This window comes from Ammodytes marinus (assembly GCF_949987685.1).
Source record: "Ammodytes marinus genome assembly, chromosome: 16".
Taxonomy (NCBI): Eukaryota; Metazoa; Chordata; class Actinopteri; order Uranoscopiformes; family Ammodytidae; genus Ammodytes; species Ammodytes marinus.
The window spans coordinates 9,136,566-9,208,654 of record NC_137220.1 but is presented as its reverse complement, the minus strand read 5'-3'; the positions used below and the strand labels follow the sequence as shown (position 1 = coordinate 9,208,654).

The following is a 72,089-nucleotide window of genomic DNA, read 5'->3' as shown; positions in this document are numbered from 1 at the left end:
TTTGAAATCTGAATTTGGTACCTTCACTGACCTGAGCATTCATTTAGTATGACGCATGCGTATGTGAATAATAGTTTGAAATATTTCTTAATGTACAATTGGAACAATTCATGAACCTGTAGTTTTTAAGCTTTCACACAGCAGGTGTATTTAGTGTAAAGGAACTGGCTGACACTGACCTGTCAACACTTTACCTTCACTACTGTCTCATCATCCCCCCAACCAATCTCCTGCCTTCCGACCCTCGCCACTGTCTGTCCGTCTCTCCTCGACCTTTAATATACTACCTCCCCTCTGCAGCTATTACCGGAGATCAAAGACATCCTGTCACGCCAAAGCAACCCTAAAGACCACATAACAACAGCGAGAAACTGCTTGCTTTTTTTTTTTGGATATCCAGTGTGGTATCAGCTGACTAACCGTGACTCAACTATTTTACTGCCCATGTTTTTTTCAAAGGAGCTGCTATGAAAGTAGATTAGACAAGGGTTTCTCAAAGCTGAACTATGAGTGTGTGATTATACTCTTCTGAATGTGAGGCGATACAGTTTAAGTGAGGAGCCTGCAGCGATGACCGAAGTGTACTGAACTGATTCAGGTGTGGAGAGGACCTTGACATCTAGTGTGTGTGTGTGTGTGTGTGTGTGTGTGTGTGTGTGTGTGTGTGTGTGTGTGTGTGTGTGTGTGTGTGTGTGTGTGTGTGTGTGCTTGTGTGATAAGAAGTTTCATTTGGGACTTCTGATTTCAACCACTAGATGTCCTCGTGATTTTACAAATCCTATAATGAACTTGAGTCTTGCTGTACAACGTTGCCACTCATTTAGTCACAACAGGTTAGCGCAGCAAATCAAGACCTCATATGGCTCTTGGTCATAACCCCCTCTCCATTAAGGGAATGACGTCTCTGATTTTACAGGTTATTCGGAGCCTTGAAATACTTGGGTTTTGTCTCCCAACAGTGTTGACAAGGTTCAAACAGACATATCATATTAATCAATATGTCTCACAAAATATACCCTCTGTATTATGGCACTATACTACAGTTCTTCTCATTGAAAAAGTTGGGCAAAAATGACTTACTGCTTTAAAGTATTTTGTTCTGCTCTTATGTCAGGGTTCTATCCTCCTGATCAGTTCCTACTCTGATATAAGCCTCAATTTATAACTGAAACCATTCTTGAATAATGTGGTACTCAATTCCAGCAGTGTTTAGTGGTGTGACAGACAGGCTACGGGGAGCTTCCCTTATCAAGTATTCTCTAAGTTTTGGCAGCAGAGGAGAGAGAGAGAGAGAGAGAGAGAGAGAGAGGGAGGTGGGAGCCTTCAGCTGCTGTTGATCCCCAGGAATGTTGGCAGAGTGTCGGCGTTGCTGCTGTTCCTGCGCGGTCCCTGGCAGAAACATTAAACAGCTCTGTGATCCTGTGGTGTCTTATCTCCTCTCAAACAACCCCTAATCCCCCACACAGACATTTTACACTGTAAAGCCCGTCCCCCACTGTACCAGCTCAACCTGGATCCTCCCCACACAGACACGACATCCACTTTTGTTTCTGAGATTTAAGATGACACACTTAAAGATTCCCCTCAAATTGCACTTTGTGGATTTCTTGTGAAGACTGACTTCACAGGTAAAGTCATGACACTCACACTGATACATTGAGATAATTAGTTCAAAATACCTGCATGTGCTTGCTTGCTTGCGTGAATTACATTATTTTAAGTGTCTCCAGAGAAGTTCAAGGAATGGAAAGGAGGAATACCTCTGATGCACTTCCACTGAAATGTCCTCCTTTGGAATTACATCAGACGTACCAAATAATAAACGTCTGTTATACTGCCAAGGCCTGAGATGTTTCCATTAGAATGAAATAAGGTTCTTCACAAAATGTAAGACCTAAACACCTGTTGTGTGCAGGTGCATCCTTTGACGTTGCGCTGTCAGCATAATTAGGCACTTCTGAAGTCGGTCTCCCCTCTCTTCAGAAAACGTGATGAGGCCCAGGGTGAGGAGAGGCCAACACAGCAAGTCCTTTGTGGCTTCACGGGCCTCTCTCGGAGTGAGCAGAGATAACATTGGACAGCTTGCCCCTGAGGAATGCAATGGGGACCATGCTTGGGCCAAAGCCAGAACCTCCACCGAGTCTTTTGACATAACCCATCACAGAATCACTCCTTCAGCTTCACACAGAGCAGTGTCGACTGATCTCAGTACAGTGCAGGGTCTAACCCCAGCCCATCGACAGGCTTTAACGCGTTCCAATTAGGTTTTCCCAACTGTAAATCCAGTAAGTGCTTGAGGGGCCACCTCCACAATTCATACCATTGTTGCATTAAAAAATGGGGACAACAGGGGAAACCCACAGAGTCCTGTTGAAAAGAGTTGACAAGAACCTACATGTACACAGCTCAGTAGCAATCGTTGTGCTTCCAGTAATAACACGTTCAAAACGATTTAATGGGGTTTGAGCCAAGAAAAATATGGTTTAGTAAATATAATTATACAACACAAGCCTTTCAATCACAGAAATGCCTTAGCTATAGCCAATGTACGTAGAGTACTTTGAGCTGACCTCAGTTAAAGTCTGAGGGGGTTCAGTCTTAAACGGGTAATTGGTTAACAGTGGAAATCACAAAGGCTGACGGACTGATTAGGAGATTTTTGGATATATGAAATGACAATGTGTAATATGAAAGGAGATGCTCAAAGTGACACCTGGATAATTAAGTCCCTAAGCTCCACAAAGTGTTTTAGGTCATTGTTTTGGTTTTACGGCCCTCAACTGATTCTCTTTCACTAGTCTCGTCAAACTCATTTCCAGCAGAAGCCGGCACTGGGTTTCTAAACAGCACCAGGGAGACAAGGTTAGCAGCTATCTAATGTAGCATTTCACAGCTAAAGAGCCAGATATTTCCCTTAGACATTAGTGAGTAACCAAAGACACGTTGGAATAACAGTCATCGGGTGAAAAGAAACACAATTGCAAGTGTTAATGTTGCTTTGTGAAAGTTTGTGCAACTTTTTACTAACAAGGTCCCAATCAACTTAAAAAGGTAAGGATCTATCAGTTTAGTTTGAAACTGTTTGTTTCTGATTACAATAATAATTCACCTTGTGTGACAGTTGGACCAAAATCATGAACAAATGTATTAAGCATCCACCCGCCGACCCAAGCCACTCTGTATCTTCTCCGAGGCTGTGGCACCTTCAAAGTTTGGCTCCCAGCCGGCCGGATCCATCTTTTTGTGCATGCTCTTGTTCAGATGTCCTTAGGAGGTTAAGTTACCTTAGGTTCATTGTGCTGTAAAAGGCTCTATACAATCAGTTATACAAAGTATGTTATGTACACTATAAATATGCAATGCCTCAGTACACAAATATCAATGTGTGCTTTACAGAGTCATGATGATCACATGAACAGCATCTGATTCCTCCCGGTCTGTGATATGTACAGAACATTAGCAGCCCAAAGCAGGTTCTTTGGGTCTTTTGAAACCACTGATCATTCTGTTATTGTGAGCTAGCCAAGAAAACTCGACATACTGTTTGTTAGTTGTTCATTTAGATCTGGTAGCCGATGAATGGCTGAGTCATCGCTGAGAGCTAGGTTCTACAAAAAAAAATGAAAAGAAGAGACGAGAGCATACAGTGAAGGCTCGCCAACACCCTAGTTTGATGTCTGAGAAGGATATTCATTTTGGAACTTAAAGGGAAACAGAACTGATTCTTCACAGAGGCCTCTGTAGAAGAAGTCATTATTGTGGCAGGGCATTTCCACATGAATCGTCTGTTTACCCATTCAGTTGGGAAAGCCCACTAACATGTGGTTCCCTGGGTTGGTCCCCAACACGCACATCCATTCCTGACTATTTCTGCAACAGCAAACTACATACTTAGCAGTGTGTACTCCCTCACAGCTCACAAGCAAATCACAATGATGGAGCAGAATTTCGGCTCATGTTCATGCTTGCTTTTATTGGTTCTGATAAGACCAGGGTGCCTGCATTGGAAATAAATCTTTGTGTGCATGTGTTGACGGAGATTACAGGATTGGAAGAAGGCATTAGACGCCATTCATCAGCTCTCATGTTATTTTTCTTTGTCTATGGAAAGTATGTTTGCACCAGACTTTATTTTCTCTTGGCAGTTTGTTTTACGTGTGTAAGCAGAGACTAACTGCTCATAACTTGGCTGGTAGTGTTATAATGAACTTAACCAAGAACTGCAAGACTGGCTTCTTATTAAAATGTACTTTAAACTTTGACATTAAAAAAATGAATGGGCATAACGCTTTGCATACACTACAGTGTGCTGTAGATACCAATGTGGAATATGAAACTGTAAGAAAAAGAGCTACTGTAAATGTCCATTTCATTGGAATGTACTGTATGTGATTATAATACCACGTTCAAATACAGGAAGGAAGATACAAAGTTGTACATGAATACATTTCTTTAACTCTTCATGAGGTCTCTCTTGAACACAATTCCATCTTAAAAATATAAAATAAAGATCAGGGATTTTACTTCAATAGCTACTGTAAAAAGTGAGTGTTACTAAATCTGGTGTGTCTTATTCCTGTGCGTTCATTCACACTGTTTGCCTTGGAACTGCCAGAAAAAAATGGCAGGCTTTGAGGAAAACGGTATTTACAGATCATGCCAGTAATCTGGCCTTGATAAAACAGTTCAAACGCAATCATTTTCCCTCGGCGCTGCATCTTTTTCTCATCACATTAGTCATACAATGTGACATAGTTTCACTTTAACTACCCCTACTCAAGCAAACGTAAACCCCCCTGTGTGTTTGGCCAACGGTGACTGGAGTGATGGAAGTATTCAAACGTTAGGATAAAAACATCATAATGAAAGCGGTATCCTTTAATTAGACCCAGTGAATCTGAAGGTCAAGAAAGGTGAAGATTGTAGAAGAGGGAAAAGACTCATGTTCACTGATAACCAAAGCATGTGCATCATTGTATTATGCGCCAGTGGACAGTGTGACATTAAAGATGACATTTTGTCCTGAGCTTTTCAGTCCTATTATTATTTCTTCCTTGTCACCACTGCCCTTTGCAGAAGAAATAAATGACAGAGCCAAAGTCTGAATTCTTCAAAGCAGAAGCCCTGCCACCCAAAATCAGTATTAATTGAAACTGAAGGACCACCACACAAGTATTTATTTCTGAATGGCCAGTGTATTCTTCTCTTTTTGCTGCGAGGATCTAATATCCTCTGGTGTGTGAGGCCTTTTTTTTGTATCCCCTGACTGATTGCGTTGGTAGTAATCTTTAGTTCATTTCCTATCACTGCTGTCCACAAGTGGGGCGTCCGAGGGTCAAGTGGTCAGTCGCAAAGCCAAAGTGTTCACAGCTCTGTCTTTGAAGTCTTTGACTGCCACTAACTTACAAAGACAACTGTATCCATGGCCACCAGTGGTGAAAGAGGGAGAATGTGACCAGTTACCGCAGATACAAATCTCCTGGTTCATTTTAAGGTCAGCAGACTTTTCGCACTTCCTGAACTTTGTTGGAGGAGAAAGATACATTCTGTATGTTCTTATGACTCATACAGGAAACTTCGGCGCAATGTGCTTCCTCTCGCGCTCCTTCTAGACTTTTGTATCGGCTGCAAATATTTCACAATAGTTCTGTATAAAGTCCTGATGTTTTCAGTGCAATCCATATTGAATTCCACATGGGGGCAACAGAAGTTACGCACTAAAGCTTTAAGCAAATACGTTCCTCAAAAAAAACAAAGATGTGACAACGCAGTACAACTTTGTTTGATGCATACTAAATGAAAAAAAAACATTTTAACAACATGTCTGCGCCAATTTCTTAAAAGGCTCCACAGTTAAAGTTTAGTGGGTGGGAGGTACAGCTGTATGGAGCGCTCTCTATCTTACCCTTAATAGCCCCTCGCATGGGGGCTGTGGGAAAGGGCCGAAGGAATCCTCCCAATAGGGAATATGGGTGAGAAACAAAAACATAAAGACAGCCTCTATGGTCACGGGCCAGTGGGTACAGTATGTGAGTGAGAGGCACAGTGTATAATGTCGGCCTCTCTCTCATGCTCCCGGACCTACACATAAGTCACGTCAGTTTTCTCTGACAAAAGCCTCTGTCTGGCCGAACACCCCGCCACCCACCACCCACCACCGTCCACCCCCAGCATCAGTGCACCAGCAGTGCTGTGCACAGCGCACAGTGGGGGTGGGCGTCAGTGATTGGGTGTTGGCACTCTTAAAGTTGTTGTGTTTTTTTAGGACAGGAGCAGCTGATAAAATGTTGTTCTACATCATTCTGTCCAAGCACACAATGTTTTTGCAACTTGCTCAGCTGTCCCATTGTTTTTGTTTCACTGTCGCCTGTGATCATGACTTTAACTCTGAGAGCCGATTGAGCCATTTAGAAGTGAACAAGACACATTATTAGAGCAGGTGAGAACGGTGTCGCTGTATTCAAACTTTTTTCTCAGCCTTGACAACATCATAAAATGTTCCTGAGCTTGTGACACACATTGACTCCACAGACAAAATTGTGTAAGGCTACATTCTAGTACAGTATATTCTAGCATAGACCAACCCACCGTTTTCTATTAAAAAATGTCATCTTCATTCTACATATTAAATAGACTAACCAACTAACTTGTTTTGAGATATACAAATAATTCCACATGAGCCAAAGGAAAATTGTGGGCCAGCAGCAGTTTGTATCTAAAGACTCCTGTTGTTTCCAGCACAGTCAATCAGCTATGCCATCTGTGTATAAATACACATCCTCACCTACACTGTATATAATATACTGTATAATCTTAAACTTTAAAATAAAAGCAGTAAACTTCCGTTTCTGTATTGTTTATGTTTATGTCTTTACATAGACGATAGAGTCTTTACATTATGCATTTAACGCTGTTGGAAAGTGGCAGTTCACTGTGATGTAAACCATACTGCCCTGAACATGCCAAAATCCTCTACACCGAGCCAGGCTTTAGCAAAAAATCCCACATTCAGCCTCTTTAGGCTGCCCAAAGCCTGATGGATGTCGTCGTTGAGTCTCTGGGACCACCATGGCAGCTGCCAACACTCGCTGTCCGATCTCATCGGCTCCCACACAGTTAGTAAACTCTGTGGCCATTGTGGGTTAGCGCTGCAGTGTGTTTTTGTATCATGTGGACATCATGTGGTGAGCTTTTCAAAAGAACCTGCCATCCTGTATTCCAGCAGAACAGTAGCTCAGTGCGCCCCCACCTCTCTTTGCAAAGAATCCAGGAGCTAATGCCGGGTAAATCGAGGTTACACTCAGTCTGGTTGAATAGAAGGGAATGTAGTGAGTCTGTATGCCAGTTTACAGCAAGGTGACATCTCACTCCAATGTCACCTTGTTTGTTCTCACTGGTGAGCTTGATGAAGACCATTTACTTTAATTGAACTGTTTGCACAACTCCATCTGTCCATAATTATTCCTGCTTACATGCAAACAAATTGGTTGTTTCAAAAAATGCTACCCACAATGAAATATATTGAAACTTAAATTACATATTGAAACCAAGCTGTTTCTGTTGCTCCTTAAAGTTAACAGAAAATGAAAGAAACACTGTTGATCATATACCGCAACACAGTAAATGAAGCCTTCCCTGGCCCGACCACAGAGCAGCGTGGAAGCTTCTCCCTGAGGTACATGTTATTAAAACTGGTCTTTTGACAAGCATGCATGAAATGAGAGCACGTGAGTGCAAGGACCACCCCTCTGGTTCTAATCAGAGTATAGTGTTGTTTGTTTGGTGAGGCACCATCTGCTGAGGACCAGGACAAACTGGAGTGAAACTCAATCCAGATGCCTGCGATTTGGCAACACCATTATAGTCTCATCCTATACACTGTACTCCTCACTGGCTTCCACCAAAACATGGCAAACTACTCTACTCTGTGGAAGTTCAACCTGAGCATTCTGACATACACAGCATGCATCCAGATGGCTCCAGAAAGGAAGAGCTGTCAGGAAATCAGGGTCATGGTCTCAAGGGATGATGTGTTCGTTTCTAGGGGAAAATTATGGATTTTATTTTCCAAACAATAGTTGATAAAAACGTGTATGCTATGGTGTGTTTCTTATTGTCACCTTTCCATGTTGGAGAGGAGGTTGAGTCTCAGGTTTACCAGATCCATATAATTTATTTTTGTTGACCACCTAGGCTTTTTCAGCAATTTTTATTATTATCTGAATAAAGGGGAAGAAGGGTCTCATATCTTGTACAGATTGTGAAGCCCCATGAGCAATTTTGTGATTTGTGATATTGGGCTGTATTAATAACGTTGACTCAAGTTCACTTGACTCTGCAAACATGAGATGAACCCTTATTTAAGATTTGTTCATGCTTTCACATGTTATCAACAAAAAACCTGAGGGTTGGATCATCTTAAAGCCAGACTTTCACAACTTCGCACTTAAGGTGAGGACAAAACATTCTCCCTCTTGTTGCTCAACTGTTAACACGCAATGTAATGTAGAATGAGACTAATCCATCACTGTTCGCACGCATATTGCCCGAACTTTCTATGGAAAATAACACATAGACAATCTTTGCAGACAGGCTGCACTTTATCAGATCAAGTGCATTCACCCACACACGCAAACACATGCACACACACACACACACACACACACACACACACACACACAGACGCACACGCACACACCCACATGAATCCAGAAAGCCCACACACACAGCCTCACTTTCACTCAAATCCCAGGAACACCCCTTGGTTGTTACACAACCGCAAAAATCCTGCAGTTTGCCCCAGAATGCACTGCTCTCTTTGAAGTGAGGAGTGATGGGTTCATGGCGTATTGGGGAAGAAACCCTGCTGTAAAATCCTGCTGTCTGTCTGTTCATCTGTCTATCCCAAACCTCTCTCCTTCCTCACTCATATTTGTGTTCTAAGCAGGAGCAGATGTTACTTCGGTCTAGCTCAGAACCACAAATGTCCTGTATTTATTTACACACGGACGCCCAAAAATCTCAGTTGTATATCAGTGTATTTGGTAAATCAAGCCTTACAAAATGCCACAAGTGTCACATATACTTAGTAACAGTATAAAGACAGCCATATAGTACAGTGCCACAGCTTTTTTTTGGTTTGTGTTCGCATCACCGACTTTTTATAAGATAATATGTGTCGTTAATCTCCGTCCGTGTGGTGCAGTGGCTGATTTACAGTATAGTAAACACAGTATAAAGAGCCATGCATTAAACCCTGCACCAAGCCAAAATCAGTAAACAAGCCATTAGACATAATGAAGTATTATTTATGGTAGGCCTAATTCTTTGGAAACAGAAATGCCAACAGAATGACATCAGATATTAATGGGATGGAAACACTTTTCATGACATCATTTAATCCTTCAGCCTTATATCAGTATTGCGGCAATGTAGAGAGAAAAGGCTTAACCTTCCTCTCGTGTTAGGGTCGCCAGCGACCCGTTTTGGATTTCAAATGCATAAAAGAACCACTTACATTTTGTTTATTGCTTCAAAATTTCTTGACTTTGTCAGGAACCTCTATTTCAACAAAATAAAAAAAATTAAAAATGTTTCACTTAATTATAAAATGCTCTGGTGGAAATTATAACACTGGTGGTGTTAGGGTCGTTTTCGACCCGGTTATAGAATAAGATGTAAAAAACAATAACTAGAGCCAAAACTTAAATCTTAAGTGCACTGTCAGCCAACACAATGACAGTCAGCTCCTCTCCCAATCATGTGAGCTCTGGGGGGGTTCTCATTTTGACTTTTTTTGCCCTTATACCTGCATAAAAGCGAAAACAAACAGACAGGCATATCCAGACATGTGAGGTCAATTCAGTATAGAGTTGGTGACTTGCACAGTGCACATCTCCTATTTGCAGTATTCAAAAATGAGGAGATATACAGTGAGCCAAGTTCTGGATCATGTTTTTGGTGAAAATGGCCACCTGATTATAAAAATAAGAGGTGTTAGGTCTGCCGAAGCACTAAGGACAGACAGATAAAAGTATTGTGCTTTACCTGCAAGAAATATGTCTGCAAAGAACACTAAAAGTGTTGCTCTTTGCCACACATCTGTACACACAACCAAACACATGCACACAGAGACTTTTACTCTGTTTTTTTTACTAGTTTTGGAACTAGTAATTGATTTCGATTGGTTTGATTTGTTGATTGGTTGTTGTTTATTTTACCTTACAAATCTATACTTTGTGTTGTGACTTGTTCTGGTTTTCATTGTGTGTTTGTATAATGCTGAAATACAAGTTTTTTTGCTGTTTTCTGAAATGAATATATATGGGTCGTAATTGACCAGTAACACCGTAGAAGTTAAAAAGGTCAATAATATTTATATGAAAAAATAAATAAAACAAATTTAGTTAAGAAATGTGTTCTCATACCCCTCAGTAATAATCAGGTAGCACAACAACCAAATATTTATTTATATGATTCTCTTGAGGTTCATTTTACAATTTTTTTTGTTGAAATTGAGGCGCATACTGACAAAAAAAAGGCCCAGCCTCCAACACCAAAAATATAATAAACAATATTTTCATGGATAAGGAAGCCTAACAAGGTGACCAAGAGATGAGAAACAAAAAGGATGATAGATAATTGTTTTTAGTTTTTTTTACAGCTGATTTCAGACACGGGTCGAAACCGACCCGCTAACACCATGGATGGTAGCAGAAAGTTAACACAGGAGGAAGGTTAAAGCAATATGTGATAAAATCAGGTCCAGAACAAACTTGTTTCTCTTAATTTAACAAGAGTAGAGCTAGGATTTGCAAATTTTGGATTCAGCATATGGAAGTCAGAAGAGTGGAATGGATAAAGTTATTGGTTATTTCTTGTAGTCTGATTTTATCTTATCATATGATTTGGCTGGTGAATACTAAAGTCTGACCAAAAGGCATGAAGAAGATGCATTTCATTGTTGTATGGTCATGGTTCAGTCATAATGTACATGTTTAAAGTGGTATTTCCTCACTACATCTTAAATTCATATTACAATCTGTATTCAGGATGTGACAAAGTAACTACAGTAAAAGTATCCATCTCATATGTCTTTTGTTTTATGCTTGAGAGATATCAAATAATGGATTGTCTACTGTTGTTTTTGGCCATGCAGTACAGATGACTTTCTATACCAATGTATATTATCTTTTTTTCATCAGTGTTGTTACTTGTGTGGCATACTTACATTGAATTCAATGTATGAGTTCAGAAATGCCCCAGAGGCTTCCACATATAATTATACCTTTTCTACCTGTGCTTCGCATTGCAGCCCGTTAACCTCTTACAGCTTCCGTTGAAGGATATATAGCGATGTATCTACACCTCAAGATGTATTGTGATGTCACTCACACATCATGTCTCATGGCTTTTCTCAATTCAACTGCAACACATATGACCCTGCTATCTAAAGTATATGCCTTCCACATACCATGACTGGGTGTTCCAATATGTACAGTAAGTGTGGGCTCTAATCACATCATCTTTATGTGTGATACAGTTAGGTACAAGTTACTAAAGGCTTATACATCTAATAAACCGCCAGCATCTGCATAGCCCACTGTAATAAGGGGGCTGCAGATATGGAAGGGCAGACAAAAGCTGCCTTGTGTATAGCCACAGAGGAATGTTCAGGGAAGTCCATGCCTGCTCCCTGGACTTACTCTTATCTGATTGAAAGCACAGGGAGGCCCGTGCATTTATACAGGCTTTCTTATTACAAGCTGGGCTAAGCCTGAGGTCTGGGTCTCCTGTACAGCTGCTGCAAGAGAATGACTCGAGTTCAAGATGTCACCTGGACCAAAACCCTGGGGGTGAGAGCTCTGTGGTGACGTTTTTTTTTATAGCATTCAATCTGTCCCTGTGTGTTTCAGAACAGAGAAGAGTCATGTGCTTTGTTTTGCGCATACAGTCATGTGTTTTTGGGTGTGAAGGAAATGTGGCTGATGTAAGAAGAACTGTGTAATGACACCCCTGCGGTTCACTGATCCAACCCAAAGTCCTCCATGTGTTGGCTATAAACAGCGAGTCCCACCTCTACATGACCTCACTATACGCTCACACAACTCATCTTCTCTCTACCACCTTAAACACATAAAGAACGTGTGCGCATGAGGAGCATAAGGACAATGGATTATATACTCCAATAATGTCTTGATTCCAGCTCTGCGTGGGAGAACTCCATCCGTCGTCTGCTGACGTTAGCGTGTCTCCTGTAAATCCTGTGCGGTGAATGTGGAGTAATAGACCTCTCATAAAACAACCTCAGCTCTATCTTTCACACAAACCTCCCACAATGCATTAAGAAAAGTCCAATAAACAGGGCTGCTGGCAGGCAAAGAGTGGGCAATGGATAGTGAGTAGCAGGGGTGGACTGGCCATCTGGCATACCGGGCATCGTCCCGGTGGGCCGGCAGGCATTTTGGGCCGGGCCGGGTCCATTTATAAAAAAAAAAAAAAAAAAAAAAAAAAATTAAAATCTTTTTTTTTTTTTTTTTTTTTTTTTTTTTATGGACCCTCGGCTGTGTGACTCGGCCCGGCCCGGCCAAGTCACACAGCCGAGGGCCGAGGGCCCTTCCCTCTCGGGAGTGCCATGGACATATAATTGTGCGTGCAGACTGTCAACTTCACCTGAAAGTTAAATAAAACTTTGTCCCAGGCCATTACTCATTATGATTGGTTCTAGGCTGGGCCTGGCCCAATCACACACACAGCAGAGGGCCGCCCATTCAGAGGCTGCATTAAATTGTATTATCATGCATTCAACTTCTACTCCGTAATTATGAGCATCTGACGATGATCAGTTACGTTCAGGGCCGTCGGACTGCGGACAGGCTTGGGGGGCCCAAGGCAGAGGGGGGCTGCACCCAAAAAAATATAGGGGAAGGTGGGGTGATTTGTGCATTTTGGAAGTTGCAAAACCCCTTGTTTCTAGAAAACCGTGGAAGAAATTGGAAATGTGACCACATATTTAAGAAGAGCCATCCATTTGACTCATCCTGTAAAGAAGGGAGACACAAGGAATAAGATATAAGCACATTTAAGCTCAAAAAACTGTGTTTTGCCTTTCAAAGTAAAATTTCCATGATCAAGGTTTTTTGATTATTGTGTCTGAACAATTATAGACACGTTTGAAAACATTTGACACATGTTTTAGTGCTTTGGTATGCTACACTTTGAGTCTATATAGTTAGCACAATGTCAACCCTAAATTGCTGCATCATGCCTATTATCCAAAATTCTGGGGATGGGGTGATTTGTGCACAAGGGCCTGGGTGAGTTATAAGTAAGTAAGTAAGTAAAATGTATTTATAAAAGCACATTTATGACAGTTTGCACTGTCCAAAGTGCTGTACATAGTGCATTCAGTAGGTAAACAATGAAGGTAAAATAACAATAACCAAAATAAAAGACGTAAAGCCCATACATCCACATAAACACAGATAGTAGTGCAGAGGTAAGTAAGTAGTGCAGAGGTTAATGGGGAGGAAACACCAGGGTGTACATATGGGTTTTGAGCCTTGATTTAAAGGCAGAAATGTAGGGGGAATCACATTTGTCAGGTGGCAGTTGGTTCCACAAGCACGGAGCAACTAGTGCAAAGTACATTTCTGAGAGTTGTGCCAGTGGCATGGCTGTATACGCTGGTCACCAAAAGAAAGTGATTGTCTACAGTAGCTCAGAAGAGAGTGACATCTCAATTCCACTTAACGACACCACTGATGAGAGTTCAGATGGCCAGAAAGATGATGATGGTGACTTTGTCATTGTGACACAATGACAAAGTCAACTTTTTTTTTTTGACAAGACAACTTTTTTTCCGAAAGCTATATTTCTTAAACAGTTTATTCCAGATCCAAAGTTTTTATTGCCAGGGATGCACAACATCCTGAAATATATGTACATATTTGAGTTGGAGACATAACTGTCAAGGCCTCACTTTAAAATCACTTTGAGTAAAAAGTTGCACAAATCACCCCACCTTCCCCTATATATATATTTTTTTTTTATTTATTTTTTTACTGGCTCAATATAGGCCCCTGATCTTTGAAGGCCCAGAAAAATTTTATTTAGGGAAAAAAAAGATTTCATGGGCCTTTCATTCGTCAGTACATTTATGTTATTTTTTTAAATAACATTGTTCGGGGCTACGAAGATCAGGGGCCTATATTGGGCCATTAAAAAATACAAACAAAGGAAAAAAATTCCCGAAGCTGACTGGATTTTTTAAACATGTACATTTCTTCTCTCTGCTTTTTGGTCATCTGTGTCTATACATTAATCCAGCAAATAATAGCCTACTAAATAGCTTACATAGGAAACAGTTGATTTATCCTTAGTTTTCTCTTCAAAGTGCACCAGATTGATGAATTTTACTTTAACATTTGAAAAAAAATCTTCCGGGGGAGCATTCCCCCGGACCCCTCTAGAAGGTCCAGGGTCCACGACACAGTCTCCCAAATTCCTGTGAGAAACACTGTGTGTGTGCATGGTTATTAAGAGTCATTAGACCAGGGGTTGTGTTCAAGAACGCGTAATGATTTGGTCATTCATCAATAGAAACATTGTGTTGTTATCTGGCTCAGAGAGTGACCAGTCACTCATACGTTTTGGACTATAGACAAACATAGCTTTTACATGTTTGTATTGTAAGACCGCCTCTCAGAGGGCCCATCAGGACTTCCTGTATAGGGGCCCAGAATTTGGAGCAACGCCCCTGCCTCCACATATCGTATAAATAATCATGGTGGGCTGCCATGGCCAAAAATGCCAGGGCTGAATTTTTGTCCCAGTCCACCCCTGGTGAGTAGAGAGAGAGAGAGAGAGAAAGAACGGTAATATGTGATGGAAGCAGACTGGCATGGCTTGTAGATTGGTCAGATGTGAGCTTTGTTGAACATTATATTCCATATTGCAGGGCAGAGAAAGTCAGAGAGGGAGATGTTGGAGATGTTTATAAATAGGAAAGTTGGAGCCTGCACATCTGATAAGGGAAGCCCTCAAACAAAACACCAAACACAAGAACAATAGAGAGTAGGAGGGCTTTGGAAGGGATAGGGGCCCAGAGAAGGGGACGGTTGAAAAGGCCCACAGTGTAGCAGGACAGAGAGGGAGAGGGAGGCACACAGCACCATGCTGACAGCACCACTCTGAAAACAGCACAGCAAATGTGTTTTGCCTTCATCTTTCACCAGCTCACAGAGCAGCTGCTTTGTTTGCTTATGCAGACATATTTAAACAACACAATAGACATCTTAAAAAGGCCCTGAAATGTAGCTTTGCAGTAACACAAAACTCAACCTTCCTCCATGAAATGACTCGACGTCATTGAAAATGAGGGTCACCCCTCAATTGGTCTCTCGAGGATAAATAAAAGTTAAATGAAATGAAAATGAAATGAAATAATTATTAAAGTTTTGAAAATGCTACAGTGGAGTGAGATGCACACTTAAATATATACAGTTGGCCTGAATTCAGATGGAGGCTAGACAGGCTCATGCAGCATTGAAGGGTAAGGATTGTGGTAGTTCTATAAAGTTTGGGTCATAGACAGTGCTACATGCCCTGTTCCTCCTAATCAGGTAAAAGCGATGAATCATCTGCTATTTCCAAGTTTCTATTATCTACAGTATTATGTGCAGGTTAGTTGTTTGATACAATGATGTTCCGTGATCTTGATCAAGTCTTGAAATAGAAATAACGTAAGACAGGTGTATGTGTACTTGTGTGTTCTTCTTTGAAGTCTGTGAATGTTGTTAATCCCTGGGTTGTGCAGAAAAATACTAAACCAATGTAACTTCATGACATCAGTCATTACAGTAAAACGTTTTTTTGTTGATTGAGACATTTCTCTTCTCGTATTGTTTCCACATTGAGACAAGTTTTGTTTCATCACAGGAACAAACTGTTTTGTGCGCGATGGAGAAATGTCACAGGCTTGAATGATGAAAACACCCAACAACGTTAGTTCCTTTTTCCTAACAACCATGTTGCTTTACTTTGTCAGAGAGGTGGGGTGACAAAAGATTATTCCTGCGGCCACAATGACTATTTATTAGCATATATAACGATACCATAGTGGCTAATATTGTTTTCCCTTCTTTTTTATCATCATATGATTGAGAGCAGCATTGTGTGCTTTGTAAAGAAGCCAATGATTCATATGTTTGGAACCATTTTGGCAGAACCCCACCTAGTCTCTAATGAATTCAATGTGATTCTTTATTGTATTCATGTTTTCACATTGGTCTCCCTTCCTCCATTCTGAGTGCTACGTTTCTGTCTTTAAAGAGTAGTAATCTGCTTGACAAAAATATGAAAAGCATCTTTGAACATTCAAAATGAAAGTGCACCCTAGTCTTTTAAAGTAACACGCTGGTAGAGTTGGTACAAACCGCTGAGACATCATGCACACAACAGATGTTATTTTTTTGAGACTTTTCTGTGTACTAATTCAGCCTTTTGGATTCCCACTGTACTGAGAGATTTCATGTGGCATGTCAACCATATAATTTGAATCAGAGCAAGATCAATTGACTTCATATTCTCTGAGCCCTGCTGTACTGCTTAGCATTAACCCAAAGGGAGAAATGGTCCTCTTTGAACTTTAGAAGAACATTAGAGCAGGAATGTGGATTATTAGCGCTCGGAGCTGGTTATATAAAACTGCAGCCCACTATTTGCCTGTATTTCTTTCTTGAGAAAGCTTTGTATCATTTGAAAGTAACTGCAAAAGGAATTTATTAAGAATCAAAAGCATCTCCCTCCTTACCAGACTTTCTGTGAAATCAGGTGTGCTTTGCTATCTAGGGTGATTGCATAGCCTGGTGTCTATGCAAACAAGATAGTGTGGGTAAGCAATAATACACAAGCTGTCCTGATAGAGGAAGTAAAAGACAAGGTCAAGGCAAAGGACTCTCTATTGTCACACATATCGAGGCTTCCATATCATGGCCACGTATCACAAGAAATAAAGAAGTTATGTCTAAAAAGGTCATTTTGACCTGTTTCTCCTGTGTCAGTTGCAAACATTCTTATTGGACACCTGTTGGCCAAAAAGAAAGAGGTATTTTCCAGCTATAATGCAGTATAGTACATTTGACTGTATATTTATCTGACAGGTTTTATGTCTACCACTGCTGGCAACGACTAATGGAGGGAACAAGGTAATATAAATATGTAATTTCAGGCCACTTTGGCGTAAATCAGCAGACACATTTGAGGTCGCTTTGATGTATTTTTTTTTTTATTACACCGTGTATTTTTCACAGTTATAGGAAATCCCAACTTGAACTGTTGCTGTAGAAACAGCACGAGCCAACATATACCTAATGTGACTGTTGAAACATGTGGTCCTATTCTGCGGCTTTATTTTCTACAAATGGCTGGTTGAAAGTCAGATCCCCTGCTGGCTGCCATTTGGTACACCACAAGAGTGTAGCAAGATAAATCTCTTCGAAATTGTGGTTTGTGCCTGATCTGGTGGTGACCGTACAACATGAGCCATACCCACAACAATAAGGTATAGAGCATTTTGATCACAACACATGTGGACGTCATTTGTAGAGCAACATGCCAAATGTGTTGCCTTTCAGAAGTACACACTTGGTGGTGAAGGGTAGGAACCACTGCTCTATCAAAAACTGACATCATCAGCAGGTGCTAGTCGCAGAAGTTTACAAAAACAAATCAATCGCTGAACTTTTCTGTCTAGTGTTGGATTGATGTTATATTATCTAGCTTTGTGCCACTTTAATGAAATAAGTTAAAGGGTGAAGTTGTTTTTTCATAGAAAAAATACACTTCTGAATAAGGTGTAAGTGTCATTTGTTAACATTCAGTGGACTAGGTAAGATAAAGGAATTGTTTGTAATGTCTTGCCAAGAGTTAGAGGAGAAGATTGATCCCACAACCATGTCTCCTCTAAAAATCACTAAATAACACATTTAACTTACTAATTGCTCGTACACAGATTCAAATGAAATGCAACATATTAATGAGTGAGCTTCAGAGGTGTTGGTAGGCTTAGCTGCTTGCTGTTTCAACACTCTGTCCTAAGCCAACCATATTGGCTACTGGCGGAAGCTTTACACTTCATGTACAGAAATGAGAGTGTGGCAATCTTCTCATATAACTTTCAGCAAGAAAGCCAATAAGAATATTTCTCAACATTCTGAATTATTCCTTTAGGACAGCCTTATCATTCACAGTGTTATCAGATGAAGGCCATCTCTTCAACACAGAGCAATGTCGTTTGTTTAAATATACAATAGATACTATGGGATACAAATACTACATGCACAGGATGTGTCTTGATTGGGAATGGACATATCAGGACAGGACATGATATCTATATTAGTATGTCACTGAGGGGCTGATTGATGGTGGAAGCAGGAGACATTATGTTGTGCCAGGAGTTTTAAGAGTGAAGTGAAGCGGAAACGTTCTAGTTTCCTTGAAGAAAAAGAAAAGATTAAGACAACATGGTATATGTTCTGAGCTATAAGGCTTCTCTCAACCTCGGTGTTTTCTCATCTCCGCTTCACTCAAACTCCAAGAGACCTTTTGACGTCAGGCTTCCCCAGACACTCGCTCGGATTCCAAAGTGTAACTAAATCACACCAAGGGTCATGTGCATCTATCAGCCAGAAGATATATGTCCTGTTTATTGCCCATAAAGATCATTAGCATTTCCTCCCCTGCTGTCGTCCCTTCCCCTTGTACAAACATCCACCCCGACTGAATTCTCTACACTCCACACAGCCTGGACTGATTCACAACCAGTTGCTCAAAAAAGCCATGCAGCAAAGACCGACTCCATACGCAGATCAAGAGTCATAAACGTCAAGGTCCATGGGCTCTTTGTTCTCCATTCAAAGGGTTCCTGAAACTTGCTCGCTTCCTTTTCTCTTTTCCAGTCAGTCCCCGCACAGTTCCTGTCAGCCCTCGATTCAGGTATTCTGAACTCTCTGCAGGCATAACACATGCACTATAAAAACACAATGTTTTATTTTAACCACATTAACGGTTATATGTTCATGTAATGTTCATATAACACATCATCAAGCATAGTGTAAGCATGTTGATGAAGCGTTCAGTGTTCGGCTAAGCCTGTGGAGGAGTATGAGCAGTCTGACTGTGATTAAAGCTGATGGATTTCATTAAGAAGTAATGAACTTGTTCTATGGACGCTCCTCGACCTTCCATTAATATGGACTTATGCGCGGACAGCAATATAGCATATGCCTCTGCACGATGAGTGCAGCTGAAAAACATCAGCTGACTGGAGGTCGCTTGTTGTATTGGCCGACAGCCAGAAACTCTTCTTTATGGTTCACCTCTGTTTCCAGACTAAACAAGCCTATTTTTCAGATAGAACAACACACAGGGCACAGCACAGACAGTTTATTGTGGAATGTACAATACTGTGCATATAAAGATATACTGTACACACAAACACACACACACACACACACACACGGAGAGACACACATAGTAGTGGATGGTAGACCACAGGGTGTAGGCAGACAGCCAGTGAGTCAAAATGAGGCCCAAAGTAACCACTCTGAAATGAGCGCTTTAGAGGACAGCCAAACCACAGCATCAAACACACAGACACACAGAGAGAGTGAGAGGAAAGAGACACTGAATCCAAACAACTGTTGGCGATATTGTGTGCGAAAAAGGCCTTCTAGAAAAAAAGCCTAGAGGGACAACTATTTCTCCTGACCGCTCCAGTTTCCACTCTATTGTGAAGGTCTTTTAAGAAAAGTGTTTTGAGAAAAATGGTGGAGAAAACAACAACGAGGCAGAAACAAAACTTTGGAACAATGAAGAAATTAGATCAGACAGCTTCTTACAATGTCTCTGCTGGATTCAATGGCTTTGATCCTATGGCAGTGTGGGGCTCATGATAGGGAGGGAAATTATAGACAATAAGAGCAGCGTCTTGCAGTGCTCTGATTAGAGCCACAGAGTCTCTGATCGTATTTAATAATCACACATTGCTTAGTAAGTACATTTTTTAATCATATTCAAAGAGTCTGATTTGTTCAGGTAGGGTCTTCCAAAAAACGTCATAATATCCAGTGAAATAATTATATTTCACATACCTAAAAAGTGAGAACACTGAAATGAAAACAATGTATTTAATGCCTCTCAGTGATGACATGATGTGTTTGGGTGATGCTGGTAACTTCCAACACTTGCAAAGCCTATGGAAAACATAGCTTTTATTATATTTGATTTATTTCTCCTGGACTTTTGTTTTTTAGAAACTGGTATGTTGAGACATTTCTTTCCATGGGACATTTATCATCTGACATTTCCACCAACTCTTTGTCCACCGGGATTGTCCTCTGTAAATAGCAACTGTCACCAGCCAATAGTGGCTGCTATGGAGATGTGAAATATGACCACAGACAGTGAAAGGACATAAACACAACTTGGCAGCTTCACCTGAGCAGAAGCAATTGCCTGTGCCAGCAGGGGTACCAACACATTTGTGCACAGTTTCTCAGGCCCAAACAAGGGATTCTTTCTGTATGAGAGGATTATTTCATCTAAGCCAAGACAAACACTGACTCACTGTTCAGTAAATATACCTTTTAAAATAGTAATACAACTGCGGTTCACATCTTTCCCCAATTATTTATATTCTGAAAGTATTTATTGGGGAATTCTTGAAATGTTTGTGAAGTCCAAAACATGTACAGCCATTGAAAAAAGACATCCCTTTCTACAGCCTGTCTGTATGAGCAAGCTTTCATGCCGTTCCAAAAATGTTGAGTTCCTGCTCTCTGCAGTCGCAGAGCTCCCTGAACTGTGAGGTCAGTGGGAGGGAAAGGTGGTTCAGGGCTGGAGCCACAGCCAGAGACAGGCCAGAGGCCAGAGTATTATGAAACACACAAGCACACAGCTGTGTGTGGACAGCCTCCCACTGTTCTTGCCGATCCACCACAACAGGCCACTAATCCCTCTTAGATCTGCTCATCAAGGCCAGACCGTGCCCATCCAGTGGCGCTGCCGCATCTGGTGGAACCAAACAGCGGAATAATCTTGGCTTACAGCCGCAGCGGCATGGAGCAGGGGGCCCTTGAGGCGGGAGACCTGGGGGCCCCTCATCAGATCCCTTGCTGCCGTACCACTCCTCTCTGTCCTACTGAGTGAAAGAAATTATGAAAACAGCAAAGATGTCATGAGGAAATATGAACACTATGAGTTGTTGTTTTTCTTTTTTTTAAGTTTTCAAAATTATGTTAAGATAACGTTAAAGCCAGAAACATCACTGGAGGTCAACTGATGCCATTGTTGGACATAGTCAAATTGTGTGTCCAAGTTATATTTATTGTGCCATAATAAAAAACACAATATAATAAAGAACAAAAAAAGTTTTCTTGGACAATAAAAGTCTTTAAAACCAATAAATTCAGATTAGGTGCAAGAGGATTTGCATGGCCTCCCCAGACTCAGCAGCTCTAATAAAACCAAAGAGCTGAATAGGACTGCAGAGTTTAATGTGACTATACCCGCAGGGCGCACAATTACATTATTGTCTTTTCCATTATTGTAGGAATTATTTCACTAATTAAAATCACAAGTTCAGGGTATGTGCATTATTTTGACTACCTATATGTTCTTAACCCATACGATTTCCATGTTTTTTAGGCTACAAGAAACGGGGAATGTCTGTCTCTTATTTGTATGACTTTCCTGTAAGTTAAAGAATTACGTTTTAGCAATACACTTGCTGTTCAACACCCGAAAGCACCAACAGAGAGATACAGTATTTGGTTAAAATCAGCAACCCAAAACATGGCAGTGATATGAACAACACTAACAATACTGATGATGACAAGGCTGACGAGTGCATCAGGATGAAGCAAATATCACAGTGATGCTCCATTTGCCAATGAGAGACAGAACACATGGTCAGGAGGCCATTTAATCACTCACATTCCTAACAAAGGATTGTATTTATACTCAAATCTACGTACGAGTTGACCTCATTTACACTCCTATTCGGTGACAAAAGGCAACAAATGAATTTCTCTTGAGAGACAGAGAATATTCAAGGAACGTGCCATAAAACTACTGTTGAGGCGTACACTTGAGGTGGATGTTATTGGAAAGGATACATTACAAGGTTGACCTAAGGTCAGTGCTCATTCTTTCACTGGGGACAAGCCAACAGCAGAGCACCAGGTGGAAACAGCTGTCTGAATGTTTTTTCTTCCTACACCTCAGTTACCCTGCATCCCCTTTTTAAAACACGCCCACTACCAAAACACAAACTGTCCTCTTCACTTACTCCAGGAATGTTACACAACTATGCAGGCCTCTCTGAAGCTATGTACGGCAGGAGATCATTATAGCTACATGCTGATGGGTGCAGGGTCACGGTCCCTCATGATTTATGCGCGGGAAAACCCATTAAAAGAAAACAAGTTGAGTAATATAAAAGTACTAGCATTGGATAATTGACAGCACAAACTGCTTAAGAAAATTATAAGGATATTTATGTTTAAACCAACGCACAGGTTTTAAGGTCCAAGGACAACAAACACACCTGTTAAGAGTGTGTGAAAAGGCAGATTACGAAAGTGCTGTATAAATGCAGTCCATTTACCAACAACAGATATACAGTAATATGAGGCAAACACCACTGATTTGATATGCCGATCAAGGCCTAGTCAAAAGGGACACCTACCTTTTTTAAGACTTGATCTTACCAATAAAGAAATGGACATAATGTGTTTTTCCAATTTTAGAGAGAGCCTCTGCAGCAAAAATAAGAACCTGTGTGAAAGTGTAGGAAACTCATCTGTACGCTTGATTAAAAAGACTTAAATCCATATGAAATAAATAGATGGATATCATCTGCATAGCGCTGATTATAGATACCGTTAAGATGTTTTTCTTTTCAGCCCAGACCTGAATGGGGACCAAAATAGAACCCTAATGTACACCACAGGGAAGAGCAGCAGTAATAGGTTTCTGCTGCAGCCGAATGTTTAGTTGCTTTTGATTTAAATGCACACCGAACTGACATGCATTATCTCACCTAACATGAATCATAGCGACTGTCTTTCCAAAAACTATCTTTCTTTCACTAGCTGTTTTTTAGACTAGGATAAAAAGCTCAAGTTTAGCAGATGTGCTTTTTTCTGCCAAGCTATACTGCTTGGTTGAGCATAAAATAAAAGTCGGCTTTGGGCCAGGACAAGGCAGAAATCACTACCGCTCATAATATTATTCAGCTGGAAAAACCCAAGGGCAAATTAATCTTTTGGGGAAATACTAGGAGACACAGCTGGGAGGAGACTATCAAAACTCATCATCAAATCTTTTCCACAGCATTATTTTCCCCAGCACGGATACACACACAGACACCAGCTTAGGACACAGGCTTACGTAGTGTTAAAGCCAACACCCACATGCACCGCCTCCACAAAGCAGGCCTGGTGGTGACACAAACACATCTCGCTACATGGGAAGCTTTTTTTCCAAGAAGCCAGACTGACAGGATGACAGACCACAGTGCGGTGCCGAATCAGTCAGGGTGGAAAACAAAAACAAGCCACAGGGAGCATACTGATGTTTATATTATCAACTTGTTTTGGATTATACTAGGAGTCTGATGTATCTACGCCCTGAAGTACAATGTCTCCAGAAGTCTTCATGCTGTCTTTTATATTGTTATATTGTTGAGTCAGCCATCTCTGTGAATTAGAACTGTTGACTTAAATGTGACTATTTCACCATCATCTATCAACTTCTTCCCTGCCATTCAAAAATGTAGGAGACAGAAGTCCAACTTCACTCCACTTGACGCTGGTGCCTGTTCGGAAACACACTATAATCTCCACTGCAGACTTAATGAGCTTAATGTGCACTCCCAGCCCTCTGAGCTTAAAGGCATCTGCACAATATGCACTGTACTGCTATTTTGCACTGTTTTCCTCTGTTTCATCTGTGCATGTAAATCCACATAAAAAAACAAATCACTAGTCAGACACACATGTGCCAAAGTGTTTCTGCTGCTTTAACTGATCATAACTTTGGGACACTGTCACCACAGTACAGTAACACTTCTAGTATTCTTCGCAGTTCTCAGTGAGAAAACATATTGCTTAAAGTCATAATCGGATGAAGAATTTCACAGACACTGTGGTTTAATCATTATCATTAGACTCACACTTTACGTGTGTGACCATCTGCTACCAAAGTGACTGTGCAGACAGCTGACATGGATCCTGGGCTGAGTGAGGCCAAGCCCGAGACTTTCATTTGCAAACAAGCCATATGTCGTCATGCAGCCTAAAGTCTTTAGGGGAAAAGTAAATGCCGACCAGAGCCCTACAGTGGTGCTGAGGCTTCCAAGAATAGGAACAGATTTTCAGAGCTTGATTGGGGATAAACTGTGATTTAGTCCTCAGACCCGCACCACTCTGCCGCTAACACTAACTCTCACTTTCTCCCCCGCTGCAGTAAAATACCACATCACGAGCACTGCCACGCAGACCACCATTAATCAACATGTGTTCCTTTTTAAACATGAAGTCACAAATTAAAAATAAATTGTGTTATTCACATGGCATACAATTAAATATCTAAATATATATATATATATATACTACAAACAAAGCATTCAGAAGGTATAGCTGGGCACTTAAAGCTGGTATTTTGCAGTAATTCGATTATCAGCATGGACAGAATCACAGGAAGCATGGGATTGTGATTTTATAAGAGCTTATTGAGACAAACGCCTTAACAGCTGTACAAATTAAAGAAGCTGTGCATGAAATAAAATGTGACACATCCATTATTCACACACAAGAGACTCAGACTGTACAAAAAATGTTTTGTAAATATCCGCTGACGCTTAATCCCTTGATTTCCATTGTGAACTGAAAACGTAATATGTCTGATACCTATACCATCTTAAGTAATTCCATGATATAAAAAAAAAGAATTTACATTTCGAATACTGTGTGGATCTCTGTGCTGTGTAATCCCTCAAATAAAAAATAAAAAACTTGTGAGTGAGCATTTTGTATTATACAATCAATGTGGCATGTGGATGTCCTTAAAATGCCTTAGGTGATAAGAAAACATAGTCAACTGTGTACGGTAATTGAAGCAACATCTCTCATCTTTGTCTCCGGGGTGATGCTCTTGCAGGGTACAGAAACCTGCGAGGGGCTGTTCCGCTGCTGTGCTTCAATTAGTTGAGGAGCAGAGATAAAAGGTCAGAAGTCCAGACTATAGCTGGTAGGATACAGACAGGCTCTTCCTGATATGGGGACTTTAAAGGTGCTGTCAGTGATTCTGGAGAATGCTTGTTGTCATAATCACCTTTTGTCAAAATCACACAGTCTCTGCTCAGTAAAGAGGGAAGGTAAACAAAGGGATCCAACGTAGCTAGCAGCAACAGGCCCGTTTACAGAGCTTAGGCTGTGTACTCTGAATTTATTTACCATGCACACACAACACAATAATATGTATAGGTGGTGGATCATGAGGAGATATTCAATGATTTTGACAACAAGCGTTCTACAGAATCACTGACTCCACCATCCATACGCTGTTTGCTGGGCGGTGATCTTCTTTTTCTTTAAAAAAAATCTATATATATTTTTTAAAATGGTTTGCAGGTGTACAACAAAATATATCCTCTGTCAACAACATGACACATACAGTAGATACACAGACAGGCAAATACATATACAGTACATAGAGGCAACAGAGGAGGAACCTGATTGTGGTGATTTTCCTTCTGGTTATCAAACTGCAGCGATATTATGTTGCTGTTTTGTCTGACTTGCCACTACTGCATTATGTCTTTTTGGCTCGCAGCTGCCACACTTTAAGTGATACACTTTAACTACACACTCTTAGCCTCTTACTTTGTACTGACACAACAAGGATGTTCTCAACCTGTCATTTCTGTCTGTTCAATGTTTTCTTTGAACCTATTAGATTATTGGAATCACTGTCATCCACAGCATATTGGTTGTAAGGGAGATCCTGCATAAATTAAACATCATACTTCAGTGAATTTCGTGAATATCTCCCCATCCCATGCCCCTATACTGGAATTACTATTTTTTAACCATGCTTGCTTTGGATTTGGCTCCATCACCGTTGCAGCTGTAGAAATGTACCGTTTGACATTTAAGACTCACTCCTGAGATGATGCTGAACTCCCCTTCTGCAAGAGTGATCACTGAAGCACATGCGGACAGGTTTAAATGTTTCCACTGCACTTGTCTCCTGTCACTACCATATTGTGACCAATTATATTACAAAGCACTTTCTTTTTTGTCCTGGAATGTGAATTCATACTTTTTGGAGACAATGTAAGTGAATGTATTTTATTCCAATTGTACCGTACCAATTTGGTGCTCATTAATTATTCCATTCCATTATTTATTCTCTTGTTTTTTCAGAGTGGCACAATACATTTTTTGTTCTTACTGCTTACAAAGCTTGAGTGTGCTTGATTAGCCTTGGCATGGCATTTTGTTTTGAAACTGTGCATTCCCATATTTGTTTGCTTCTTTTTATCGCTGGCTTAGAACCAATCCATTACTTGCAACGAGAGCTGAAGGGCCACAGCTACATCACTAAGGAGTTGGATGCTATCTGATTCCAATTTCTCTCTAAGCACTGTGGACATTGAGGGTTTCCCTTGAGGACTGTATCCGTCCTACTCCTCAGGTGCTGAGCAGGAAATTAAAGGATGGATCTGTTGTAAACAGTGAAGCACTGATTAGGACCTGATGTTACCATGCTGCATGTGCCATGTTATCTCATGCCCCATAGACAGAGCTTTGCACCGATAAAATCATGTGCAATAAAACTCAAAATGAAATTCATTTGCTAACTCTGTATGACTCACCAGTACATATATACAGTATATAACGCTATTAAAATACAATATGCTCTCGGGATGTTCAAAAATGCAACATCAAGATTGTTTTTAAAAAAACTATAAAACATTTATATATGGGTATTTGATCATTAAACACTGCAGCATGTAGGCATTGTAATACAATAAATAATGGTGTCACTAATTAACATGGCTTATTATGTATCCAGTTGAAACTGCCTGTGTTGAAACAAGACACACTTAATAATAATCTGCTGTTGTTATATGTCCTTTAAAATGTCAAATGTACATTCTTGCACATTCCAGAATCTTACTTAAAGCGTTGATACATCAGAACAACACAAAGACATTGTCTCTTGATTAAAGCATTTCCCAAGGTGATAATCTGCTGTGATTCATTACAAATGTTCTAACATTTTCTGGCCAGACTGTCCTTCCTGGATCATATTTCATATCTCACCGGAACCTGAAACCACATGACCCCACCAACACAATTATTTTGCATGGACTGGTTTCAATCTGAAACCTGTTTATGGTCAGGCATTACAGAGACAACCAGTTAGGTTAGGGTTAAAAGATAGGTTCATGATTTTCAAATATTGTCTGTAAGTGTTGAGCAACAAAATTTACAGTCCTCGTTCTGTGGAAAACAATGTCTACAGTTCTTTCTGGTATCTTAGAATGCAGTCTGTTTAACAAATCAAGTGGCTAAAGTTTCACCCTTTTAATAGTCTCGCAAAGCCAGACCAAACTACAGCAAGTAGTAGGGTCTGGAAGCACTCTGTTTAGAGCCGTCTATTCGGGTGGGGAAACCGGGGAAACTGGGCTAGCCTGTTTGTATTTGTTTAAACCAATCACAATCATCTAGGGCGGGGCTAACCCCGGGAAGCAGCAGCGGTGTCCTGCAAAATAGTGCCGGGGGGGGACTTATTTTGATGGAACGTCTTTACGTCCAGAGACTGTCAGAGAAATGGCTAAACCCGCAAACGCCACACAAAAACTATTAAAGACAAAAGGAATATACATAGTGTGTTGCTTTCTAACCAGCATGTCAAGACACCATACACTTTAGCCCCCGAGGAGCTCACGGGATAACTTAACCGGAGTTAACTAGCCACCCACGTAGTGTTATCTCTGGTAACATTATCATCGGCGGTTGAGAGGACGGCTACGGCGGTCGAGTAGAATTTTTAGCATTCGAGAACTTATGTCACCACCTCCTATCGCTGTAGTCAGAGCCGTAGTCCGTCTGTTTACAGGCAGAACAGGGTTTTGACGTTGTGAGCGCTACACCAACTGCAGCAAGTAGCCGTAAGAGTTGCTAGGTGATAGTGGAAGCCGTTGGAATCTTTCCCCGTCGCTAAAACACCGCTGCATAGTCCCTAATTCACCAAAGAAAGGGAACGGCGGATCTTAATCTAGCTGGTTATAAGGTCCGGTGCTCAATTCAAACCCCCACGCTTCATTTTCCAGAGTTTATGAGGGTATTTCTGCCCGGGGGTAGTTGTACAATGAAGTTGGACAGCTAGGCTAAGCTAGGATGCATCCCGGACCGCCGCCGCCAATATTATTATCCCGAAGTATCGCCACACTTTATATCTGTCTACACAGTAATGTGACTTCTCACACCCTGTGTGTGTGTGTGTGTGTGTGTGTGTGTGTGTGTGTGTGTGTGTGTGTGTGTGTGAGAGAGAGAGCGCTGCACATAAGCACACGGGTTGACTGAGCGAATTGTTTCCGAATTTGAGGGGGATCACAATAGGGGAAAGCCAGCAACCGGGGGCTGCGTAGCTTTTCGACGCAAGCGAATAGACGCTGGCGGAAGTGGTCATGCCAGACTACCCTTTTAAGGACAACATTATCTCTTTGTCTTCCCTTCTCTCCTTGCAGAGCTGCAGCAGAGAGGGACAGTAACACAAAAAAAAACCTTTGGAAGATATCCACGTGCTTTGCCTAACATAGACTGCTGAACCCTCATGCTAGCTTCAGATCATCTTTGGAATGTGATTTTACACAGATTGAGGACTGTGGATTTTGTGCTAATTAATTTGGGAACGAATCATTTAATCTTCATTTCGGTATTGTTTAAGGACCGGCTTAAAACATTGTAAACCTCTTTTATTAAGTTGTGGTACTAGTGCAGAAAAATGTGATGCATGTACAGCATAACAGTACCAAATTTGGTTAAGTCTCCTCCTTTATCATGTTTCCTCCTCCGGAAGGGCACCCTGAAGGGCACTTTAACACTGTTTTCTTCACTAGAAGGGCCCCCTGGAGGACACTGCGTCATGTTCTCTTCATTTTAAGGGGATCTTTTAGTGCACTTCATCACTTTTCCTTCACTGGAGTAGAGGGTCCTGAAACCAGTTTTTTCTCCACTATTGGACACGGACGCTGTATCGTATTTTATCAATTTTAAGGGGCACCCATTAGTCCACCTCAAAACATTTCCTCCACTTGTAGGGCACCGTCTTGTAGTCCAACAGTACATTCAAGGTAAATTGGGTTAGGGTTAAGTTGGGTTCAGATTTAGTTAGGGAGGACGAACAAATTAAGTGGAGAACAAATGTACACACAACAGTTTCTCTTGCAAAGAAAAGTGAAGTGAGATAAGGTACCTTGATGAAAACTCATTCAAACTTAGGCTAGGATATGACTGATACCTTGGGTTTTTTGACCTTATAAGTTAGTTAGTTAGTTAGTTAAATCTTTATTGTCCACGGTGTGGAGATTCGTCTTCGGTCTCATACAAAAAACAACAAGCAGGACAACACAACAACAACAACAAAAGCAACAACAACAACATTTACACACAGACATCTTCAGCATAAATGACTACATGATGAAATGTAAGTTGTTTTGTGTGTGTGTGTGTGTGTGTGTGTGTGTGTGTGTGTCCCTCCCACTTGGTCTCCCATCGCGCCCCACCTCCCTGCCATTTGTCCAATCAGAGCAGAGAACGGCCATTCGGGCCTCGCGACCGTGGAGCAGCTACAGAGAGAGGAGACAGTGGGGGAGGGTCACGTGTGTACACACTGTAGGGCTCAGCAGCACTACAGCAGTAGTAAAGTCTGTAACGGACGGCCCCTTTTCAGAACAAGACTCGTCCGAAAAGTTGATATAGCCCATGAAGTCCGTCTCTACCGACATGCAATACACGATCTTTTTCGCTGTTTTTAGCCTTTAAGAGCGCGAGGAGAGCTGAAGTGCGTATTTTGGGACGATTGTTTTTGTCAAATGAAACGACTAAGAAATGCCAGTAGAAATGCTACATCCAAACCCTATGCCTCCGTAGGTTTATCACCGAGTAACATCTAGACGTTTCTGGTGAGTTTTTTCCTCTCTTTTATATTATTTCGACTTACCTATGTGATGAGTTTGCCTTTAGGCTAATTGATACATTAGAGCGGTAGAAAAGTGAATTTGCCCCGTGGAATATGGCTACATGCGAGAGTGAGTAGCGTGAGCCAACAATAGCCGCAGAAAGGGTAGAATAATGGTAAAGCCGTGACAGTTATCCTCGCTTTGATCTGTTCAGTCAAGTGTGATGGAGAGCTACAGCGTACGCATTAATAGATGGAGACTAACGGTAGGGCAGGTTTGTTTCTTACCGTTGTAGGCTAGCTGCTGTTTCTATTTGGAAAACAACACCTGAGGATCTTTCTCACGGGATCAGCTTTCTTAAAGGCTGGGGAGAATGAAGTTGTATCAGTTTAATCAGAGGCGCGCCTTTGAAGTTGAAAGTGTCTTTACTGTCCATACAAAGTGTAGCCTAGTTTAAAAGTTGTTGTAGACTGATCATTACATGAATAGTAGCCCATATCTAGTTCATAGTTGGGGGATAGTGCGTCTGAACATTTAACCATAATGCTATGTTTATGAGTAGACTGTAAGATGAAGGATCAGTAAATCTGCCCATAGGCCTATATTCTATCTAGGCCATCAAGTTGTAGGATAATTATTACTCATTATAAACAAGTCTAGTCTTGTGAAATGTTGTAAAATGTTAATTTATTTATAAAATACAAGATAATAAACCGATAAAAGCTTGATACCAACATTAGATTCATAGAAACAGCATGTGTTGTTATAATATAATGTTATATATATATATATATATATATATATATATATATATATATATATATATATATATATATATATATATTCTTAATGTTATATAAGAATATATCTTGCAGTTTGTAGTCGTTTTTTATCCATTGGTTTCTTTCTGCTTGACTTATTGGTTTTTGATATAGGAAAACTGTTCAAATCAGCTTTTAAGGCCACTATTTTTTAAATAGATATTAACAGACATCTCCATTAGTCAGCTATTATGGCCAGCATATCCACCTCACCTCACCATATTTCACATAAGCTAGGAGGTTGAGTAAATGCTACTTTCTTACTAAGTAGTTGTGCTTAGGTAAGTCTTACCGTTCATCAAATTAAATGCTTCTTGAGATTTAGGCTTTGCACTTGTCGTCAACTTCATCCATGTGACCCAATGGGACGTGGGCATGTGGGCCATAGCTTAATGGCAGTAAGCTTGCTTTGTGCTGACCATTGAACTCTGACTCTGCTGATGCCTGTCACAGTTGAACATTTTGCCCAAAAGAAGCTTAGGAAGCAGTCCAGGGTGACAGTGACCTGTGCTTGACCACAGTCTCTGGCACTAGAGCTTTAATATGATGAAATACTGTTGTTGTTGTTGTGGGTTTTTTCCGAAGAGGATCTGATATAGTTCAGCAGCCTCTGTTCAGTGTGGGTCAAAACAGAGCAGATTAACAAGAAGGCTGGCAGGCAGGTAGGCAGTTGATCTGTATATGAACACAACAGTTTGCCACAAAATCTGTAGTTTGTGAGTAATCTATTCAACATCAAGTTATCTTGCCCGCTGAAAAAAAAATCCAGCAGTGTCTGTGACACAATGCTGTGGGGACTGATCATGATTTGGGGAAAACAACGTTTTTAAAGATATATTACCCCTCCACAGAAATGGAGTCCAAATATTGTAATCACCCCTGAGAGGTAAGTCATTTCCATTTGCAAAACGCTTTGCAGCATTAGCATGCACCTGAGGTCAGATCCCTCATTAATAGTCTTATTTAATGGGCTGCTTTCCAAGGATAATAGTCAGCTGAGAAACACACCAGACCAGATTTAGGGGCTTTCTTAAATGAGCTATTCACATCTTTATCAACTCTGTATACTGCACATAGTTTGGTATGTTCTGTCGAATGGATTAATACAATTAATTAAATTATGAACACTGTTTTTAAAGAAAGAAAAAACGTCATTGTGTTATTATGCTTGATCTCTGACATTGCCGCCCAGTCACACCACGCGTAAGTGTGAGTCATGTCATCTTATTGCTGCTCCACTGCGAGCTGCTGCTGCTGCAGACGTAAGTAACAAATCATGTGACATCACTCTTTCTACTTTCTGAGAAGAGCCTGTAAATTCCAGTCAGGATATATGAGGGGTGTGGGCCCGGTATGTCACACTACTCCCATCAGCCTGTGAGAATTGGCCTCAGACTCAAGAGCGCTGAGACGTCAAGCACGTGGGACTCACTCTTACAGGATCATGTTTGTGGGTCTGGAGCATGCTCAAGCAGGGACCCCCCACCCCCCTCCCTTACGAATATTTAATTTAACCACTTTTGACATGGAGTAAGGCAAAAAGTTCAGACTGGGCTTAAACAAGTTTACGACTGCAGTCACAGTCATGCAAGAAGAGCTGAAGAAGCCATATTTCTCCTGGTTTTGTACACTATACTTATAGCAAGGGAATTGTGTACATGCTGTATTAGACACAATACTGGAAATAGAGATATTCAAGGGAATCTTCACAAGTTGTGTAAGTGCTTGGTGGCAATATGACCACCACCCTTTTTTCAAGGGAACTGCTCTGAAAAAAAGCCTTTAATGAACAATCCCAACGAGACAAAAATAAAGTAATTTGACCATTACTAAGAATGTTGGCAGCAGTAACTCCTCAGTTCATCACTTAACTCTGAGCACAAGTGTTTTCTACCCATCTTATAGGGCTGCAACTCTTGATCAAAAATATACCTAATATCATAGTAGGGCTGCACAATATATCGAAAATGTATCGTTTTGACGAATATTGATATTGCGGTAGTATAGCTATCCCAAAGTAGCCTGGTCCAACCAGACCATCGTACTTCATTTCATTCGTACAGAAGGTCTGGAAGTGCTGTAATTGGCAAAAGTTCACTCACTTGGAGGACGGTGTATGTCGAAATTTAAAACTATTGGATCTGCCCAGTGCCACTCTGGATTAGCCAACCAATCGCATCACGTTTGGTCGTCACGTGTGTCATGAGCCGGCTTATGACGGTGCGTTCCAGTTGGACAGGGGACTCGGAAATTTCCGACTTCACTACATATTGTAGTCTATGAATCTACCGGTACCTGGCAACAGTAACTTGTTAGAGCCTAACGTTTAGTTATTTGGACGAGAAAGGTTTTAGGCGTCCATACTTTCGCGAGCAGATGCACTGGAACACAGACAGGTCGGAACTCGGAACTACCAAGTCGGAAATCTCCTTCTTCCGAGTATAAAGGAACGCAGCATTCAACTGAAACTGGAGCGCGACTTTGACGTCATCGTTCTCAGCCACTCGCTCTGTTCGCTGATTGGACGACTGTAGATTCTCCGGAGAACCTGGGAAATGCGCTGTACACCCAGACTGACTACTGAAGGGAAAATGAAATTTGGCCGGAAGTAGGCGGGGGCGGGCGGAGCCAGGCTAATCCCTAAGCCTGCTGAACAGCAATAAATGATGAGCCTATTCCATGTACCATGCATTAGGGATCTGCATGTCAATACAATTGGCTAATCATAAGAAGCCCTACTGCTCTAGATGCCCGCACCCCATTTAGATGCTAGTGGCTGATGGGGTTAAACACATGGATGTGAAAATATAGCTCCGGGATTAGGTGTTAGCCAGGGTGGATTTACATGAAGACCAGCAGGTGTGTGTGTCACCACAGACAACAATCCCAATGTTGTGCAGGCCACCAAACTCTACAACTGGGTCAGACTAAACTGATCTGCTTTGTAACCCCAGGAGTAATAATATTCATAAGCTACTTACTGTCTGGGATCTAATTGTTCACAGTGAACTCAAAGCAGAAAGACATTAACACTGTATATTTAAGCATTTTCTTATTTATCGTTTTAGTGATATCTTCATTGCAATATGCAACAAGGTTATTATTGCATATCGCTGTTTTCCTGATATCGTGCAGCCCTTGGTGAATGTATGTCAATATGGCCAGATGCAAGACTAAACCAGCTCAAATTAAGTAGCTTAATTACTAATATAAGTCAGTCTGGACAAATATAAAAGATTCAAAGTTTTGCATTTTAGAAACTGTGACCGGGAGATTATAAATATAACTTCATACATTTCATGGACTATCAATGTCACATGCCCTAGTTATAGTACACATGCTGGAATAACAACTGAATGTAGTGTCTGTTGTTTTACTTATAGTCGAACAGCTCATCTCTGACCTTCTCTCAAGTCTCAACCCCAACAACATCACTTCTATCTTTAGTTTTGTCAACATCACACAATTGGAAGTGAGCCTACTCTGAATGAAAACGTTGCTCACACATTATGAGGTTGCATTGCCTCAGACTGAGTCAGGAGAAAATATTTTATTTTATCTCTCCTGGTTGTTCCTTCAGCTGAGTGGAAAACTAGAGATTCCATTATCATGGGCTTCTGGCGAAGTGTGCAAAACTAAATTGGTCTGCCTTTCACATCACCAGTGTAGATGTTGCCCAGACTGAACTGATGCAGGCAGTGGAAAGCTAACAGTGGGTGTTCACAAGCTATTATGAATTGTATTTAATATATAGGCTAAAGCAGCTACACATTGTTCCCCTCTTTGCAGTGACTTGGCGGATATGCAGAGGAAAGCGATTGCTTTCATATAATGTAGTAACTTGCATTTTCTTCACTATTCATGCATCACAACTATTTTGTGTGCCAACTATGCCTTAATGGGTTTGGCCTATTTTTTGAAAGAGTGAAATCCTGTGGCGTGGATTTTACCAAGAAAAAGGCCTGATGGTTAAGCATGAAACAAAACACGTGTACCATTTCTGTCACTACCAGTAGATGCATGATGTGGGAATTCCCAAGGTTCTCTTTTTTGTTTCGTATTTCACACAAGAGTCTTGTGTCAAATACTAGGCTAATACTATAATATATAACTCTAATAATAGTGCAGGAAACAGAAACAAAGACAACAGTTTAAACATCAGTGCACCACAAACCCATGATTCCTGCAGAATTGAAGGTATCCAGCAGTAATCTGAAGCTGCAGACTGAGCCAATTTGGTAATGAAAGGGTGTCTAAGAAGGCAGTTTACAGCAGGTGCTAATGAATGGGGACAGCCAGTTATAATGCAGGTTGCTGTCTTCAATTACCACCAACTTCACATGAACTCATTTTCTCCTTAAGTGGTCTGAAGGATTGAAGGGTTAACAAACGTCTTCCAATCTACAATACAGTCTGAAAAGAGCATGTCATCTTTGAGAGACATTCAATTCAAAGAACTTTATTCTTCCGTTAGGAACTTCATATGAGGTAATTATGTACTCTTGCCCCAGGCCTGTTAAACTGAGTCACCTAGCTGCTTGTGTCAGAGAGCCATGTTTACAAGAGGTCTGACCAGTGCTCCTGTCATGGTGGAAGACAGGGCTTTCTGTGGAGTAACTACACTTTCTTCCCCCTGATCCTGTTCCAATCCAGCTCTGTGCTACAGCCTCCACTATAGTCTCATTACAGCCAATTGGATTAGTACAGAGGAGGGACTGAGCCCCTGTGTGTGTGTGTGTGTGTGTGTGTGTGTGTGTGTGTCTGAGGCTTAAGGCCAAAGCAGTTCCTCTGTAGTGGTGTTACGTAAGTTGAACGGAAGAATGTTTCCCCTTTACTGGCATCGTTACTCACTCTTCAGAAGAACGTCCTTGCCGCACGTTTGTTGATCCACTGTGTTTTCACGGCAGAGGTTTCCAGAGTATTTCATACGGATTAGCATGTCATACTTTTCTAATTATTATTTTTTTTATGTTGGAATGAATTTGCTATGCAGAGACGCGATTCCTTTTTGAGGCAGTTTTGGGAGTTGGGCCAAACATGTGGAAACCAAAGCTTAATTATCACGAAGGAAATGAAATACAGTAAACGTGGGTGACTGATCACTGCAATCTTGAAATAGCCTTATGATTGTTTATTTTTTCCTTCACTGAAGCTGTTTGAATAATTTATTTAAAAATTACCCAAGTTAATTATGCAAGGCAGCGTTACATGAGCTTATTGAATAGTTGCAGGCAGCCCCGCAAGGCTTGATCACAAAGGCTCCAGAGTCCAGACATGTGCGTGGTCATTTTTCTTTGACCTTGCCCTGAACTCCAACCTCCGACTCAGGCCCTCACTGACCCTTCAACTAGCGCCTGTTTCACGTTTCACCCTTTATAAATCTACCCATCACCACGTGCCCAGCCCCCAGTCAGTTTGGGCAGTAACTTGAACAGAAGGTTGCATGCCATTTTTTTTTTTCAAAGCAGCAAAACACCAAAAAACTGTCTGTAAAGTGTCCATGTGAAAGGCACAATGGCAGCACACAATGGCCCTGCTGCAGCTGACTGTGACAGAAAGAGAAGAGAGGCAGAAGCGGAGCAGTGCAGAAAAAAAAACTTGCTGAGGCGTCAAACACTTGCTCCGGCCAAAGTGTCTCTCAAAGAGTTGAGAAAGCGTTTTGAGGCTGAGCAAGCAAATGAAACATATTGTGAGGCGTTGGTATTCAGCCAGTCAAATGCAGTGAAGTGAAATTAACAGTGTTACCCAGGACATAATGGCCGTGCCGTGGCCGATGGGGTTTTGTGTCAAGGCCTCGCTCGCTCCTCTAGCTAGCACAGAAACCCCAACAACAGAGAGGGTGGAATTCTACTCATGGAGGAACACACAACTCACAAATGCTTTTATGACTTCCTCAAAAAGTAATTCCAGTAACAGACATAGAGACAGAATGTAAAATACAGTTAGACCACAACACACATGTTCACAAATGCTCAGAAATGATGATAGAAAAATATATTTTATAATGGTGATATGTATCCTATGTAGCCGGAGAACAATATTATATACAGTGATATATATAATATACATCGTGTAAAATAGTAATTTTGAAAGTATTTTAATGCTTTTTTTCACACAATGAAACTGTTCAATGAACACATCCGCATACATTGTTTCTCAACTTTAAATTAGAACCAGAACAACAACAACTATGATATTAATTATCAGTGCCGTTTAACTCACTTCTTCTTCTTCTTCTTCTTCTCTGCCTGCAGTGGACCCGTAGAGAGACTTGTTGTGACCAGTGTCAGAGCCCAGCGATGTGGATCTGCATGGTTCACAATGAGACGGACACGAGCGTGGACGTGCTGCTGTGCCAGGACTACGGCCTCATCCTGTCTGTCATCTCTCTCATCTACCTCCTGGTGTGCTTCCCTCTGGGGCTGTGCTACAACGTGCTGCTCGTGGTGGTCAACCTCTCCAACAAGGTGTCCATGACCATGCCCGACGTCTACTTTGTCAACATGGCCATCGCGGGCCTGGTGCTCAACCTGGTGGCACCCATTGAGCTGCTGAGCTCCACCTTCACCCGCTGGCACGTGTGGGAGTACAACAACGAGGTCTACATCACCCTGCTCATCCTCTTCAACATCTCCTCCTTGGTCATCATGTACTCCACCACACTGCTCAGCCTGGACTACTACATTGAGCGGGCGCTGCCACGGACCTACATGTCCAGTGTCTACAACACCAAACATGTATGTGGCTTCATCTGGGGAGGGGCGGTGCTCACCAGCTTCTCCTCGCTGCTCTTCTACGTGTGCAACCACATCTCCACTAAGATGGTGGAATGCTCCAAGATGCAGAACAAGGAGGCGGCCGACGCCATCATGATGTTCATCGGCTATGTGGTTCCAGCCGTGGCTGTCCTCTACGCCTTTGTGCTCATTCTGCGCATCAGGAAGGAGTCCACACCTCTGGACCAGGACTCGGCCCGCTTGGACCCTTCCATCCACAGACTGCTGCTAGCCTCGGTCTGTGTGCAGTTTGTACTGTGGACTCCGTACTACATGACCCTGCTGGTGCACACCATAGCCGGCGCACCGGGGTACATTAGCAACATACATTACTTACCTACCTATTATTTCTTAAGCTGCGTGTCTAAATTGCTGGCTTTCTCCAGCAGCTTTGCCATGCCCCTCATGTACAGGCAGATGAACAAGAACTTCTCCAACAAGCTCCAGCGGCTGCTCAGGAGGCTGCACTGTGGAGAGCAGACCTGCCCTCACGAACGTTCAACAGTGCAGCAAGTGGTGACGTGAGGACCATCCCTCTGGGAGATTACACACGCCCCTCGCACTCCCCTCTCTTCCACCGCTTGGCCTAGCCAGCACTTATCTCCCCCCTTACAGAGCCAGTATCTGACTCGGACTAAGAGCGACGTAGCTTACTGTGGAATTTCCTGTCACCTTCAAGAACTTTTATCTGATCTCGCCAGTTCTGCAGTGAGAGGACAAACCAAGCAAAAACCACTAAGTGCTGTTATTTTTTGTAATGAGTGAAGCTAAGACCCTTTGGCTTCTAGTTTGAGGGCGGTAAATTGGCACTGATAGCTACCCAGGGCAGTGTTTCCTTTTGAGTTTCACACAGACTGAACATATCCTGTTAGCATGGGACTGCAAACCAGTACATTATTGCAGTGGGTGCAGCTTCCCTCATACTTTCTGAATATTCTGCTAACGGTGTGCAGGTTGGACTAATGCATGACTGCTGAAATTTTGACTTAAGAGTCAATATACTGTATCATGCTAGATTCCATCAAGAGTCATTAGTTACAAAGTTGAGCAGAACCAGAAAGCTAAACATTTTACTTACCATGTGGAGCCAAAGTTACAGTATATACTGCCCTCAAACTAGAGACCTTCATCACTTGAATGCCTTTTCAGAACTGGATTATCAATGGTCTCTTGCATAACTTTTAGCTCAGTTTCAAAAGCTATAATGTGTCTCAATATCAGTGCAGCCTTGTAGCTAGATGTAGGTACTGATATGAAGGCATGTGCTCATTACACTTCTGTCGATTGCATTCTGAGGTTTTGATTCACTCACAGGCATAGTGACTATATAATATTATTGCATATGTTATAAGCTTCACAAGAAATATCATAGAATACGTTATTATACATTGAAACCACTTTTACAAAGGCTTATGTTCAGGGTTCGGATATAACCAGTATACCTCTCGTGATCACTTGTTAACCATTAGCAGTTCAAGTCAACTCGTTCATTTGGACATGGAGAGCCCATCCCAGTATTTGATTTTGTCACATAGGGTCAGTGAAGTCCCCACAGGGTTCGAGAGATGGCTTGGAGGAAGTGGTGGCATGCATATTCCCTTAATTGTATGATCAATCATGAGTGGCTGCCTAGGAGAATGATGAAGCCCAATTGTGTCCCATCAAAAACCTTCACAAAGTGTAAAAGGCTCGCCTGCCAAGCACCTGCAAACAGTGTGTTCGACTCGGAGTTTGAACTTTAATGCTGCTCGGATGCTATGAGGTAATCTGCACATTATTGGCAATGCTGCTTTGCCTTCTTGCCTATCATTTAGTGAGGACAGAAGTGACTAATAGTGACAAACCACTTTAAGCAATGAAAATGAATAACATGGTGTTTTTACATGAGGTCTGTTACAACACTGCTTCCGTTTATATTATTTTATTCTGCTTTCTAAGTGAGAGGCAAAGTTTCTAAAAATCCTGTGAGCAGATACACCAGCGGGGTGGGCCGTTCACTTGGAGAGAAATGGAAAGTGTGCACACTGCTATATTTTATGCTGAGAAAACAATTGATGATGGACCCTTATCTTTGCAAATTACACATTTAAATAAACAATTTCATGCCAGCACTAAACTGCTAAGATATTTTGGCTGTTTCCCAAAGGGTGCCCAGCTTTACTTGTAAAATTTGAAGGATTGTAAAAAAAAAAAGATTTGATGCTTCTCATGCATGATATAAACTTATTATTAAGATTATAACATATCACATACCATATTAACAGGGATATTCATTGTCTACAATTGAGGTATGAAACAGTGTCCAGCATCTTTATTTTTTCGCTGCATCTCCCCACCCTCGTTATGTGTATCTGAAATCAATCAGTGAAAAGAAGTGTGTATGTCCAACAGAGGCTGTGTGTTTACATTATTTGCCACAGTATGTGCGGCCCCATTAAATCAAGCTTGTACGTATCGTGACACAGTTAATCATTGTTTGAACTCAGTTCGAAGTCCTTATGTCCGCTCCTCATTTAGGACTGGAAGGCAAACAGTACATGGTCAAATGATAAGTGGGTTGAATCAAAGCTGGTGACAGTGAACATTTGAGCAACATTTCTTAAGATGTTGTCCATTTTCAGCCACTAATTGGTGCACTACATACTGTCACAGACAGATTGTAGTCCTGTCCACATACATTTTTACCAAAAGCCTAACTATTATTTAATCAGTAGGTCCGACAGTCACACTCGAATCATAGTGATTAGTTATCAATGTTAGTCAGTTTTCTGATTACATGATGGTTTTTAATGCAGTAAATCTGGATATGATGAATGTAAATTCTACATGTATTTGATGTAAAGACAACCAACGAGAAGGCACTCAACAGATATGTGTTCATTTGATAGTAAACATTATTTAAATCATTAAAAGTTCAGTCTAGATATAAATATACATGAAAGTCCACACGTTAAAGACAATTGTGCTAATTCAGCAGAATTGCTAAAGAAGAGTTATGACCATTTATCTTTACCTTGTTGTTGCAGTGCCACCTATTGGCAAAATACAATCAAGTTTGGCACGATTGACAAATTGCAAAATCTTTTATCGAAATGGGTTCAAAATCACAGCCAGCTCAGTTTCCTGCTAATCACTGTGTTCTGTCAAATTGCTGAAACAGAAACAGAAGTGAAGAAACACCCTCAACTTTCATGTGCGTCTAATGTAGATGCATTTTAGCTATTTGAACGGCAAAACCTCAAAATGTCCAGATGAATCCACTTTCAGATGTGATGCTATTGTGAGTCTGTATGCAAGTGTATATGTACAATACAGAATAATGTGTGTATATAATGTACGTGAGAGATTTACATGAAGATACCATGCTCTATTAAAATGACAGTATTATTTTCTGAGATACTGTATATATTTAGATTCTGTAAGTAATCTACTCCATTGTCAACTGAGTCAAAGACTGAATAAATAATAAACTAACATGGATATTACAACTCCTTCTCATCTCATTTAAATATGATAATACTTATGATGATGTGAAAACACCATTGTTGAATTTAAACATGTGCTATGCAGTCTTTTGTTGAAAGGCAGTTTTTATGATGAATGCCACACCCTTTCTTAAGACACAACCAAGTGTCAGTTGTTGCTTTGTCGCCTAAAGTGTCCCTTAAAATGGAAACATACTATTTTTACTTTGTCTATACGGTTCATTCTAGCTCTTTAACCCCTGAATCCAGTGGTCAGGGCAGGATGATGGCTTTTTCATGTACAGCCTATGGATGATGGTTGGTCCCTCCCTCTGAACTGCAGTGACAGTGGGAGTGCTGCAGCTCTCCTGCTGCTCGCCACAATGCTAACAACAGATCGCTTGTGGCGACACCCTTCAACCACGCCACTCCGACTGGGGAGAAATAGCAACATTCCAGGCGTTCTGGGAAATGTTTTGTCTTTATGTGGAGTCTGACAGTCCAATACTGCTGCCATTCTCAATGAAAACTGTTACGTAGGCTCCATCTGATAACAATGGGGCACATTTAGAGCTGTGTGAACGACCGCCTGCAAGTACGAGTTTGAAGAGTGAGAGAGAGAGAGAAAAAAAAACACTGCCACAGGAAGCTAGCAAGATGAGATGATAAAGTGACGGATCACTATGATAATGTTACCTCATAGTTAGATGGATAACAAATAAAGCTTCACAGACTGAGGCAAGATGCCATATTGCAGGAAGAGAGGTATTCATTATGCATTGGCTGTTGTTACTACACTGTTCATTTGTTACAGCCAGACCCAGGAACCGTTGCACAATAGTGTATTTACAACATCAAAACAAACAGAAGAGGTCCAGCTGAAGGACGGGGAGGCCTTGAATTATATGTGCTACATCTGGAAATGGTATGATAATAGAGTGAATTGAACATGGTTGTCATGGTTGCCATTTCTCCCCTCACTTGATTATGTTAGTGGAAGCAAACAACACAGAGAACACAATTCATCAGTGTAGCCAATGTAGTCACCGTCTGTATTTATGTGCTACTTTCCCTTTTTAAACAACAGGAAGCCAGTGGTGCAATGGGGGTTTGATATTTTCCAAAGATACTTACAGCTGTATTATCTTTAGTCTGTCAGTAAATGCACTGGTAACAAACGGTAGCCAAATAGATGCAGTCTTACACAAAGTTAGGCTATGAACTCGGAACTACTTCAGGTGACTACTATTTCATAACTGCATTAATGTTTATTAATTTTGCTGACACTTTGTGACACAAGGTTTCAGGTGAATGAAGAAGATAGATAGATAGATAGATAGATAGATAGATAGATAGATAGATAGATAGATAGATAGATAGATAGATAGATAGATAGATAGATAGATAGATAGATAGATAGATGTGAAGCTGTGTTTTAACGCATTACTTTTCAAGAGAATACCTGGTTGAAGCAAGCTGAACTGTGTGAAGCTATGGGTTTCACAGAGAAAAGCTCTTACACGCTGACAAAGCACATACTTTTATGTGCTGCATTAGTCTTAATGTTGTTTTTCTCCTTCAGAGGTTCAGCCAGACCAAAAGTATGAGGGTCAACTTTAGTCGAACATACAGCATCACACACGAGACCACCTATGTTGCCAGAATATTTGGCTTGTGGCTTCAAATGTTTTATCTGGCTGTCAACCAGATTTCCCACACACCCCTAGACCACCGTTGCTTTTCTTAATTCAGGTCAAACTGGGTTGCAGTTTGTAAAGACAAGAACAAGACTAGACAGGTTCAAGTGAGCATTATCTCACTCTGAGATCCATATTGTCGGTAAAGGGGGCAGCATTGGAAAAAAAAAACAATAAAAACAAACTTCTTGAACCAGCTAACGGGAAGAGAGTAAAGGTGTAAGAACCACGGAAAGTGCATTGTATCTGTGTTGCAAGACTGTATAGGCCATAAAAGATAGAATAGAATAGGTTAGGGATATTGCGAGTTGACCCATACACTGGAATTTTTTTGGGAAATTATTAAATGCAAAAAGAAGACATATTGTGATCAAAAAGAAAAGACCACAAGTCAGATTTAACCAAAAGCAATTAATCAGATAAAGCAGCAGGTACAACATGTTTGAACCTCAATGTCTGCCTGAATATAGAACCTATTCTCCTGTGATTGGCGGACAGAATAACACAGCTGTAGTTATTTTTCAGATGTGGCCGATGCCGTCCTTGACATATACTTGAACGCTCCCAATATATATGAATTGTACAGAACAGAGCTCGAGTCTTCAGGAAGGGAGCCTTCATCTTTGACCCACCACATCACTTCGGCCCTGGGGGAGACAAGTGGACCACATGGTTTTAAAAACAAACCACCCTTCCTCCCCTGGCAATCATGTTCTTTGCTTTTCCTCTTCAGAAATGGGAGAAAAGAATTGGAGATAAAAAAATAGATAAAAAAAATATACTAACAATGAAAAACTCAGAATCAGCTAAATATCAAACATGGACCTGGAAGCAATGCAGAGGAGCTGGACTGTTCAGGATGTTCCATTCAGAGGTTGTGGTTATGGCTGTGGGAGATGTTGGATATAGAGCCAGCAACACATGAGACTGGTAAGTGGAGGCAGATGAGGGTGTTGTACCCTCCCTCCCACTTAGACCTCCCACTTTCACTCCTTCCAACCACAAGCAGTTAAACCCCACAGCTTCCTGTTAACGGCACTACTAATATGTTGTCTTGATCATTAGATGTCACCGGTTGGATGTTCTGTTGTTTTTCTTTCTTTCACGGCGAGCCTATACTTTTCATGCAAGAGAAACATGAGCAATTATACCAATATGTTTTCACAGTTATGGTTATGATTTCATGGTTCTCACAATAATAAATCAGGGACCAAAGCAAATGTCGGATTTGCCTTGACATTTACCGTAAAATTCAATTATAAACCTTTAGCCCCTTTGAGAGTTTTAGAAAACAAAAGTTCAACATGATTTTCTCACCTGCTAATGTGTTTTGGTGCTTTCATAAACCATCCTCTTATAATCCCATCTGATTTATTTAAAAACATGTTATCAGTCCGAGCTTGTGTGGTGAGAATCATTATTTCTTTACCTTTCCAAATACTATTCACTGGTTATGCCAGTGGGCCACCCAGTGGACATAAACAGGAATTACATCCCCTCTCACAACCCTCAGAAGATGGATCTACTGTAGTTGGAAAGGTCTAACAAAGGAAGCAGTCAAAGCACAATATGTAAATCCAGGGCCATAAATATGACAAAGAAACCAAAACTGAGGCCAGTCTATGACGTGTGTACTTCTTTTAGCTACGTAACTGACAGGAAAAGACATAAAACAGAACAACCGGTCACTATAAATCATTTTTGCTGAAACACATTTAGCTATTTTCTTCATGTGGCTTTTATCACTCTTCCCCATTGCACATCATTTCAGTCTCTGATAGCACACGCAAGATCCCTTTTTTGGAAGCTGGTCCTGGAAGCACATTTTCCAGATGAGATGTACTGTTTACTTAACCTCACCTTACCTTACTTAATCAGCTCCTTGGAAATGCTTTTATGGTGTGGAGAAATGCAAGAATCAGTCAGTGTCGCAACTTCTCTTTGTAGCCGTTTGTGTGTCTTTAGGTACCAAGCCTGCTCTCTACTGGGCCTTAGTATCACTTTTCTAATGTTAGAGCAATCATTACCATTTTGACCTGCTGCGTTTGCGTCATACTGACTTAATTACCTTAGTCTCATTTCACATCACTGTTCAGAGAAATATGCACTCTTTCTCCTTTCTTCCTCTCCTCTCCCGTCATAGTGCCTTTCCACTAGACTGACCTCGACTTCCCCCACTTTCCCCTTATCTGTGTGAAGTCATGCGCTCTGAATAAAAGAGATTTCAGGTAACTGGGAGAAAATCACACAAATCTGGCTGGCCGTGTGGTCTCTCTCAGACATTGGCCCTCTTTGGTCTTTCTTCGTCTCAGCTGCGAATCGACCTTCTCCCAAAACTAAAAATATCCTCTTCTTCTAACCCACAAAGATGTTCTCCGCCATGCCCTCTTGTGTAAAGAACCCTAGTTTGTGCCAGCAGGGCTACCAGCTGCCTCACTGACCCTGCCAGCTTTTCCAAGACATGAGGCCGATGGGACATATGCACTCAGATCAGCATGATTTTTTTGCTTTTACTTTTTCACACTCAAACATACTGATTGTAACTGCTACGAGCAGAGACTGAGCTTTTATGTCACTGATAAACTCCTAGTGGAACAGTTTTCTCACTCCTAAACAGAATGCATTGGCCACATACAGAAGCTAGAGTATGTTGTGTGTAACAAATGGCGATATAACAATCAACATAAAACGCCCTTACATAAGCATAAAGGGAAAAATACTTACAGGTAGGCCTATATGAACGCACTGTCACACTGTTCCCTCGGCAACTACATCACCCGCTCGCTCTCTAATTAGATGCACGAGAGGAGACATCAGGTGTGCATGCACCGAAAGCATGACCATACGTTAACACTAGCCGCTCACGTGAACAGCTGTAGTGACTAACCAACAACAACCAGCCCTTTACAACATCCTGAGCTGTGGAACTTTCAGCAGACATTCCTAGTGGTAAGCTACGCGAGTGTCCTAACGGTTGGGAGCGTGTGCGACGTGCGGATATGGCACAGGCTCCGCATTTTTTTTTTTTTTTTTTTTTGCGGGTCGAATTTAATCTAGCCTACATGGACGTTTTAAAGTTAAAGCTGGGGTATGTGATTATTATTATTTTTTTTTAAGATATTTTTTTGGCATTTTTTTTTATGCTTTATTGATAGTGTAGAGCAGTGCTTCTCAAATGGTGGGGCGCCATGAGTTGTGGGGGGGGGGGTGGGGGCGCGGGCTGCCTTGATTTCCAACTGAATTTTTTTTTTAAGTGCTAGCAAGCCTGAAGAGATTCACACAGCCTGAGCAGTCTTGTTTAAATGTTACAAATTGAGCTAATAAGCTGAACTTTGAATGTTTTTGCTGCAGAAGTTATCTCAGCTAATTTTTGTTATCTAATTTGATAATAAGGTGATTGTATGCAGAATGCTCGTGCCAGAAACTCAGGTTTTGTACAGATAAATTAATAAATATTGGCGTTCTCAATAGTATTTCAATTTAGGGGGGGGCGCGAAAAAATTTCTGTCCCCTAGGGGGGGCATGACAGAAAATAATTGAGAAGCACTTGTGTAGAGACAGAGTTGAAATGGGGCAGAGAGGGGAGTGACATGCAGAGAACGACCGCGGGCTGGAATCGAACCCGGGTCCGCTGCTGGCCGAGGCCCATGGGGGGGACGCCCTACCAACTGAGCTTAGGGCGCCCCTGGTATGTGATTTCTGATTGGTCAAAATTAACATGAGCTGTACACTTTGACCAATAAGAGCCAGGCTCCGATTCTCTGTTCTTATTGGCTGTTGGGACTGTCCATTCACTTTGGCACGACTTTGTTGGTGTAGAGCGTGTCAGGGAGGGACCAAAGAGAACAAGTGGAGTGGTTGAGGTATTTGGATTCGAATCTCTATCCCAACTGCCATTTTCTCCCCAAATCCTCCACCCCAGCTTTAAGTCGAACTATGTAACTTTGGGTGTGTCAGAGAAGAGAAATGTATCTAATATGTATCACAGGGAATTTACATCACTGGAACACTTTTAGAAGGTTGAAAGCTACCTTTAAAAGTTGTTACTGTTTCACTGTTGTGGTATATAGCAGCAAGGCCAACAGTAGTGTTCACAAACATAATCTAGTCTAACATTTGGTTCCAGGTGCCTCAAAATGATATAGTTAATGGTTATAGAATTATTAAATAAAATTACATGGAGAGTAAATATGTTTTGAAAAATAACTGCAGGGTCCGCAAATGTAAACAAATCCCCCTCTCTTGAAACTGCATATAGTGCACCTTTAAGTCAATAGAATTATCGAAGATAATTTCATTTTAAAATATGCTTTAATATGATGCATGCTCATTATCAATATAAGGCTCTTTTGTCACAAATGGTTACTGTGTGCCTGTAATTATTGCAGGTTATTGCATCTCAGACATTATACAACCAACACCATATCAAATAGGTCTCAATGTTTGGACACATTGATTCGTTCAAATGATATTAATGTTACTCCTTGCCCAGGAGCAAAGAGTCTGTTCCATTTCCGCCTTATTGAGTGTGAAGGCTTTTTTTTTTACAAGCCTTATCTTAATGTAATTGTATTGAATATGAACATTAAACAAGGAACGATCAATGTCTTTTGTTTGGTGTGGGAGTCGATAATCAATACAGACCAGTGGGCAAACTATTTCACAAAAACATTGATGGAAAAATTAAGAAAGGTCATGTTCGGCTTGTTTACAATACAAAGCCCTTAAGACTAAGAAGGCTCAGTCATAAGGACAACCCAGGTGAACAAATACCGCAAAAAATATATAAGCGGTTTCCATAACAACACAACCTGTTCGAGGCAAACTACACACTCTTCTTATTTGCAGCCTATGCTTTCCTTTGCGTTGAAATCATCTTTCAATTTTTTTTAGATGCTCAACAGACAAAATTGTAAATAAAACAAGAGGCAGAGAAAATGGAATCTGACAAAGAATATAGGGACACACCATGGGTTACAGATCATCTTTTGCCTCGGCCTCTCCCGCCCCCCTTTCCTCTCCACTCCACTCCTCTCCTCTCCAGACAGGGTTGGGCCAAACAGCAGGTGGTGCAGAAGAGAAGCCCGGACATGGTATTTACAAATCTCTGTCTCTCTGACTTCTGTACCAGATAAGCATGGAGGAGCACCAAATCCCAAATATGAAAAGTAAGTGATGCCTTTGATTTCCTGTGTTCTTGCTACTATTTCTGGTTACGGAATAATGCTTTATGTGTTTTATGTCAATTTCTTGGTCAAGTGTACTTTGAAGTAAAATAATAGGGGGAAAAAACGAACTACACTGTGTGTATTTTTTAATTGACAGTTCAATAGCGGGGCATGCCCCCAAGTCTTGTTAATCCAGTTGCATAATGAGTTATATAATATGTCATCAGGTAGCTCTTTATCTTGCTCCATTACCTACATGTTTGAGGCCGGTTGTAGTTTCACGGTGAGTACTTTTACAAAAGTCTCATTGATTTTGGTAGAACATGTGCAAATCGGAACATGCTCAGAACAGAGAAATTTAAAAAAAAATCTATTTGTTTTAAAATATTCTACTCTGGTGTTACAAAAGGTTATAGGGAATCAGATATCAAAATGAGTAATCACATTTTTTCGTGTATGTTTTTTTTTTTTAATTACAGAAATATTTGACAATAAATGAGATCATGCAGTAGAGCACTGTGCGCTTATTTGAGTCATACATCCTGATTATTGCTGGGATTCATTTTGAATTGTTATCTATTTATTGGATAGTATGCTTTAAAGAAAGGATTTAAAAGTTTGGCAGAAGGTTTATCTGTAGGATTTCCCATCTCTATGAATAAACTCATGTTGCTTTATTATGCACGCTTGCTTGAGTTTGAGTGCTGATGTACTGCTGTGAAGACTATACAGTTATCAAGAATGCTTAAATATTGCAGAGGGTTTCCTCTGGTAGAAATAAAACCCTAAGCGCTGTGAAGGCTTGTTAAATATCATGTCCGCCTTCTATCTATCTATCTATCTATCTATCTCTATCTATCTATCTATCTATCTATCTATCTATCTATCTATCTATCTATCTATCTATCTATCTATCTATCTATCTATCTATCTATCTATCTATCTATCTATCTATCTATCTATCTATCTATCTATCTATCTATCTATCTATCTATCTATCTATCTATCTATCTAAACACAGAGGTTTGTTAAACGTTATATGTTTTAATGTCCGAAATTAATAGTCACCGAGTCGGCACAAACTGGTTCGAGTCAGCTCGGATCTGCTGAGGATTTCTCAGGAGGATTTCAATGCATCTGTTTAAGTCTGAAGCTTGAATGTTAATGTCCTTACGTAGCTGTCTGCCATCTATTTCAGACCCCTTCAAACTTCTCTCACCAAAGTGAACTGGTGTCAATTAGATGCCTGACAATAATATTTCTATGACACAAGTGCTGTACCACTTGGTTATAGTAATTTAACCGTGCACGTGAGGTTGCTTTTCAAGACCTTGGAACCTAATGCCCATTCTCTGTCTTTTTTTCTCCTTTCCTCTCCACAGCTCAGGTGTCACAGCAATAGCGTCTCTAGGCGAGGCTCGCTGAATAAAGATGCACGTGGAGTTTGGGAGACAAAGGAGGAGAAAGAAGTCCTCCCTCTAATCTCAGGACCACAATTTGGACGGTCAGGATAATGTGAGTCATCAGGGTTTCCGAAAGCCAAAGACAGTTTTAGAAGATGGATTTGCTTCTCCTTTGTCTCTGGAATCTATTTGTAGATGAACCTTGATATCAACATGGGGTCAAACCAACCGTAACTGTTTGTGCTTGTGTTCACGCACCTGACATCTGTCAGCATGCAAACACAGCATAGATGATTTACCCTTTAAAGAGACTTAACTGGGAACTAACAGGGTCTAATGATGTAGCTGCTACAGGTGACTTAAATGTGGCCAATGATTCAAAACATTCTAATCACAGTCAGTATGGAAGTGCAAACAACCTCTCTGGTCTGGATATACGTTAACAGTACAGAACAACTGAACACTTCGTATGAGTACAACACAACGTATTTGATCGAGAACTCAGACAAATACCAATCTAATAATAATTACATTATTGGTCTCTTCCTGTCCTGCCTGTACACTATTCTCCTCTTTCCTATTGGATTTATTGGCAACATATTAATCCTGGTGGTCAACCTGAACCACAGAGACAAGATGACCATCCCTGACCTCTACTTTGTAAACCTGGCCTTAGCTGACCTCATCCTGGTGGCAGATTCCCTCATTGAGGTCTTCAACCTGAATGAGAAGTATTACGACTACGCTGTCCTGTGCACCTTCATGTCCCTTTTCCTGCAGGTCAACATGTACAGCAGCATCTTCTTTCTCACGTGGATGAGCTTTGACCGATACATTGCCTTGGCTAACTCCATGAGCAGCAGCCCGCTCAGGACTATGCAGCACGCCAAGCTCAGCTGTGGCCTCATCTGGATGGCCTCCATCCTGGCCACCCTCCTCCCCTTCACCATTGTGCAGACCCAGCACCGGGGCGAGGTGCACTTCTGCTTTGCCAACGTCTTTGAGATCCAGTGGCTGGAGGTCACCATTGGCTTCTTGGTGCCCTTCTCCATCATTGGTCTATGCTACTCCCTGATTGGGCGGATCCTCATGAGGTCCCAGAAGCACCGTGGATTGAGGCCACGGCGGCAGAAGGCCCTGCGCATGATTGTGGTGGTGGTCTTGGTATTCTTCATCTGCTGGCTGCCGGAGAACGTCTTCATCAGCATCCAGCTGCTGCAGGGCACAGCTGACCCAGCACAGAGGACTGCTACCACCCTGTGGCACGACTACCCCCTCACAGGCCATATTGTTAACCTGGCAGCTTTCTCCAACAGCTGCCTCAACCCCATTATCTACAGCTTTCTAGGAGAAACCTTCAGGGACAAGCTGCGTCTCTTCATTAAGCGGAAGGCCAGCTGGTCAGTAGTTAACCGCTTCTGCCACCTCGGCCTCGATTTACATCTCCCTGTCAGGGTCGAAGTGTCAGAGGTGTGACTGTTACGAAGAAGGACAATTGTTATGAAACTGCACAAAATATTCTAGAAATTCTTAATATTAAAGTACTATATCACTCAGTGTGAAAAATGACCCCAGCTCTCTTTGTCTGTTATCGATCTTTGACTCATAGTTTGAACAGTGTCTCAGTTGACCTGCTCACTTTCTGAACAAAAACACAAAAGCACCAAGAATGTACACTCAAAGAAGTATGACTTTAACTTAAAGTACAGTAGATACCAATGCACCTCAAGTACCTAAATGTTTTCATTTTTATCTGCACATGCAAGTCATTTCTTTAGTGTGTTTGTTGTGTTATTTCTTCAAAAAGTTAGCCGGATGTCAAAGCAGACAACAGTAAAGTAAATGCTAGTGGCGAGAAGTAAATGCCAGCGTATACCCTTGAGGAATAGGCGGTGGACAAGGATAACTAATGGTTTTCTTAGTGTATGAAGAGACAAGCTTTTGTGTGAGACAGACAGGAACCTGTACAGTTCAAATCTTCCGCCAACGAAATTCTGGGAATGTTGGATAACCTGGAGGAACAGCAAAGGAGACATGCATTGAGGAAATATTTTGTCACATCAATTCTTAGCAAGATATCGGTTTCAGTTACACAAGAAGGGTCATTGCAGGTGAAACCAAAATGTACTTTTTTTTAAAATATTTTTATGCTTTATTGATAGTGTAGAGACAGAGTTGGAATGGGGCAGAGAGGGGAGTGACATGCAGAGAACGACCGCGGGCTGGAATCGAACCCCGGTCCGCTGTTGGCCAAGGCCCATGGGGGGGACGCCCTACCAACTGAGCTAAGGGCGCCCCCTCCAAAATGTACTTTCACCTGCGGGATGTATAAAGAAAAAATGCATTTATCAAAAACACATCATCACAACCATGACAAAATGACTGCTGTCATCTCTCAGGTACTAACATAACATTAAACAAAGACACAACAAGTAGCAGTGACGTACTTTTCACAGTCCCTGTTTATATTACTGTAGCCTACCACTTGCTATGTGCATTTCACCCAACATGTTGAAAGAAAATGGCCTCATGTACACCTCAATGTATTGGACAATGTTAACACATTGTTGGTGGTTTTCTTTTAGAAATAAAGTCCCAAAAAGTCACACTTTTACAGCAGGTTGTTTATAAATTATAATGTTCAGATTTCAAATACACCAAAGAAAATGTAAAATTAGCCTAGCTAGTCTTTTTTCTAAATGTCTTCAGGTATTTCATGGAATAAATGGAAGGGCACTTTAGCTTCACCTTTCATTTCTTCTTTGTTATACATGTTGGTCACTGTAAAGCTTTATGAGGGGAAATAAGAACATATAAGATACTATTTTTCTGAGCTTCGTCTAAAATCGGATGTCTGAGCTCATATACAGTTTACTGTGTTTGCTTTAGGAATCAGTGGGTGCTCCTTCATTTCAAAGATGGCTGAGTTATTACCACACGTGTCAGCTCCTACTAGCATGATGGTACTGAAGCAAAGAGGCAGGTGTTGTGGATGAGACTGGGTAAACACAAAATTAACAATGGGAACATGAAGCTACTTTCCTTTCCTTTCTTACCCATCTTTCATAAATTACACTGACAGACAGCAATGGCCTATTGTAGACGAAGGCAATGGGCCTGTGAGAAACAATTTTCCATGTGCAACATACTTCATCTTCACATAAGTGGCTTGTTTTTCTGTCTGTGAACCGATTCAACTCATTTATTTCATTCAGTTAATATGAATACTAAAATCAAAAATAGGACATATTTTGATACCAGACCCATTGTGCTCCCAGAGGACATCACTGCATGTGAGGATTCTCTTAAAGTATATACGTATCATCAATTACAAATTATTACAATGCTTTTATTAGAGGAACCATTAACATTAACATAATGCCCACAGGTCAGTGTAATGAAGATTACCAGGATACACATGTGCAGTGTAAAAATTTGAAATGTCACCCCATCAGAGGCTTGATAGCATAGGTTTTAACGATACCTGCCATAAAGTTTTACAGCCTCTAATTGTGTGTTCATCCATCAGAGCAAACATTATAAATGTTAATGTTGCACTGTTTTCTTAAATTTAATTATTTTTATTTGTGATTTATATATTTGCAAAAAAACAACATGGCAGGTTATGTGCATTAAGAATATGGATGGAAATGTTTTATGTAGCAACTAGGATGTACATCAATTTATATGCTCTGTGTAATTGCCAGCCTGCGGTGCAGTGTTTGTGCATGAGGCAGCCACAGATAATGGCGTGACTGGGAAAAACAGGAGTCCAAACCACAAACTGTTATTCCAGCTGTAACCGTCCCAGCAGCCTGGGAAAGCAGCGCAGAGGATTGTTTCACTGATTGTTTATTAGAGGTTTGCAAAAATGCAAAACTTGTTGTGGTACATGATGCTAAAGATTCTTTTTCACAATGTTTCCATTACACATTCATGTCCCGTAAGCACATGCCAGAAATAATTCAGTATGTTCTCCCTTTCACAGTTTGGTTTTATTAAAGTTTGATTCTCCTGGCCAAAGGCAGGTTAAAGTTTAGCTCATATATTTGTATTTTGCACCTGGATTGAGACATTTGTGAAGGCTTGAATCATCTGTAAACAGCACATGGCTCTATCAGAGCCCCAAGGGGCACAAAGACAGGAAGTCAGCCAAGGAATAATGCAATAAGAGCTGTCAAGTTCATTGATATAAACAAGCAACACCTAGACATCAGAGCCAGGACCCTCCGAGTTCAACACTATAGGAGAGTCAAGAGATCATCTTTGCATCACACATAAAAACATCTGCACAAAAACAAACACACATTTCAGATGCTGTGAGAAGAGGTTGACAGTGGACTGTGTGTACAGCTGAGACTGAGTAAGGTTAAAGGTTTGTGGTGGCTGACGTCACAGAAAGACAGACAGTTGTGACCTTGCCCCTTGATAACATTCAATACTCCCTCTGGGTGATGCTGGATTAAATAATAAACTTGAGAGCGAACAATCCTACTGGTAAAGGGACATGACAGTATCTTAAGCATATTCATGTATAATATTGGGAATACTTTCACACAGACAAATTATGATGATGAATTAATCTTAAGAGAAATCCTGGAGATGGGTCTATATTGGATGGAAAAGTTTGATCGAAAAAGAGTAGGGGAGAATGGGGTAATCTGAGCCACTTTTTACATTTGCTCCCCTCTAAGCGAGCTAAAATTATTTATCACTCAAATTTACACATTTCCCATTAATTCAGGATGTGTCCTAGAAATGGGCATTAGCAGAATTTTTTTAAGACAAAGGGCAGTGAAAATATGATTGTTTTAAAAAAAGTCGTCATGTGGCTCACTTTACCGCAGCTGTGGGGTAAACTGATCCACTTACTTTTTCCACTCTGAAACTACCATAACAACACATATTGAATCCTGAAAGCTAGCCACACATTCCAGAACGGACTAGTAAAAGAATGATGGGGTTTGGTCAATTAAGCAAAGCAAATTTTCTAAACACTTGAAAGTAACTCTGGACAAAATCAAATACAACATATTATAATTCAAAAGGTTTTAATAAGATTCAAATGAAAGATAGAACTAGTTAGATTAGAACACAGTCTGGGGGTCAGAACACAGGACCCTTAGAGCCAGCTAGTGTCTGGGGGTCAAAGCATAGGAAAATCAGAACCAGCGAGAACAGCCTGGGACTCAGAACACAGGAGAAGACCCAACTGGATTAACATCAGCCTGTCATACTCTACAACTAGGCCTACTCTACATTCCAGCCCTGAAGGTTACAGGGAAAGATGAGAAGGTGCTCTTTCCGTGTGGTTGCCCCAGGTCGTCTTCCTGGTGTATTTCCTTGGCATGATGGCTTTTCTACAATGTGTATGACATTAAAATTAAACATATGTCATGTAATATTACATTAAAATATGTTTAAGACCAAACTCATGTGCCTCATGGTAGGGGAAAGTGAGACAGTGGCTCACTTTCCCCCATAGCATTTGGCTCACTTTCCCCCACCACCACAATTTGAGAACAAACGAACTCTCTCAGCATTTCAGGCTAATCTTCAGTTATCAGTATCACATGGTTTCATATGTTGGTAGTTCATCAACACGTATGATAGAAGTTTTTCTACCTTAATACATTTGCTTTGGCACAACAGTTGATTAAGTTGACAGCAAGAAAATTTACTTTTAAATGCAAAATACCTATTTTGGTGAAAAAAACATGCTTACCACAGCACCATGAGGTCCTCTCTTTCAGGGCCATGGGGAAATGAGAGGGGCTTGAAAACATATATCTCACATGACCACAAATGTTTTCCGTTGCCTAGATACAGGGGGTGGCTCACATTACCCGATGCCTCTGATTACCCCGTTCTCCTATATATTTTTTTAAATAAAGAATTTGAGCAGGCATATGGACAGATTTACCTCCATGTATCCCTGCTCTTGTTGCTCGAACACTTCAAAAAGCAACTACACACATTGACCACTACATAAAGTGAAAAACAATGTTGTATTGCACAAATGTCCAACAGTATATATGTATTGATGTTAATTTTGTAAACACAAAATCTTTTGAACACAAAACTCAAAATAAGAATTAATTACAGTGCTGTTATATATACTATCTATGGTTACATTCCCGATTTGTTGGGGTGTATCTAATAGACTGGTACCTAATTGTGCATTTCTTAAATTAAGCTTCCAATTCTTTATTTATCAAACACTTTGAAGGTTTCACTTTTTGACATTGTCAAAGTATACAAAAAACTGCATGGATTTGGGTTCATGAATGAAGTGTATGGCACCCTGCGCCCTGCCTGTATTTCTATGCACAAAACAAAGCAATGAAAATATTAATCTACATAAAGGTGAGCACCCTTAAAGTGTTTGTTACGTAGAGAAGGTGCTGAACATTGTCCAACTGTAAGCTGAGTGGGGGTGGGGCATATTAAAGTAATTACAAGTGGGTAGTCCAGGGTTTATGCATAATTACAAAGAAGCGCACTCGGTGGACCCCAGGCCCCAGCAGCTGAATAATGGATTACACGTATAATTGCATTTGTAAATTAAAATCCCTTACAGGAAAAAGGAGCTGAATAGAAGAGATTAGCTTCACAGATACAGAAGGAAAGAAAACGGACTGGATTTTGACAGGCTGCCGAAATGTTGAGACCATCAAATTGCTTATCACCAAATTAAAGTCAATTAAGTTATCAAAAAAATTATGATTAAAGATAGCAATTAGCATGACAATTTAAAAAGCACAATTCACATTGGAGGAAGATCATAGAAGGCTTGAAATAAACAGAAAACTGAACTTTCTGTATGTGTCCTCCGGTCATGCAGACACTTTACATTTGACCAAATCAAACAAGAATTCAATCTTTATCGTTTACCAAAATATAAATAATTTTATGATTGACACATGCATTATAGAATAAAGTGAAATGAACAACTGTTGGAAAATCTTTTATATAAAGTTATATGTATATCAATTCTAAATGCAACAAGTGTAACTGAGGGCAACATAAGAGAGAAAGAGACTTTTCACATCTCCCTCACATTCTCACATTCACCTTTATTAGAGCTATATGATTTTCACAAGTCAGGTGTTTCAGATCTAAATGCAAAGCACAGTGCAGAGACTCTTACATCACATGACCTTCTAAGTCTGTAGTCTAGTAAAAAATCTAAATTGTAATGCAACATGTGAAAGCTGTTAAAATCTTAATTGGAGAATTCATATTCTTCTTCATTCATTATTCTCCCTGTTGTTTTTTAAGCCACGGTTGCACTTGTGTAGCCAATTGAAAGTTTTAAATTATTATTATATTTTAAATTCAGATGGAAGGGCATTCAATACATTTAAACCCTTTACTGAAAAAAGTTGTGCTTCAGTAACTTTTATCCAGGACAAGCCCTTCAACAAACATGATATAGCCCATTTTTACAATGGTGCCCCTTTTCATTGGTCAGTGAACCATAATCTTAGATATGACTATTTTAAGCCATAAATAAAATAAATAAAGGGATTGAATTTAGTATTTATCCACCAGAATTACGGTATACACTTTACTAATAGCTGATAGATGATAGTTTAAAATGAATGAATTTTACAGACATACTTATTTTTTTGTGAATCATTGGTAAATTTGATTGGGGTGGAGACTTGGGTCTATAGGATTATCGATAGGCTACTATTTCTAAAATCCACCTTGCAGATCGGATTTAAGATTCAATTGTTGCTTTGAGGATCGTTGAAAATAATTGCTGTGTTTTAAATATGGCGTAAATATTGCTATATTTTGTTTCAAATGTATGTATTAACCATAGAAAAAGAGCTTTTAAGCAGAAGGTGCGGCAATAACAAACCAGAAGACATAAGTAGTCACAAATGTGGCGCTGCCTGTCTCCTTCATACAGCGCCCCCAGTGCATCAGTGATGCGGCTGGTGTTCAGGCGGACGTGCATGCACGCGAGCAACAGATCCAAGCGCATGCGCATTTCATTGTTTTGACTGAAAATGCCGTCGGTTTCGAAAACGGCGGTCAATGCGTCCCCTCAAACGGAGAAACCTACCCACTATACGTGAGTAAAGCTGCTGCAAAGAAACAACAAAATCGCTCGTTGCCAAAAATGTTATCTGCACGTGCACCTATGCGCGCGTGCATTTCTTGCATTCCTAAACTCTTGTGCGTGTGTTAAAAACATGGTGCTTTTCCTGGCTTTGTGACTACCTAACGTTACAGCAAACAGCAACCACACGCTAACAACATCAGCGCTCATGTAGGAAACACAGGCATTTTAAATCGCTTAAAGCACACGCCAGTCGTTAACGGAACCGTTTAAAATTGTTTTACGGAGTTGAGGAATTGTTTGAAATAATCCGCTGATTTTTATACCGTCAGCTCGGTCTGCTAAATGATTAGCCAGGAACTCGCTATCCAGTCTGCTTGTAAATAGCTCGGCCTTATTTTGAGTTCCCTCTTGCTACGCACATTTATAGACGTACGCTCAGGGATCTTCAACAAGTGTTACGTGGAAATACTTACGTAGTTTGCTCTGTGAGTAGCGAGCTAACGCTAGTGACCCAAAATATACAGTTGGCTACATCACTAGCACTATAACACGACTTTTTACCTTCTCTTAACATTTTCCTCGGATGCGACTCATTTCTTAGTTAATATTTATTTTAAAACTCGGTTCCCTAATACTAGTTTTTGTTGTTTCAGATACTTGAAGGAGTTCAGGACAGAGCAGTGCCCGTTGTTCCTCCAGCACAAGTGTACGCAGCACAGACCCTTCACGTGCTTTAATTGGCATTTTCTCAACCAGCGGCGGAGACGACCAATAAGAAGAAGAGACGGAACTTTTAACTACAGTCCCGACGTGTACTGTACGAAATACGACGAAACCACAGGCATTTGCCCCGATGGAGACGAGTAAGTCCCCGTTACTTTCAGTGACATTGTAGCTTCATGCAAATATCTTTCATGGTGTTTGTTGGGATGAGGACTATGGCAGCTGTATGAATAGGCTTGAATCAAATCAAATCAAAGCATATCAAAGACACAATTAACCTTGAATAGTGATAAGGCCTATCTTGTTTCTCTAGAAGGAGTACTTTATAAAGGAGAGTTTTACAGTGGCTGAAAACAAACTTAGCAAAACTGTAGCACTATTTAATTGTGTAATGCATCTATACAGAACTAGGATGAATTGCTATGTTGCTAACTATTCATTAGTGATGTTTGCAGGGGGCTGCCGGCATGTGGTTCTGTTATGTTTGTTAAAGTCAATTGTTGGAGGTTAAAACGTTTTCTTAATTTCCCAAAAAATTGCATTATTAATTTTTTTTTACATTTGATTTGATAATGGAGCAGATTGTTTTAATATGACCGTCAAGAAAACAGCTGTTTGATTGTGTATTGAAAGAAATGCTCTGATATAAGATGGATAACTGTATGCTTTACAAGTGTGAGGACTGCAATATGAAGAATATTATTGTTATTTTGCTTCACAGGGAAATGTTTAATAGTAGCTAGCTTGGTTAGCAGCATTTATATCATTAAGCTCCTCTGCTGCAAAAGTGTCATTTTGCATCAAATGTTGGAAATGACGTGGCAAAGGCCACTTCTTTGCCCTTTGTGTTTTTCATGGTGTCTCTGTGTAGAGATACAGTATATGGTGTAGAGTAGGCTATGAACCAAATTCAACATTTTTGATTGAACTCACACTATGTGGCTCGACTGCACCTGATGAAAAGGCTATTTGACTGATAAAGCAAACTGCTAGTGTTCTATTATTTCATTGTTATTTTGTCAGAATTTTCATCACTAGCTTCATACTTTCCAAACAATTGTCAGTCTCATAGTGTTTTGTCAATTTTTTTTACGTGTGTTTTTCTTATGTGACATAGCATAATTGTCCCTCTGTAATCACAGGGGTAAAAGCGCTTTCTAAAGCGCTTGCACTATTGACTTAACAGTTGCAAACTAGAAACACAAATTCTCCAAAGGGCTGGCAATGGTTTTCCCATTGAAATTGCAGCAGTATTTAGAGACAAAAGGCTCACTTTGTGACTGGGAATAAAACATGGTATTGCATTTTATTGAGCTCCAGTTAGAAATAAAAAGATTATTGAACTAATGGAAAATGAACCAGTGTTATCCTCACTGTTCCTACTCTGCCAATGACAGCTATTTTTGTATGACCTTTTATGTGTCGCTATAGCAACTGTTGCTACTCAAGAAAGGAAAATTGGTTTATTCTAGAGGCCTATTTGGCCATACATTTCTTCAGGCGTTGCTGATGTGTTGTCCCTTCATTCACTGGATCATTGTATAATCTTATTCCTGCAACCAGAAGAATCCCTTTCTTTTTTAATTTGAACGTACAATCCTTTTAATATTAATAGTTCGATCAATTTTCTTTTAATGTCATTGCAGTTCTAGTCTGTTTAATGCATGTGATGTAAAACGCGTACATGCTCAGACATCATTTTTTTGTTGTTGCAATATCTACTACATATCATGGCAAATCACTTTCACTCATGTAGTTTTATTCAGATCAACTCATGAAATCTGTAAAAAAAAAAATTTATCTTTGCTTCCTTAGCTGTCCTTATTTACACCGGACCACTGGTGACACAGAGCGCAAGTACCATCTACGCTACTATAAGACTGGCACTTGTATCCATGAGACGGATGCGCGAGGGCATTGTGTGAAGAATGGCCTTCACTGTGCGTTTGCACATGGCCCACATGATCTCCGACCTCCAGTCTATGATATCAGGTGACATACAAAGCAAATAGTGGCCTCTCTTTTCTCTGCCAACCTTTTCACTCACAAGCCTCACAATGGAATGAACAAATCTGCCAAAGGCATAATGTAAACAGAAAAGGTACATTGTAAAAGTGTAATGCTTGGCCAGACGGTCTCAGTCAGTGTGCTTCGTGTCTTGGTTTTTAGGGGCTTGGGTTCCAGGAAATTTAAAACTAATAAATACAAACAAACACAGACACCATTCTGGAGTTAAAACCAATGTTAAGTTACCACATTATTTTCTTGGTATTCTAATTATATTATATTATATTATATTATATTATATTATATTATATTATATTATATTATATTATATTATATTATATTATATTATATTATATTATCACTTGGCGTTGTGTTTGTATAATATTTAGACATCTACATTCAACAGATTAATACGATTGGATTCTGATTGTTTATGCGAGAGACAAGTGATTTAGCTTTATACCATATTTAACTGTTTTAGACAATAGCCACATCCTCTTTTTAACAAGACCATAAGTTACATTTTGGGGGATTGAGGATAATAATGGCAGACATGTTGTGTTCACAGAGAAATCCAAGCACAAGAGGCCCTCCAAAATGGCCAGTTGGGATCTGGGGAAGGTATTCCTGATCTTCAGCCTGGTGTATTAGCCAGCCAAGCTATGATTGAGAAAACTTTGACAGAAGACCCCCGCTGGCAAGGTGAGCAACCCCCACTCATGCAGTGCCAATTAACACACTTTTACATCTCTTGACGAATTAAATGAAAAAAATTACATTAATAATCTTTTCCTTTTTTGCAGATACCAACTTTGTTTTAGCCAACTATAAAACAGATCAGTGTACAAAGCCCCCAAGACTATGCAGACAGGGCTACGCTTGTCCACACTACCACAACAGTAGAGATCGAAGACGAAATCCTAGAAAGTTCAAATATAGGTAATACATGACTCGGTTTAAGTTAAAGTATCAAATGGTATTTAATTGTGTAACTGAATGTGTTAAAGGTTCTGACTTTATTACATGCAGGTCAACTCCTTGCCCTAATGTTAAACATGGGGATGAATGGGGAGAGCCCTCAAAGTGTGACAGTGGAGACAGTTGCCAGTATTGTCACTCTCGCACTGAACAGCAGTTTCACCCAGAGGTGAGTGAATTTTGTTTTCTTACTGTGACTGCTCCTTTAGTAGTTATCATAACAACCAGAATGTATATAATATGAACAGTAGTGTAAGAAATGTACTTTTGACTGTGTCATCCTGGTGCAAGTTTAAGCTATTGTAATTATTAGGTTTTATCGTTTGTTATTCACATTGTAGCTTCACTGATGATGTAAAACAGTGGTGTATTCATTCTTCGAAGGGCAGACATTTAAACTTTGATTTTTTTTCTCTTAGATCTACAAATCAACCAAATGCAATGACATGCGTCAAACTGGATACTGTCCCAGAGGACCGTTTTGTGCTTTTGCACATGTAGAAAGTAAGTGAGAGTTTGCCTTAACTTCCTCAATGCAGTGAATCGCAAATCTATAAAAGGTTTAGCTACTTTCTGATATAAGGATTTTATTTTTACACTTGTGAGGACATTTTCTTGGTTTTCCCAGATTTAAAACTATGCACTGTTAACCTTCTGTTTTAGTCAAAGGCAGAAAACATGTTAATGTTATTGAATTTTTACGTTCCATGTGAAGAGTGAATATTTATTTGAACCCTTTCAGGAATTCCTTCTACAGAAGAGACCATGAGCTCATTGCTAACAGTGATACAGTCAAGTTCACAGTCCCAGCTGGGTTCTCAGCAGTATTCAGAGTGTCCCGTCAGCGAGTGGAACAGTGGAGGAAACTCCACCACTAGCGTAAACAGCAGCAACGGACAAGTAGGAAGTGTATGTTTTGTCTGTTATTATGTCAGTCCTTCAGAATCAACAGGTCCAGGGTGTTGGATTTTCAAGAGTAGACACATTTAAAAACTTTATATGGATACCTGATGTTGTGGATACTTACAGTTAATCCCAACACATCTGATGAAAACCATGCTCTAATCTTTGCTCCTCAGTTTTTGCAAACATTGATTTTTTTCATTTGACTTGTCTCTTATACTGTTTTGCATCTCATGACTACATTGTTTTCTAAAAAGAAGAGTCGATTTCCCATTGAAAGCAATATTTAAAACAATAATTCAGTGATCGGCTAGTCTTCATTTATTCTTACATTCTCAATCTAATATAGATTCTCTATAATTTATTTATCTGTTTTTCATCATAATTTTTTAAAAGATCCTGTGCACTTCTCTTTCTCAGGTTTCATGTTCTAATAGCTCAACTGTAACAACCCCCAGCTCAGGAAGCGACAGTTTGTTATCCCCAGTGGGATCCATCAGCAGGCCCAAACCCTTAACTAATAGTAGCTTATGTTCAGAGTCCACCACATCCAGTGTCTCATCTCTGACGTCTAACTATCCTAGAGCTCCGGGCTTTGAACGTGTGGATCAGGTACACAGACTGCTCTCTTTAGCGTTTTGGAAGAATAAAAAAACATAGACAACTTAGGGCTTAGCACTGAAAGCATCACTGTCATTCATTTCTTTCTTTATTTCTCATTCATTATTTGCCATGTCACTTCCATTCCATCACTTTAATCTATTTCCCCATGACTTGCACTGTCTTTAGGTCTTATTTATTTCTGTTTGAGAAAGCTTTAAAGTAATAGTGTTATGTAAAACCTTCAACAAACTTAATTTGTTTGTCTTTCTGAGTCATATTACCTATCAGCGATGTGTTTTGAATACATTCTGGAAAGCTCGATCTTACAATCAGACCACTTAAAAAATATGTTTGAATGATTCCTACAAATACAAGTGGCATTCAGTCCAAAGATTACGTGATCGGTTTACACACCTCATATTATTGTATTTCGGTAGACAGGTATCACATAAAATCATGACAATAAAAAGTTACGTAAAAGCATATCACCAATTCATGGTTAGCTCTATCTGTGAAACTGAAAAGGCCTGTTAAGGAGTGTGTAAGGAGGCTCTTTTAATGTGTGTCAGCCTGTGTCTTATTGCAGTGTTAGATGCCTTTTAGAATTGTTGTTAGATGTGAAATGCAGAGCTCAGTGACTGAAATGTGCTGTGTCTGTGTTTTTTCATCACTTTATAGATAAAGAACAAAGGGCATATGGATCAGAAAATTATGGACCAAGAAAAACAGGTTTGTGTTATAAATGGTTTACTTTGTGGTAATAGCTTGATTATATTATTTAATATATATTTAGTTGTTTTATGATCGTTGTAAACTGTTTTGACCAACGCTTGGAATTAAACAAACACCTTGTGCTTTTTTTTGTAGACACAACATACTGTATTCTCTGCAGTGAACCCTTTGGCGTCAAGCTTTACCTCCAGCATAACATCCAGCTTGGCCTCGAGCATTGGCTCAGATAGTTCTTCACCCACCTGCTTATCAACGATGAATGCAAAAGCCACTCCTTTCTATCCGGGGAGCAACACAGTGGAGTCAGTTATAGGTATGAATGTATGAACTTCTGAAGTCGACTGTGAAGCCAGCTGGGCTGAGTTCTGCCACTCGTGATTGTGTTGTCATGTGTCAGCCAGATGTGTTTTGTTTTCCCTTTAGGATCTGCTCTGGACCTCAACTTCAGTGACATTAATGTTGCATGTCTGGATAAGGAGTTTGAGGAGCAAGACAACAGTGTAGGATTGGGTAAGGACGACACTTAATTTGCCTTAAGCACTTTAAAGGTGCTACGAGGAACTTTCAGTTTGTGTTCAGTCTTGGACTTCCTTTGGACAAAAGCGGTAGTATTTTTACTACGCAAGCTGTTGGTCGTGGGTGAGCACACCCATGCCAAAGGCATTAAGAAAAACTATACAAAGCATAGCATTCTTTGCACTGATGGTCTCGTTTGCTGTTCCATGTTATTTATGATCATCAGAGGAAAAACTTTACTGTTTTAGAAACATTTAAAAGTTCCTCGTTGCTACTTTTAAGTTGCTTTACAAGGTAATCCCAAATGGTCTTATTATAAATTGCTTGATTACTATTTGTAAAAGCAACAACAGTATTTTGCTCTTTCCCCACAGGTCAAAGGGTGCTAGGTGGATCGGCTCCAGTTAACATTCCCGGCTCTCTGGCACGGTCGTCCTCTTTTAATTCCTCATCGTCGCTCTCCACCTCCCCGCTCAGCTCCCTCTCCCAGTCTTTGTCGCAGTCGCTGCTGTCTGCCACGCTATCGCAGCAAAATCAACCTTCAAACATGTTGGCCAAGCAAGAGCACGGCCTGCTGGGAACAACCACGTCCTCCTCCCAGAACTCCCTGGGTAAGGCCCATAGCATCATACACTTAGCGAGCTGGAAAACATCTGAGTTGAGATTTTTATCAGTAAAATGTTATTTGTCAATACACATTTTGTGAAACTACTAACAAATAAATCTAAAACAAGAGGCCGTTCTGGATTGTATACAAACCATTTAACTTAAGATCTTTAAAATAGTCTCAATTATCAGACGGCTCTAAATAAATGACCTCTCATTTTGTTCCAGTTTTGCACAGCACCCTAATACATGATTCACTTTCATGCTTGTGTCTTGTGATTTGAACACCTCACTCCATAGGCTTGAACGGAGGGGCTAGCAGCATTTGGGACTTTGTAAGTGGCAGCTTTTCACCAAGTCCGTCACCAGTTTTCAGCAGCCTAACCTCCACCACCAGCAGTGCTGATCTAGCCCGCCTTTTCAGAGAGCTGGACGAGGCCAAGAGGAAGATCAACCAATGGGAGGAGGCCTGGCATCAGGTCAAACAAGTCAGTGTTACAAATAAACTCTTATTGCAACACATGTCTTGAGTATGTCAGAATGTTTTTTATAGTTAGTGAGTTTTTATTTATTTTTTAATCACAAGACTCAACTTTATTCCAGGCCTGTGAAGCTTGCCAGAAAGACGCTCGTGAAGCAAAGGAACAAGCAAAGACGGCCGAGGCGGAGCGTCAGCTGGCAGAAAAGAAATGGGAGGAAACGGGGCGCAAGCTGAAAGAGCTCCAAGTGGACTTTGATGCGCTTTGTTGCCCACCTGGAACACCCCTTCTACGTAGCTACGGAGAGCTGGACCAGCTCCCCTTGTCAAAGCTTCACTCAATCCAGAGTCAGCTCCGTAATGACCTAGACCTTATAGACGGGGTAAGGAAGGCTAGACTACACACGGCATTCTATTCGTAGCATGTACATAGTTTATCAGGCTATCATTCAGATCTGTGTTGTGTCATCAAGCATGCGCATCTGAATAGTCTGCATGGACTGTACTTTCCTAGCTCGTAGCTGATTTTCATTATTTTCTTCCCCAACAGGTAATTTATCAGCTTCAGTCAAAGAAATGTATAGTTTGCCAAAAGCATGATCGTTGCATTGTTCTGCAGCCTTGCCAACATTATGTTCTATGTGAGAACTGTGCACCTAGTAAAACAGAATGTCCCTACTGTAGAACAAACATTTTGAAGTGGTGATGTAAAATTACTCAAGGTACTATTTCATTAATTAGCCCTTTGAAAAACAACTATTAGATGTTTTCTAAATAGCAATGTCTGTTTCATACAGTGATTGAATTAATATAGAAGAAAATGATGTTTGACTGACGAAACAAATAGTATTACGAATCAGAATGTGTACAGGTAATTCAATCATTATAGATTTTGCTCATTTTATGTGTACATTACCTGGGTCAACCAGATAGCTTTCTGTATCAAAAGCCACACACCCAAAGTAGAATATTAAATTATCTTCTGATGCGCTTTCTCAAGACTTCAATCATGATTCAGACACTCTACAGGAAACAAATCTACACTTTGTTTACACTGTGTCATGAATACATTTTGGCTAAATGCATAAGGCAGCCATGCCTTTTCCAAAGAAAATGCACATGCATTGCCAACCTGACACCAGACTTACAGATTAAAAAATAAATCAGGACAGGACCAATATCCATTATACCGATAATTATTGAGTGTGAATTTGTATTTCTGCCCCATGTTTTGCTTTTGAAGGATTGGAGATGCTTCACTTCATTTTTTGGAATGAGTGTGGATACATATCTGATCTCTGTGAGCGCTTTCTTTACCTGTCCAACCAAAGCAAATTTGAAGGCATTTCAAGCAACCCCAACTTTTCAAATTTTATTATGGCAAAGGGTTTAGCCAATAGGAGGCTTTAGTAAATGTTACCATAACTTTAATAATATATCTCATCTGACAAAGTTTTAGATTCAATATAACTCCTCCTATGTCTTTTTTATTCATTCTGACGGTGGAAAAGGTTTTGTAAAGAAAATGCCCTGGGGAGTTTACCTGTGGCCCAATCAGTTACATACGGAAATTGAAAAAGAAAATGTCTCCTGTTGTGAATCAAAGCACAATAATACAGAAATATAGACACATCCACCCTGTTGAAATTTTACCGCAATAACTAGTGCCATAAGTGTTCCAGGATGGAATCTCCAATGCAAGTGAGTCTTACCGCAAGGACATTTTGAGTTCGCTCACACTTTGCTAGTCTGATAATGTTGAGCATACAATGGGCAAAACTCAAAGCAGAATTTTCTTTTATTTAAAGAGCAATGCATTGAAAAATAAAAATAAAAATTATGTGCAAAATCATACTTCATTGTACCACAGTGTTCGAACATTCAGGAGCTAAATGCTCTGATGGGATGAATGCACACTTGCAATAGGCAGATTTGTAAAATGTCTCGCATCCAATGAAGTGTTGATGTTGAATTACAGTTTCAGAATCTGTTAATCAGGCTAACCAAGGAAACAAGCCGACAGTTGTCTGTGTTCCTCTTTAAGTAAGGCCGTGTTTTCTTACACCCAGACTCTCCATTTACAAATTATTTAGGTGCAGCCAGTCAAGCATCATTAATTTGACCAACTTTCTGAAGAAATTAGATGTCTTACTAAAGCACTTTGTTGACCTGGGACTTAATATTAAAGGGTGTGTATATATACATTTGCTTTAAGCTGCTTTGTAGGTATTATTTTGTCTTTAATTTTTTATCTTTTTAGATTTATAATTTTGTTTTCTATAAAAGCTAATGTCTGATGCTCTTGTGTGTACAGTATATTTCCTATTGTTAAATCATGGCTTAGGTCCACGTATTAAGATTTCATAGAAAAGTACTTGATAGTTTCTACTTTCATAGTTAGATTTATACAATTTCAATCAAATAAGTGCAAATTTAAAATGCATTTTAGGCATAACCAGCAGCTGTGATATCAGTAAGGCACTTGCTACATGTAAAGGCTGTTTTTCAATGTTTTGTTTTGTAGAGATGTATATAGCTTAGCCTTTAGAGAAGCATGTATCGTTTTTGCTTAAAGCCTGAAATGGTGAGTTTTGTAGGGATCTAGCCTCCTGACCTTGTCTGGAACATATCGGCCTCTAACTCTAAAGTGCCTTGCCTTAGTTAAGAAGGTTATGTGTAGAATTGTCAGCGCAAACACAAGTAGTTGAAGCTGGTGCACAGTTTTCTGCATAAAGAGGCATTGACACGACGTATATGACAAAATGTGTATAATTAAATATATGCCAGTGTATTTGGCCAATTCCCATAAAGTATTTCTGTGGAAGATCATTTAAAACACACATTAACCTTAGAAAATAAGCTCCCCTCTCCCTTTCAACTACCAACCCACTCTTTCCATGGTCTTGGTGCTCTTTTGGTGCAGCTTCAGTCTTTGAAATTAGGTTTTGCAATTTAACATGTGGGAGTATGCAAACATAGCCTATGGGACACATGCATTTGTATAGCAACATATAAGAATGCTCTTTAAACAGTTCAGTAACTTTGTTCTATTGTTATAATTCTGCAGTGAATGAAGAATTTCGTAGGTGACTTGGAAGTTGGATTATGCATAGGATTTGTGCTTAGGTTCCACTATTTGAATGACCTTCTACTGTGTTAAATAATCTTTTGATTCTTGCTTTAAATTCAATGGAAAATCACGTATCTCCAGGTACAACTTTTGCTACTTATAAATATGGGGAAATGCATTGTTTACATTTACATAAATGACAATAAAGCAACTCAGAGGAAAAATATCAAGAGAGGTAATGGTATTTTAGCATTATCATTATTATATTACAGCTTAAAAGGCAGCCTAAACACGTCTGGTATTGCATGTCATGCGATATTTTAACCAGCTAAAAAGAAAAAGGAAAAAAAAAGGTTTGCACTTTGTCACACTGCCAGAATATTTGTATTGACTTCTATTTAGTGTAGTAAAGGCTTAATAACCTCTGCAAGCTTCGCTGCTACTGGAAATTGTATTAATGTAGTTTCTTGGTATACATTTAGATGTTTAAATGTTGTTGTGCATCCACAGTCCATATTTCAGAAACTATGACATAATCTTGACAAAGTCTTCTGCATCTAACTTGACAACATTTTAGAATTATTCATTTGTAAATCCATTTGAGTCATAGTTTTAGTACTTTAGTTTATCACTTAGAGCGATGTCACTGACCTGTACTGCTGTACCTTTTCTAAATTGATAGAAGGTACATGTATTTTTGTTGTCTTACTTTTCCACAATACACAGGAATGACAGTGTACAGTGCAGCTAATTTCACGTGGTCCTTGATTCTATTGTGTGTGTGTGTGTGTGTGTGTGTGTGTGTGTGTGTGTGTGTGTGTGTGTGTGTGTGTGTGTGTGTGTGTGTGTGTGTGTGTGTGTGTGTGTGTGTGTGTGTGTGTGTGTGTGTGTGTGTGTGTGTGTGTGTGTGTGTGTGTGTGTGTGTGTGTGTGAAGCCAACTCAGTTAATGATGTCTAGTGGGGTTATATAAAAGTGAACCAAAGTGGTATTCTAGTAGCTGTCAAAATATGTATTCTAAAGGGAAAATTTGACCCTTAAACTGAATTCAAATAAATGCTACAGTAACGGATAGATCAGCCTGTAGTGAACAGGGCTATACAAAAAATACAAATGGCAGGTCAGATCACCAAGCCCATCCAGATGAAACTGAGACAAAGTCTGGCATTGTGAGTGGTAGGAAGTCTGTTTTTGGATAGATGTTTGCTTTGTTATTTCATTTTGGTATTTCCATTTAAAATATATCCTCATAGTAAGTAAACAACAGGACTATGCCAATGGTTTTTGCTAACAACATTTTACCTGTTATGTTGTTATTTCTTTTGTACTACATTTGATCATTGGTTTTATTTCAGTAAGAAACCTAAATTGAGTTTTAAGAAGTAATCACCTATAACCTTAAAAAGATAGTTTTCATTAACGGTAATTAATAGATTTTTTATTAAAGTTGGCAATTATTGAGTTGATCCACAAATTATGTTTGGGTCAGATCCTGACAAAATGTGTATTTGTATATTTGGTGTTAAGTATACATTGACGTTTATGGCAGGTTTGTGCAATACTGGCGAGCAAATGCTGACCTTAGGCAAGGATTCAGTGTCAGTTTAATTGTTGTATACATTGAAGGATAGTCAATGGTGATGACACGTGCTTCTGAAGTGGCCATATCAACTTCACTGCAGTCCTGTTTTGAAGTCAATTGTGTTTCTTGATTTTGCTTCACTACATACTCTCAATCATTTTGGAAATTGATGGTTATGCATTATATGCTGTTATGATAAGCCTGCAGTGACCGTAAGGTGCTTTCTTGCTATCTGACTTGTTTTCTATTTCCTGTAGAAATGCTGTTGTCCCAATAGTTTTTTTTTTTTTTTTTTACAATTACAGGGGACATATGATGATTGTGATGAGCATTGATTGCAGATACAGACCTAATTAAAACTGAGTTGTTTTTTATGGTTGTAATTTGTTGTCTTTCTAGTGGCCTACTGGCCCCAATTCAAGTTTTCAACAAAAAAAAAAGATTTAAACAGTCACTCGTTAAGCACAGCTTGCATTACTTAACATTTCTTTAAATTTATTCAATTTATCCCTAACGGACCAATTACACTTTAAAGTACATCTGTGCCTTTTAATCATTACATGATATTGATTGGTACCAAGAAAACATGTAAATGAGAGTTAGGATGACTCAATACAATAGTTTTAATTAGAATCAAAAGTCCAGTGCCTTAAAATATTTGTGTGGATCACAATGTGATTGCTAAATGATTTTCTGCATTCAGGCCACTTGAGGTGATAGAAAAAGGCTTATCTAATGATCTAGAAATGACTAAAATGTGTCTGTCTCAGTCTGTATTTGCCATAAAAAAATAAGTTACAGCAATATTTAAACCTTTTAATACACATTTTGATCTCAATTAGTCATTCGGCACCAAAAATGTAACAGTTGTAACTAGAAAAAGCACCAAATGGAAAGAATCTTGTAAATGAACTGTAATAGATGTGTCATTATGCTTTGCATTGGAATAGTTTAATCTATTTTGCATTATTGTTAGTTGTTGTGATGTTTTTTTGTTTTAAATATAATGAAAATGGAGCCTGAAGATTTATGCAATCTTTAACATGTATTTGAGTATGATGTATGGAGCTGTTCAAATTAAGTAAAATACTATTACAACACAAGTTGTCAAAAGTAAAAATCTGAATGTGGAACCACTTGTTCCATACTTCAGGAAATTTCAGTAGAAATGTTATTTTTACATTGAAGCCCTGAAATATTGAATGTATTGTTCTAAATTAGATTTTCAATGAATAGGTCACTGGATATAATGGAGCGCAGTTAATTCATTATGATGTAGCATCTAGTTGTGAACTGCTATTCAATAAAATGTATTAGAACTAAAACAAATGCAAGTTTTCAAGTTTCGATTTGTCAGTATAATGCAGAAATACAAGGAGAGAAATGTGTTTTTCTCAGGGTAATACAGTGATTTAATGGAGAATGTGGTGAATCTGAGGAATCTGCATTTCATGGGTTTATTTAGTGGGTTAGGAATATTTATACATTTAAATAAAATGTTCCCTTTGTGACAAGCTATATGAATATGTAGGGAATTCTCTACTGATAATTGTAGAAATCATTGTTGGTATATTGATATTTTTTGTTTTGTGAACACAAAACTAGGCACAAGTCTTAGAATTCTAGATTTTTCTTTTTCTACATTGAGGATTGTGTACCGCATATTTTCTGTAGTGTATTATTAGTTGTTAACACTTGTCAAATTGTTACACTACAGTTATGCAATGGTTTACAGAGCTCACAAAATTATTTTTATCATCTTGAGAATTAAAATAATTTTTCATCTGAAATGTGTGTATAATCTTTGTCTCAAATGCAACTAACAGAATAGCTTTCCTAACATTCTGTCTCCCAAAGGCAAGTCAAGTTAAGACACCAAGTATCACATCACAGATACAAATTTTTATTATCTAAAATAAGTCTCTATGAACAATGGTAATCATTACAATTTTTAGAGCAAACATTATGAACTGGTTTACAGATGTTGCTTAACCAGTGGAAAATGTCCTAGTAAATGCACATTAATTAGAATTTGTTGGCACAAGGTTATGACGGCTCTCAGAAGACAAGGCATCAAAAAGGTAGCATATCAGATGCTGGGCCTGGAGAAGAGAACAGCATAAAATCAAAGTCAACACATCTTCACATTGCAGCTGAATACATTATTTATGAAAATCTATTAGGAATAAATAAATGTCTTCAAGAAAAAGATGAAGTCATGATTTACC

The 72,089-nt window shown here is 40.0% G+C and overlaps 3 protein-coding genes across 5 annotated transcripts; all 3 read left to right on the top strand.

The window, feature by feature from the left end:
* The first annotated feature begins 30,059 nt into the window (after window positions 1–30,059).
* gpr146 (G protein-coupled receptor 146) lies at window positions 30,060–41,344 on the top strand. Its single transcript, XM_080043393.1, has 2 exons — window positions 30,060–30,262; window positions 37,335–41,344. Exon 2 carries the CDS (start codon window positions 37,380–37,382, stop codon window positions 38,379–38,381), a length of 1,002 nt encoding a protein of 333 aa, XP_079899519.1. The 5' UTR covers window positions 30,060–30,262; window positions 37,335–37,379; the 3' UTR covers window positions 38,382–41,344.
* Window positions 41,345–49,951: 8,607 nt separating this feature from the next.
* Window positions 49,952–51,064, top strand: gper1 (G protein-coupled estrogen receptor 1; the record flags this gene model as incomplete). The annotated part of the gene is made up of 1 exon (XM_080044799.1): window positions 49,952–51,064. One exon carries the CDS (start codon window positions 49,952–49,954, stop codon window positions 51,062–51,064), a length of 1,113 nt encoding a protein of 370 aa, XP_079900925.1.
* Window positions 51,065–57,609: 6,545 nt separating this feature from the next.
* On the top strand, window positions 57,610–71,596 carry unkl (unk like zinc finger; the record flags this gene model as incomplete). Of its 3 annotated transcripts, none has more annotated exons than XM_080044216.1 (15): window positions 57,610–57,674; window positions 58,319–58,528; window positions 60,204–60,380; window positions 60,964–61,097; window positions 61,199–61,334; window positions 61,425–61,542; window positions 61,793–61,877; window positions 62,116–62,273; window positions 63,558–63,608; window positions 63,747–63,924; window positions 64,035–64,121; window positions 64,502–64,738; window positions 65,034–65,221; window positions 65,337–65,594; window positions 65,762–71,596. In XM_080044216.1, the coding sequence occupies 15 exons, from the start codon at window positions 57,610–57,612 to the stop codon at window positions 65,915–65,917; spliced, it is 2,238 nt and encodes a 745-aa protein (XP_079900342.1). In that variant the 3' UTR covers window positions 65,918–71,596. The 3 variants fall into 3 exon arrangements, with proteins under 3 accessions (XP_079900342.1, XP_079900341.1, XP_079900343.1); XM_080044215.1 differs by having other exon boundaries at window positions 62,116–62,282; XM_080044217.1 differs by having other exon boundaries at window positions 62,116–62,282; window positions 65,337–65,905.
* Window positions 71,597–72,089: the final 493 nt, after the last annotated feature.

Excerpts from the sequence above, each read along its gene's own strand:
- gpr146 (XM_080043393.1), top strand. The coding sequence starts at position 37,380 with ATGTGGATCTGCATGGTTCACAATGAGACGGACACGAGCGTGGACGTG.